Raw genomic sequence first — 72,089 nt, 5'->3', positions numbered from 1 at the left:
TTGTGCAGTTATATGTATGTATAATAAGTTCCATGTGAGATGCATGTCCCTAATGCATCAGCCCACAGGCTGCGCCCCTGGGCAGAGGGGACAAGATATCCCCCTTTTGACCTCCCCCACCTTTGTAATTCCCACAGTAAATATCGGCAGCCTCCGGCCACCTGCGGCTATTGTAATGTATGTCTGGCCTGCTGCTTTTCAATTGGCCTGCCCTCTGTATCTGTGTGATATATTCTGTGTCCTATGAGTAAAGCGTTGTCACACTGGAAATACGTGGAGAAAGTGACCTTTTATATGCGCCCATGTAACCAAGCAATTCCAGCCAGCGTCCTTCATTCAGACTCCAGCCAAAGCAGAGTGGACCTCCTGAAACACGGGGTGGTACTGAAAGAGGTACTCCAGCACGGTAGACCCCGTTACAGGGGGCATATACAAGGATGGGGGGATATACAAGGATGTGGGGCATATACAAGAATGGGGGATATATGCCAGGATGGGGTGCATATACAATGGTGGGGGATTTATACCAGGATGGGGGGCATATACCAGGATGGGAGCATATACATGGATGAGGGATATATACCAGGATGGGAGGCATATATATATAAGAATGGGGGCATATACAAGGATAGGGGATATATATACAAGAATGAGGGGCATGTACAAGGATGGGAGCATATACATGGAAGGGGAGCATATACCTGGATGGGAGGCATATACCATGATGAGGTATATATACCTGGATGGGGGATATATACCAGGATGGGGGGCATATACAAGGATGGGGGATATATTCCAGGAGGGAGGAGCATATACCAGGATGTGGGAGCATATACAAAGATGGGAGCATATACCAGGATAGGGGGCATATACAAGGATGGGAGCATATACAAGGATGGGAGCATATACCAGGATGGGGGAGCATACGCCCTGATGGAGGGACATATGCCAGGATAGGGGGGACATATACCAGGATGGGGGGAGCATATACCAGGATGGGAGAGAGCATATACCAGGTTGGAGGAACCATGTACCAGGAAGGGGGAAGCATATACCAGAATGGTGGAGCAAATACCAGGATGGGGGAGCATATACCAGGATGGGGGAGCATATTTATTTAGTTCTGCAGTCTGGTACCCCAGCTCCTTTCTGTGGCTGCACTTTCATGCCTCTGCCTGTTCTCTGCTGCCTCGTCTGCTCTCTCTCGGAGTTGTTTTTTCTCAACTAAAATCTCAGTATTCACGTTAAATTGCAGTGTTGGCACTCGGTCACTAAAAGGTTCGCCATCAATGTTGTAGTACATTACTTCAATACAATTGAGCCAGAATCAGCGCATGGGCATACTGCGATCTCTGGAGGCATTTTATTGAAGACACTGTATATGTGAATTCGCAGACAGTGTCTTAACCCCTTAACGACCGCCGATACGCCTTTTAACGGCGGCAGTTAAGGGTACTTAAACCACAGCGCCGTTAATTAATGGCGCTGTGGAAAAAATGAATAGCACCCCCAGAGTCGGATTTTCTCTGGGGTCTCGGTTACCGGGGGAAATCTAAGCTGGCAATACCCCAGGAGGGGATAGAGACTGCTGCCCAGGACCATGGGCAGTGAAGCAGGCACCAGGACCATGTGGTGCTCCGCAGAAGGGACTTTAAGCGTCCAGATTCCGGCGTATGGACTATCTCCTTTTTCTGTCACCGTGGCTGACGTGGGCACAAGACTGTGCGAGGGGACTAGAAGCGTCCAGATTCCGGCGAGTGAAGTTTCACTACCTTTGCTTGTGAACGGTGACCGCTGCTGTGGCTGATACTGAGACGGCAGTGAATAAGAGTAGGGAAAAACCAGGAAGTCTCTATCGTATTTTCTCCAATCACCTCTTTGTACCTAGTATAGCCTACAAAAATAAAAGTTATCCCTGTTGGATTACTCCTGCGACCCTGGATTGTGATTGCCTGGACTACAGTGACTGGGAAAATGAGGTAACTTGTGAAGTGAGCTGTGTCCGTCCTGTCTATTTCATGTACAAAGTCTAGGGGTGTATACTGGCTGTGGCTTAGTTGACTCGGCTAGGACAATCACACCGGGCCACCTTGTTACAGCGGTCTGGGTCAAATAGGAAGGAAAAGGGAAAATGAATGATGACAATCGTCGAGAACACTACTAGCGAGAACCTGCACAGTACACACATACATATCGTCTGCAGAGCACTGGTGTAAAACTGCTATTACCATTATATGGTCACTGTGTGGTGGTGATATCAGTCCTAGTACAGTGGTTTTGGTGAAGGGTTCTCCAGGCTAGAAGTTAAAGTCTGTAGTCACTCTACAGTATGTGCAGTATTATTATTATTATTCAATTTTATATAGTGATATTATTCGTACTATTAGAAATATTAGTCTTGTAGTAAATCTTGATTTCCCACAGGGAAATTCCCACAGTAATATATATCCCCATCTGGGGCTCAGTGAGCGGTGGGACAGTATGGGCCTGTGTGAATTCAAATGCCAAGGCTGAATTTCAATTCCAGTCTGTCCCTACAGGTGGGGGGTGTAGAGTACACACAGCAGCTTAAAGGACTGTACTCCAATGGGGGTGTGGGGGACGCAATGTACACACAGTGGCTCCCCGTACTCCTACCCAGAGGTACTTATCTGCCCTGTTGAGGGCAGAGTGAAGTACTGCAGTGCGCAGGCGCTGGGCCTCTCTGACCTTTCCCAGCGCCTGCGCAGGAGCGCCAATGCCAGTGAGCGATGAAGAAGCAGGAGGGCGCCATCGCAAGAAGATGGGAGGCGCCGGACCCGGACCTGCCACACCCATCGGACCAGACTGCCCCCGCGGGTGAGTATAATATAACTTATTTTTCTTCACTTGCAGGTCGGACCCTGGGGGCTTATTAACAGCATTATAGAATGCTGTAGCTAAGCCCTTAAAGGCAGTAGCCGCATCTTATAGTGGCAAAATCTGCTGACAGGTTCCCTTTAAAAGACAGTACTCCCACAGGTGGGGGTGTAGAGTACACACAGCAACTTAAAGAGCAGTTCTCACACTGGTGGAGGGGTCAGAGTATACACATCAGCCTAAAGGACAGTACTCCCACAGGCGGGTGGGGGGGTGCAGAGTACACACAGTGGCTAAAAGGGCAGTACTCCCACAGATGGTGGGGTGTAGAGTACACACAGCAGCTTAAAGGACAGTACTCCCACAGTTGGGGGTGCAGAGTACACACCATGGCTTTTACCACAGTACTCTCACAGTTTTGCAGAGCGCACACAGCAGTTTTTACCACAGAAATAGCACATGTAGAAGTTGCACAGTACACACAGGGTTGTGTTTGCAGAGTGTGCAGTCGGAATCTGTCCCTTACTCCAGCTGCATCTTACCCCTACACTAACAAGAGCAGAACCAATGAGAACATGACAGGGAATATTAGTAATATTAAATTATTTTATTTATTTATTAGTAGCAATAGTGACAAACATTTTAAAAGAATATTCTTTTTTTCAAATTTGCCGGATCCTGCCTAACGGCAAAAACCTGATGTGTGAAAGTAGCCTAACAGACTCAAGCTGGCCAAACACATTATATGGGCGTCAGCCAAACAATGGCCAAAAACTTTCGTGCAGCAGTGCAGTCCTACAATGTGAATTGTCACTTCTGGTCTATATGCACATGTATAGGTAGAGACCAGTCTTTCCAGGGCAGCGGGCACGGAGCAGCCGCCAGGGACGCGCCTGTTGGATTAGCCTTCAGCGCCGTCTCGGGTCCTGGTGGCTTTTAAAGCTGCAGCATTTCAGAGTCAAACATGTCTGACTGAGATAATACAGCCAGTGTCCGATATGTACGGACCGGCACCATGTACGAATTCACTTAACTGAATAGACTAAAGCTTTAATATGGATTTCCTGACAAATCCTTGATCCACTCTTGTATGTAGAGTGCATGACCAGACAATTAAAGATTAGATTAAATAAAAATTTAAGAGATACCGCAAATAAAAAAAAAAAAAAAAAAAAAAAGAGCCGTGAACCCTTTTCCCATACCAAAAATCTCTCTTGGCATTGAAAGCGTTAACAGACTGTTAGGATATCGTGAGAGCGCTCTTAAATCATGACGCATTCTAGATTTTAATTCTTAATACTTCTGCTCTAGCCGGCTTCAATTATAGAACCAATTTGAGTCTTCATTATTAATGTTCTATGGGTTTTGTATTAGAGAAATGGTCAGTCAATTCATCCAGCCCAAACCACGGACAGATCCCGGCTGTGCGCCTTCAGACAGGTATGTAGATCCCGGAGATGCTGCATCGCTTCAGAGAAAGGGTCATTTGAAAAGCCCGGGACTATAGGGACAGATGCGACTAGTCTGACGTCGCCCTTCGGTTGTCTTCTCCCCACACCATTCTTGTTGATTGACAGGTCTCTCCCACTGGGGGCAGTGCTGGATTAGTCTCGTTTCTCCCCATCATCCCCGGGCTTTCAAACAGTTTTCTCTAAAATGCCACAAAGTTTCAGGAAAAAACATACTTGGGTTGCCACTGTGCAGCCAGGCTCTGATTCATGTTACCCATGGCTTGCACAGCATGAATTGATTGACAGATTCCCTTTGAGGGAGAGCTGGGCAGCCCGCAGACCCCCATCCAGCCCTTTGTCTGTTCCAGTCTGGTGGATCAAGCCAGCCAAAGGGGATGAAATACTGGCCCACAAGCCGCACCATGCTCTTGTCCGTCTGCTGCCACCCACTGTCACCGCTATCCACATCCTCTGGAAGATTGAGACATCAGCCCGTTCTTCCACCAGTGCGTGCGACCGACACAGCAGACGCGATGACGTCTTTACATTCCATCTGCTGTACGTACAGTAAGTGCACTGGAGACAGGAGCAAGGAGAGTACGTGTTCTTTATTTTATTTTTTTAATATATGTGTATGGGATGTTGGGCAGCACGGTGGCTCAGTGATTAGCACTGTACTCTTGCAGCACTGGTGGATTTGAATCCATGACCCCCAAGGACAACATCTGCAAGGAGCTTGTGTGTTCTCCCATTGGGTTTCCTGGTTTCTTTCTATGATACAAAGACATACGGATAGAGAATTTAGCGTGTGAGCCCCAGTGAGGACAGTGATGATGTCTAATGTGCTGTAAAATTAATGGTGCTATATAAAAGGAGTAAAATATATTGTATGTATATAGGAATACTATGTGGGGGCTCATACTGTATATAGAGGGCTATGTGGACTCCTATTGTATGTAGGGGGCTTTGTGTGAGCTTATATGGTATATAAGGGGACATCAGCATACCTCTTGAGCCTGACTTTGGTCTCCTTGCTACTCTGGTAATCATCTTAGGCTACTTTCACACTTACGTTGTTTAGAATCCGTCACAAATGTGTCGTTTTGGGAAAAAAACGCATCCTGCATATTTGCCCGCAGGATACGTTTTTTTCCCATAGACTTGTATTACCAACGGATCGCGACGTATGGCCACACGTTTCATCCGTCGTGCACTGGTTGCGTCGGATTTTGGCGGCCCGTCGTCTGGAAAAAACGTCCAAGGGAACGTTTTTCTGTGCGTTGTATCCTGTTTTTCCGTCTGCGCATGCCCGGCAGGAAACACGGGTATTACATACCTCGTAATGTGTTTTTTCATGAGACATGACGGCACCACGAGAGAGGGGATGCGCCCTTCAAGGACAGGAAACCTTCAAGATAAAAGGGGCGGTTCCTCTCTCCACATCAGTTGTTTTACAGTGTACGAGAGGAACTCCGCCGGTTAGTGTACACAAATAATACATCCTATACGGTTCTAATCTCCGACACCCAAGGGAGTGTATAATGCTGATAATGCACCCAACTAATGACGTGATCAACAGGGTGGGCATATAAGGGTGCCGCCATGTCTCATGAAAAAAAAACACATTACCAGGTATGTAATACCCGTGTTTTCCCATCATACATGACGGCACCACGAGAGAGTTACAGAGATTTGTATTCTCTTTTAGGGAGGGATCACTGCTTGTAACACTCTTCTCCCAAATGTGAGATTAGAGGTAGCAGATAGGTCTAACCTATAATGTTTAAAAAATGTAGACGGAGAGGACCAAGTGGCCGCCTTAGGCTACTTTCACACATCCGTCAGCCCGACGGACGTTGTGCTAAATTTAGCACAACGTGGGCAGCGGATGCAGTTTTACAACGCATCCGCTGCCCATTGTGATAAGCGGGGAGGAGGGGGTGGAACCGACGGACAAAACGTTACATTGAACGTTTTTTTTGTCACGACGGACCGCTAAAACACGACGCATCCGTCGCACGACGGATGCGACGTGTGGCCATCCGTCGTCCATTAAAGTGTATGGCAAAAAAAATGGATCCTGCGGGCACATTTGCAGGATCTGTTTTTTTTGCCATAACGACGGATTGCGACGGAGGCAAAAAGACAGAAGTGTGAAAGTAGCCTCACAGATTTGGTCGATGGTAGCATCTGCTCTCTCCGCCCAAGACGTTGCCATGGCCCTCGTGGAGTGGGCTTTCAGACCCTGTGGAACAACTCTGCCTACACTACTATACGCTAGAATAATAGCCTCTCTCACCCATCTAGCGATAGTGTTTTGAGGCTTTAAGGCCCTTCCTTGCCCCCTGGAATGAAACAAATAAAGCCCTCTGTTTCCTCCAGGATTTTGTCATCTCTAAATACTGTAGGATACATCTCCTGCCATCTAGGCAATGGAGGCTCTTTCTTGTTGCTAGGATTAGGAAAGAAATCGGAAAGGGTTATATCCTGAGCCATATGGAATCTCGATACCACTTTGGGGAGATATGCCGGATCTAATTTTAATACCACTCTATCAGCCATAATTTGTGTGTAGGGAGGATCTGCCGATAACGCGTGTAAAACCCCAACCCTACGGGCCGATGTAAGTGCCAATAACAAGGCTGTTTTTAATGTTAGGATCTTGTCTGTTGTTGTATTTAGTGGCTCAAAGGGGCTTTCTGTCAAAGCTTTCAATACTAAATTTAGATCCCATGGTGGAGGAGTAGGGGATGGAACAGAGTCAGCTCTACTACAGGCTCGGATAAACCTCACCACCCACCTATTGCTTGCCAGGTCACAGTTGAATAAGGCTGCTAAAGCTGAAATCTGTACTTTGAGGGTACTAACAGCTAATCTTAGATCTAAGCCCTTTTGCAAAAACTCCAGTATTGCCACTATCGTGACCATCCCTTCCCATATTGGCCCAGAGCTGGACAAGAATCTCTCCCATATTCTCCCGTAAATCTTGATCGTTACTGGTTTTCTGCTACTAAGCAAGGTGGATATTAAACCAGCTGAGAACCCTTCTTTCTCTAACAACGACCGTTCAAATGCCAGGCTGTCAAATGTAGCCGGGAATTCTGCGGGTGGTTGAAGGGACCCTGTGTTAGAAGGCCCTGGTCTTCTGGGAGTACCCACGGGTCCGTCACTGACATCACTCTCAGCCAGTAAAACCATGGTCTTTTCGGCCAGAAGGGAGCTATTAAAATTACCCTGGCCTTGTCCTCCCTGATCATCTTCAGGACTGCTGGGATTAGACATATAAGTGGGAAGGCATACAAGAGTCCTGACGTCCATTCTTTGCTGAAGGCGTCTACTGCCAACAGCCTGTCTGCTGGGTTCAAGGAGCAGAACTTCTGAACTTTCTTGTTGGCTTTTGAGGCAAAGAGGTCTATACTGGGTCTTCCCCACATGTGTACTATCCGATGAAAAATTGATTTTTTTCCCCTTGCCTTAAGTGGTTCCTGCTTAGAAAGTCTGCCTTTATATTGTCCACACCTCGAATATGCAGGGCCGATAATGAGGGGAAATGCCTTTCGGCTAGAGTCATGAGTCTTTTGGTTATGTGCATCAATGAACAAGAACGGGTGCCCTCCTGGTGGTTCACGTATGCGACCGCTGTTCTGTTGTCTGATAGGACTCTCACATGATGCCTTGTCAAGTGTGGAAGTGACCTCCTTAGCGCTTTTTCGATTGCTAGGAGTTCCCACTCGTTTGATAGATTTTTTTCCTCTTGAGCCCAGGGGTCTTGGACCCATAGTATGTCTGAGTGAGCTCCCACCCCCATGGACTGGCCTCGGTTGTGATTACTTTGGAGGCTGTGTATGTCCAGGGAACTCCTCTCGGAGATGACTATCTGTAACCACCATCTGAGTGACTGGAGTACAGAGAGCGGGAGAATGAGCTTCTGCTCTAGCTGCCCCTGAAGTTCCAGGTCGTTCTGCAGCATACAACATTGCAGTTCTCTTGCATGGGCCCATTTTACTGCCGGTATGCAGGAGGTTAGGGACCCTAACACCGACATGGCTCTTCTTAAAGTCATCTCTGTTTTTTTTAATGTTGTCATAATCATTTGTTTGATTTTTTCCTCTTTTTCCTCTGGGAGGAGACACTCCTGCGCCACCGAGTCTACCGTTATCCCTAGGAAATTCTGGACCATTGCTGGCTCTAGTTTGGATTTCTCGCTTCCAGAACCCTTTTACCGAAAGTAAGGTCCAAAGAGGAGATAAGGTCCAATCTATAGTGTCTATAGAATGTGGAAGGTGATGACCAAGTAGCGGCTCTACATATCTGATCGATAGAGGTTCCGGCCTTCTCCGCCCAAGAAGCCGCCACTGCCCTCGTTGAGTGAGCCTTGACTTCCCCTGGAACGGACATTCCACTTGACGATTATGACAAGCTGATAGCGTCCGTGATCCATCTCGCCAAAGTGGCTTTGGAGGCTTTTTTCCCCTTCCGGGGACCCTGAAAGCACACAAAAAGAGAGGCATCCTCCCTACTCTCTCTAGTGGCTTCTAAATATTGGATGAAACATCTCCTTACATCTAGCATATGTAATGCTTCCTGAGAATAACTCTATCCTCTAAAACCTGAGTGTATGGAGGGTTAGCAGATAATGCCTGTATGTCGCTAATTCTACGAGCGGATGTGAGGGCAACCAGCAGGGAAGTTTTGAGGGATAGGAGTTTTAACGGGACACCCTCCAAGGGTTCGAAGGGAGGTTTAGTCAGGGATTTAAGGACCAAATTTAAATCCCATTGAGGGGCGGTTTTAATTGGAATTGGCCTCGATCTACTTGCTGCCCTGATAAACCTTGAAACCCACCGATTCCCTGCCAAATCGTAATTAAACAGAGCTCCCAATGCTGCCACATGGACTTTCAGGGTACTCGTGGCTAAACCGATCTCCAACCCCTTTTGTAAAAATTCTAATACAGTTTTAAGGGGAACCTTTTCTCCTATTTTGGAGCCTGATGATGATAGGAATTTCTTCCATATCTTCCCGTATTGTTTTGTTGTGACAGGTTTCCTACTTTGTAAGAGAGTGGATACTAACGCTGGTGAAAATCCTCTATCCTCTAGTAGCTTCCTCTCAAATGCCAGGCCGTCAAGTGCAAGTTCGTAACTTGCGGATGGTTGACCGGCCCTTGGAAGAGTAAGCCTGGGAGGTCTGGGAGTACCCATGGGTTGGATATCGACATTCTCCTCATCCAAGAGAACCAAGGTCTCTTCGGCCAGAACGGGGCTATTAAGATTACATGAGCCCCGTCCTCCCGAATCTTCCTCAGCACTGCCGGAATCAGGGCAAATGGGGGAAATGCGTAAGACAGATGCCGCCATGGAATCAGAAACGCATCCAGAGCCACTGGGTTCCCCCGAGGAGTTATGGAGCAAAAGGAGGTTACTTTTTTGTTTGTGTTGTTGGCAAAGAGATCTATGTTGGGAACCCCCCATTTTTCTGTAATCTGGGTAAATACCGTCTGATTTAGCTCCCATTCTCCTTGCTTCAACCCGGAGCGGCTTAGAAAGTCCGCTTTGTAGTTGTCCACCCCCCTTATGTGTAGACTTGTCAGGGATAAAAGATTGTTCTCGGCTATCTGAAAAATTTCTTTGGTTACTTCCATCAGTTTTTTGGAGCGAGTCCCCCCCCTGGTGATTCAGGTATGCTACTACCACCCTGTTGTCCGACATGACTCTGACATGGTGGGAGTGAAGGGCCCCCCAAGAATTCCTGGAGGGAGAACCTGACCGCAAGGAGCTCTTTCATATTGGAGGATTCCTCCCGCAGGGATGTTGGCCAGGTACCTTGAGCCACTAGGTCGCCCAAATGAGCCCCCCAGCCACTGGGGCTTGCATCTGTCGTCAGTATCTTTGAGATTGGGATTACCCATGGGACTCCCTGGGAAAGATTCCTTAGCGATGCCCACCAGGTTAGTGACTGAGTTGTGTTCGGAGATAATCTCAATCGACTTTCTAAATGCCCTCCCAGAGAGATCTCTTCTGATAAAACCTGCCATTGAAGGTGTCTCGAATGGAGCTGCGCCCATTGAACCGCGGGTATGCAAGAAGTCATGGACCCTAAGAGGGACATAGCCTGGCGTAGGGTTATAGAAGGGAGAGCTTGTATTTTGGCCACTAGTCTTATCATCCTCTGTATTTTTTCCTCTGAAAGACGGCATTCTTCCTTTATAGAGTCCAGTGTGAGACCCAGGTATTCTTGGACCTGGGAAGGTACCAGTCTGGACTTTTTTTTAAGTTTATCAGCCAACCCAGATCCTCTAGAGACCTTGTCACTGATTCCAGCTGATTGCTGCAGTGTTGGGGGGAGGAGCCTATCACCAAAAAATCGTCCAGGTACGGTACAATCAAGGTGTCTTGCTCTCTGAGATGAGCCATTACCTCCGAAATTATTTTTGTGAATATTCTCGGGGCTATTGCAAGTCCGAACGGTAGGGCTGAGAATTGAAAGTGGCGTAATGTCCCCCTGATATGAACTGCTATCCTGAGGAACCTCTGGTGATCTATGTGGATGGGGACGTGATAGTAGGCATCCTTCAGGTCCAGGACTACCATAAAACACCGAGGAAATAGCATTTTTATAGAGGACTTTATCGTCTCCATTTTGAATGGTTGAATCTCTAGGTATTTGTTTAGGCTCTTCAGGTTTATGATAGTCCTGTAAGACCCATCTGGTTTTTTTCTCAGGAATAGAGGGGAATAATAACCTTGTCCTCTTTCTTGCGGGGGGACTTCTAGAAGAACCCCCTTGTCCACTAGTCCTATGACCTCGTTTTCTAATGCCCGTTGTTCTTCCACTGAAGACCTTGGAGCGGTTATTGAAAAGAAGGGACGAGGAGTTCTCAGAAATGTTTCAGACCTGATTTTATTATGCCTAGGATCCATTGGCTGCAAGTAATCTTTTCCCAGGCCGGGAGAAAGAGTGACAATCTCCCCCCCACCCGGGGCCAACCTTCATTGAGGTTTCTTGTTGTCGCCGGGGTTTTTATTAAACAGGTACCCTTTATTTCTGTTTTTCTTATCCTCCCATTTTCCCTGGTTTCTCCCTTGCTTTTTACGGAAAAACCTCTTGCTCCGAAAGGGCCGTTTATAAGCGGGGAAACCCAGGGAAGGAAAAGATTTCTTTTTATCTCCTGCCTTCTCCATTATGTTGTCCAGAGTGGGACCAAACAGAAATTCCCCTTCACAAGGAATGGTACATAATTTAGACTTTGTAAGTCCCCTGGCCAGCATTTAAGCCAGAGGGCGCGCCTTGCCGCGTTAGAGAAGACTGCTGACCTGGCAGCCAATCTGGAATTGGCAGGATGATTGCATTTTTTATTTGCTGTGGCAGAGAGTTTTCCTCCATTTATTTTCATATTTCTACCTATTAATTGGCTATTATCGTGTCATTAATACCCAGAGGATTTATTTTTTGGTTGGTTCACATCTTATAGTGGCTAAATTGATGTCGAGTATTATGCTATTGATTATTAGATCATAATATATATTTGGTTATCTCTGAGTAACTAATCTCTCATTTTGTGTACTCTCATATTACAAGACATCGTATAGTAAGACATGATAGTTACATAGTTATTGAGGTTGAAGGAAGACTTTAAGTCCATCTAGTTCAACCCATAGCCTAACCTAACATGCCCTAACATGTTGATCCAGGGGAAGGCAAAAAAAACCCATGTGGCAAAGAGTAACTCCACCATGGGGAAAAAAATTCCTTCCCGACTCCACATACGGCAATCAGACTAGTTCCCTGGATCAACGCCTTATCAAGGAATCTAGTGTATATACCCTGTAATATTATACTTTTCCAGAAAGGTATCCAGTCCCCTCTTAAATTTAATTAATGAATCACTCATTACAACATCATACGGCAGAGAGTTCCATAGTCTCACTGCTCTTACAGTAAATAATCCGCGTCTGTTATTATGCTTAAACCTTCTTTCCTCCAGACGTAGAGGATGCCCCCTTGTCCCTGTCTCAGGTCTATGATTAAAAAGATGATCAGAAAGGTCTTTGTACTGTCCCCTCATATATTTATACATTAAAATAAGATCACCCCTTAGTCTTCGTTTTTCCAAACTAAATAGCCCCAAGTGTAATAACCTATCTTGGTATTGCAGACCCCCCAGTCCTCTAATAACCTTGGTCGCTCTTCTCTGCACCCGCTCCAGTTCAGCTATGTCTTTCTTATACACCGGAGACCAGAACTGTGCACAGTATTCTAAGTGTGGTCGAACTAGTGATTTGTATAGAGGTAAAATTATGTTCTCCTCATGAGCATCTATGCCTCTTTTAATACATCCCATTATTTTATTTGCCTTTGTAGCAGCTGCCTGACACTGGCCACTGAATATGAGTCCGTCATCCACCCATACACCCAGGTCTTTTTCATTGATGGTTTTGCCCAGTTTTAGAATTAAGCACATAGTTATACATCTTATTACTTCTACCCAAGTGCATGACCTTACATTTATCCCCATTAAAGCTCATTTGCCATTTATCAGCCCAAGCTTCTAGTTTACATAAATCATCCTGTAATATAAAATTGTCCTCCCCTGTATTGATTACCCTACAGAGTTTAGTGTCATCTGCAAATATTGAAATTCTACTCTGAATGCCCCCTACAAGGTCATTAATAAATATGTTAAAAAGAAGAGGGCCCAATACTGACCCCTGTGGTACCCCACTGCTAACCGCGACCCAGTCCGAGTGTGCTCCATTAATAACCACCATTTGTCTCCTATCCCTGAGCCAGCTCTCAACCCACTTACACATATTTTCCCCTATCCCCATTACTCTCATTTTATGTAACAACCTTTTGTGTGGCACCGTATCAAAAGCTTTGGAAAAGTCCATATACACTACGTCCACTGGGTTCCCTTGGTCCAGTCCGGAACTTACCTCTTCATAGAAGCTGATCAAATTAGTCTGACATGAGCGGTCCCTAGTAAACCCATGCTGATACTGGGTCATGAGGTTATTCCTCTTCAGATACACCAGTATAGCATCCCTTAGAATGCCCTCCAGGATTTTACCCACAGTAGAGGTTAAACTTACTGGCCTATAATTACCGAGTTCAGTTTTTGCCCCTTTTTTGAATATTGGCACCACATTTGCTATACGCCAGTCCTGTGGTACAGACCCTGTTATTATGGACTCTTTAAAGATTAAAAATAATGGTCTATCAATGACTGTACTTAATTCCTGCAGTACTCGGGGGTGTATCCCATCCGGGCCCGGAGATTTGTCAATTTTAGTTATTTTTAGACGCCGCCGTACTTCCTGCTGGGTTAAGCAGGTGACATTTAATGGGGAATTTTTATCACTAGTCATTTTGTTTGCCATGGGATTTTCTTTTGTAAATACTGATGAAAAAAAGTCATTTAGCATATTGGCTTTTTCCTCATCCTCATCCACCATTTCACCCAGACTATTTTTAAGGGGGCCAACACTGTCATTTTTTAGTTTCTTACTATTTATATAGTTAAAGAATATTTTGGGATTATTTTTACTCTCTCTGGCAATGAGTCTCTCTGTCTCAATCTTTGCTGCCTTGATTTGCTTTTTACAGAATTTATTTAATTTTCTGTATTTATTTAATGCCTCCTCACTACCTACTTCCTTTAATTCTCTAAATGCTTTCTTTTTGTCCCTTATTGCGCCCCTAACAGCTTTATTTAGCCATATTGGTTTCCTCCTATTTCTAGTATGTTTATTCCCATACGGTATATACTGTGCACAGGTCCTATCCAGGATGCTAATAAACGTCTCCCATTTTCTTTGTGTATTTTTGTGTCTCAGGATATCGTCCCAGTTAATTGCACCAAGATCCTCTCTCATCCGTTGGAAATTTGCCCTCCTGAAGTTTAGTGTCCGTGTAACCCCCCTACTACCCATCTTATTAAAGGTTACATGAAAACTTATTATTTTGTGATCACTATTCCCCAAGTGACCCCCAACCCTTATATTTGCTATTCGGTCTGGCCTGTTGGTTAATATTAGGTCTAGCAGTGCCCCCCTTCTTGTTGGGTCCTGAACCAGTTGTGAAAGGTAATTGTCTCTCATAGTTGTCAAAAACCGATTACCTTTGCTGGAACTGCAGGTTTCTGTTCCCCAATCTATTTCAGGGTAGTTGAAGTCCCCCATAATAATGACTTCTCCTTGAGTCGCAGCTTCATCTATTTGCTTTACGAGGATATTCTCCATTGCTTCCATTATTTTTGGAGATTTATAACAAACCCCTATCAGTAATTTATTTTTTCCCCCTCCCCTTATCTCCACCCACAGGGACTCTTTTCATTAAATTCACCTATATTATCACGCAGGATGGGTTTTAAGGACGATTTTACATATAGACACACCCCTCCCCCTCGCTTATCTGTACGGTCATTTCTGAACAGGCTATAGCCCTGCAAGTTAACAGCCCAGTCATGGCTCTCATCCAGCCACGTCTCAGATATCCCCACCATGTCATAATTATGCTCCAACAACATTAGTTCTAATTCATCCATTTTGTTGGCAAGGCTTCTGGCATTAGTATACATGCACTTGATGTTACTCTCTGTACCTCTATTCTTTCTTAAATTATTAACTGTTCTTACCCCACCCCCCATGCCACCGCCACCCCCAACTTCCTTATTTGTGCCCATGTCTCTATCTGCACTATCTTCCCCACCTATAAAATGAATACCCTCCCCCCCAATCCCTAGTTTAAACACTCCTCCAACCTTCTAACCATTTTCTCCCCCAGCACAGCTGCCCCTTCCCCATTGAGGTGCAGCCCATCCCTAGCGTAGAACCTGTAGCCAACTGAGAAGTCAGCCCAGTTCTGCAGGAACCCAAACCCCTGCTTCCTACACCAATTCTTGAGCCACTTATTAACCTCCCTAATCTCCCGTTGCCTCTCTGGCGTGGCACGTGGTACCGGCAGTATTTCGGAAAATACCACGTTGGAGGTCCTTGCTTTCAGCTTGCAGCCTAATTCCCTGAAATCATCTTTAAGGACCTTCCACCTACCTCTAACATTTGTGCCAATGTGCAGCATGACCGCTGGGTCCTCACCAGCCCCTCCCAGTAATCTGTCCACCCGATCAGCGATGTGTCGGACTCGAGCGCCAGGTAGGCAGCACACCGTCCGACGATCCCTGTCTTTGTGACAGATTGCCCTATCTGTTCCCCTAATAATTGAGTCCCCCACTACCAGCACCTGTCTGGCCTGCCCTGCTCTCCTATTTCCCTCCTTACTGGAGCAGTCACTCCTCCGGCTTTCAGAGGACATGCCTGGCTGCAGCAGTGCTACCCCTGTACTGGCACCCCCCTCATCTGCCAACTTAGCAAACTTATTGGGGTGTGCCAATTTGTTGGATAGAGGAGTGCATTTTTTGAATTTGATCTTTGCATTTCTGTAGGCACTTCTGTGCTTTTCTAATTAACTGCATTTGGACAAATACACATTTGCCGCACTCTGTATACCCATGTTTGTTTATGGTTCAGGTCATTGCACTTGATGGTATTCCCGTGTGGGTACTATTATTAAACTGCACTTGTATTTATCATTTTTGTTTTGTTTGTTTTTTCTTAATTTTTTCCTTATTTTTCTTTTTTTTGGGGGGTATCAGAGGTGTGTATGGGACATTATCTTTTGTCTATCTATCTATTATTACAGGGATTGTGAGGGACCCTAGGGGTAGTCTTCGTTGAGTGGGGGCACCTACCGCAGTAAATTAGGGTGTCTACCTCCACTGTTAGGCAGGTGGCAGTATAGGTACAGCATTTTCAGGGTTCATTAGTTTCTTCCTTATTATAGGTATTTTCTAGGGTACTAAAGGGTCAGCCGCCGAGGAGTGGGGGCGCCGACCTCCACTGTTAGGCAGTCCTCATTGTAGTATGACCTAGGGTTGTTTAGGTACATTATATACCTTTTTACCTCCTCAAACCTTGATGATTATGTTAAATAAAGTTTTTATACTAGTTCTATTAAAAGTTATTTTTTAGGGATCCTTGTTTTCTTTTTTGGTTTTTCAGGGTGACAATACACAATATATAGTCACTTTTATTTGCCAAAGTGAGGGGTCGCTTTAAGTTACTAATGGCACGTTACAAAGCTGCGATTAGTTCGCTTCTTTACGAATACCATGCTGGTAAACTTTTACCACTAGTTAAAACAAGAAGGCAATAAAAACAATGAGAATCCACCATTTTATAGCAGGTGCCAACAGGATTTACAAGAACGATACTGTTCACATGTGGAGCAGCAACTCTGCACCTAAATACAGCAAGTGCCAGGGATGACCCCAACGTCTACAGGAGTGAAATTCAGAAAACCTACAGAGGGTAATGATGGGACAATGCATCTTCTGGTGATTTATCTGGAAAGAAAGACTCCGGATGCTAGAACACAAATACTGCATAGTTTTATAAAATAATAATAATCCTCACAAAGACGACCAGGCAGCAGATTCCCCATTGGATCCGTCTTACAATTCATTCACATGTGATCAGAGCAGCAGTATACAAATAAGAATTCAATTGATACCAAATTAATTTACAGTCTTTAAAATACAAACAAATGATATCTTCATACATAGTGCAATAGGTTTCTTGTAACAAAAAAAGCAGATTCATTCCCCCCGGTTTACAGCGAGAAGCGATTCTCATCTGGCAGTCATCCACCATAGTCACACCAACGACATATGTGCAAAGACAGCAAAGACTCCAGCCGTGATCAGGGTCAGTACTGGGAGTCTTTTAAGGAAGCTCCAGGCGGTTAGTCATTTGGTCTGTTCTCTAGAAAAATATGTGAGAATATGCTGGATTTTCAGGAGACGGTCCTTTAACGATCTCATTGAAAGAACAGAATGCTGATACCGGGGATCCACAGGCAACACAGCGAGGAGCCACCAGCACCACGCCGGTCCACTGGGGGAGCCCTGAAAGCAAAACGGCAGTCATTAATCTTCCAGCTGCAAAATAATAGTTAAACTCTCAATGGCTGCTATGGGAAGCACATGGGTCCACACATGGACAGAGCACAACCAGCGAGTCAGGATCAGTCACATCACTCTGCAGACTGTCATGGTGCATCTGAACACTTGCACTCCTGTATTAGACAGTTGACTCCCCACGGTTGGGCCAAGACTTGTGGACCCAAGGATACATTAACTTTTTTTTTTATTTTTAACCTACGACACCATGTAAAAAAACAAAAATGCCAACCTAGAATTTTATGTGGTAGGAAAAATATGTATCTGATCCCCTCTTTGATGAAAGCTGTTTTTAGTGTGTGAAGGTAGCAACACTTTAAAAACAAAACTCTCCATCTTAATCACTTATACTGCAAGAAAAATGGCATAAATATAAAAATAAGAACTATACTTTACTACTGTCCATTTGTTCATTCAACCTCCCAAAAATCAGAATAAAGCTTGGTTGATACTTATCCTGCGCTCTCCGCCGCACATATATGTCAGTGTTTTTGTGTAAATCCCAAAAAACGCGTTTCAGGCAAAACCATGATGGAAACACTCACTACAAGGGAAAATGGAGTCACCTTGTACTATGTCCAGTCTCTGTTCTGGTGCTGCCCCATCGTTTTCGGAGTCTTTTTAGCACACAAGTATGTTCGACCACAGATCTGTGCACCCTTAAAAAGGATACTGCCGGAACAGAAGGCAAACGGAGCGCAAAGTGTCTCCATCTGCCTCATACCGAGTGGTGCCGTCGGGGGTCTCATCTGAATTGCATTTGTGTGCGATTTACACAAACCCATTAGAACACAAGAATGTGATCCCAGCCTTATACTGAAAGATCAAAAATATTATGTACTCCAAAATGTTACCAAATATCCATTAAAAACTCATCTAGAAAATGTAATATACACACACTTAACAGCATATACATTAACATTACTCAGGATAGGCTGAAGACAGTTTGTATAGCTTATTCCAGCAGCCCCACGGCCGGCGTCCTCCTGCCCCCCAATAAACCGTCAGGCTGATGAGAAGTGTAGGATCTCAGTCAGCTAGAAAGCTTCTCTCCAGCTTTAGTCAACTCGCTCCTCCACTTGTCCTGTTAGGTTTGGTGGACAGAGGAATGAGTGTTCGGGATACCTGAAAGGACGTTGCCCTCACCCAGCGTCTGTCTTGAGCAGACCTCTTTACGCAGCCCGTCCTACAACTTCACAGCTGGGAGATGACATTTAAACCCTTTGCGACATGCGCAGTATTAGTAAAGCATGTTGCATCTCCCCCTTTGATGTGGGCTCCGGCGGTGAGCCCACCTCAAAGCCGGGACATGTCAGTTATGCGTTGGCATAACAACCAGACGTCTCCTGAAGACCTCTATGGTTGTTGATGCCAGATTGCTGTGAGTGCCACCCTGTGGTCGACGCTCATAGCAATACAGTAATTCAGCTACATAGGAGCAATCTGAGCATCGCTCCTATGTAGCAGAGCCAATCAGGCTATGCCAGCTTCTAGCCTATTGGAGCATGGCGAAGAAAAATAAATAAAATATATATATATATATATATATATATATATATATATATATATATATATATATATATATATATATATATATATATATATATATATACATATACACACACACACACACACATATATACATACATATATTCACCCTTTCAAAGAAAAGGGAAAAAAAAAACAAAAAAAACCTACACATTTGGTATCACCACGTTCAGAATCGCCCGATCTATCAATAAAAGAATTAACATGATCGCTAAATGGCGTAGCGAGAAAAAAATTAAAAACCCCAGAATTATGTTTTTTTTTCTCACCGCGACATTGCATTAAAATGCAATAACGGGCGATCAAAAGAACATATCTGCACCAAAATGATTCCGGCAGTGCCTATTGCGGACACATGTCAGCTGTTGAAAACAGCTGGCATGTCACGGCTTTGAGGTGGGCTGACTGCTGGAGCCCACCTCAAAGCGGGGCTTCTGAAGTCGGAAATACTATCCCGTCCAACGTCAGAAAGGGGTTAATGTGACCCCTTTTATCTGAAGTGCATGTGTAGTGATCAGATTTTATCCAGACACGGCCTACATGTACCTGTATATTGTCCCCTCTCTCCGGCATGGAGCCAAAATGATGAAGAATTTGGCTTCGAAATCTGTGTCTGAGGTTCTGGAACCAGTGACAAGCCTGAGTGTAGACGGCATCATGAAGTTCTCCAAGCTGCTGCAGCTCTTCTTCATCAACCTATCCGTAAAATTAGGATTACCATGAAGATCAGATTTTCAATTTTTCCAGATAATCCTTCATTTTTACTTGGCGTAAGTGTGAGAGAAACAAAAGATGACTTACCTGAGTGTCAGTCAAGTAGTCAATGTCCGCGGTGCAGTAACCATCCCTCATGCCTCGATTTAAAACCTGAAACCTTTTTCCTCCAATTGTATCAACCACAGAGCGACCATCGGGGAGGAAATGTACGTTCCGAATCTGTAGCATGCAACCATAATCTGCAAAACTAAAGGAGGATATGGTGCGTCACCATCTGGGCTGATGACAAGGTGGTCTGTACATGGCCAGATGTCCGCATTACGCCACAATATATTTAGGCTTGTCAGGTATAAATGTCTATAGGCTGCATGCTACAGGCGGCTGGTAGACATCTCTGAACATGAACTTTAAAGCCAGATTCACACATCTAACTTTGGACTGTGATTCACAGATTGGACTAGCGACCAATGATTAGAGCTAGCCAGCCTCATCTATGCCCATGTTGCTGTTGAGTTTGGGTCAGGAGACCAGCGGTTGGTCCTTCCATCACAATCAATACTCTGACTGCGAAAACACTGAAATGTCAATCTGAGCTAATGGCCAGAACTGCATCAATGTAAAAACCATATGTATCTCTCGTGCTTTGCTTCAGTTTGCATGCGCAGACTACTTTATTACACGCAGAATTACCTCTTTTCAGGGTCACTGATGCACATTCCGAATTGCTTCGTACCGGTCTCCATACATCTCCGAATCATAAGTCGGTAGCGTGGTTCAAACACGTGAAGAGGACAAGGCACGGTAGGATAGGCCATGGTGCATACAAACATAGGCACGTTTTTTGTTAAGCTACATTAAAGGAAAAAAGTCGATCAATATTTGTATCTGATGAGGCGTATTATACATATAGCATTAATTGGGAGGTGACCTAGAGCTTGTGCCCCAGGACTGCCACAACATCCATCCCGGTGCAGCAGAGCGAGGATCTTCTGCCTAGCTCTGGGCTGCTGCAGTGATGTCGCCGTCATCAGAGGGCAGCAAAGCCGCCAAGGGAAAAATGGCAGCGCCAGAGGCAAAAGCTACGAAAGCATTGGCATTCCTGGAAGACTGGCAAGATGGTAGACTTCTACATATGACTGTCTATTAAGACAGTTTATCTGCTGTTCAACTATAAAAAAAAAAAAACACTTTTTAGCAAGAACCAAAATCTTGCTATTAAGTGGGCTATCTTTGCACAATGAGTATTTGATGTCGCAAATTTTCTGCACCTATTCGGTACATTTAAGAGACTTGCGTCTTATCGCGTTAACGCTGCGATTTGTCTCTTTTCAGTATGTCATGTTTTAACTAAAACTGCATTATTTTTGGCATTTTCTGGTATTTGCCTTTGACAAAACCTTTCTTGATACGGCCACATGCATATTACATGCTTTTCCGCATGTAATACAATATAATGGGGAAGATCAACACAAAACTTCACATTCTCACAAGAGAAATTGACATATTGGGGATTTCAAACCTGCAACACCAGTTGGTTTACATACCGCAAAAAACAAGCAAAAACCCACAGCAAGTTTGACATTTTTTATAAATCCCATCCACTTTTCTGGAACTGTGAGATGTTGCGCTTGCTACGCAGTGTGAAAAACTCATTGTGGGAACTTAAGCTAAGTCGGCGGCCCCTTGTGGGTCAAGATCCCTCCGCATAATCTTTTAGAGAAGTGCTCTACCCCAGCATTAATGACACTATGCAGGGCAGCAACTACGTCCTCAGGAGAGTCACTCTGGTCAAGGCTACACAGTTATGACAACCCTCTTTTTCTTAGAAAACACAGCCTATAGACAGATCACAGACCCCAGGGTGATAAGAGCTGGCATGCAAACCATTCTTTCCCGACTCCTGCCACAGAGGCATCAAAATACATATATAACCTGGTCCTCCAACTATAGATCCCAGACTGGCCGCTATATTGTGGAAGTGTTTCTGCCTGGGTAACTTCTGCTATACCTGCTGATACACCCACCTAGACCTCTCACAGCTTTGCTGCACAGCTTCTGTCAAAAAAACATTGAAATTGCAACACAAAGTAAGTCAAGAAATTATGGAAATCAGAGGATGCATAGACATGTCAATGATATTCAAATGATGAAAAAATTGAAACATTTTCAGAACATTTTTAATTTACCCAATATCTAGTTTGAATGCCACGTGCAGAAATAAACACTAGCGTGAGCAGCCTGCATGGCCTGCAGCATCTCCGGACCCATTAAGTTTCATTGTTTGCCAATTACAAAAGCAGCTGCCAGCAATGGATCTTGATGATTTTGCCCTAGTGCATTCAGTGCAGCAGAGCATTCCTGACAACCACTAAACCTCATCAACAGCAGCCAAATTTCTGCACATGGCGCCAATTCTCAATGCTGAATAAATCAAGATGTTAAAAATGGATACAAAAGTTTCAATCATGAACAGGTCTATCAATCCTGAGGGTTCCAAAATTCCACGACTTCCTTCTTGGTGCTGCAATTTCAATGTTGAGCAGAGTATACATTTAAAATATGGGGATGGTGGAAAGGGTGTCTCACATCAGATTTCTTTGCATCACCACCACCCTTAATCCCGCTCCAAGAATAAATACAAAGCAATGTTACACATAAAATAAAGTCAATATAATTACTCTGATAGTTCTACGGTTTCTTCTTCGTGAAGTCTTTTCCTCTCGCAAAGCTCTTCAGGAAGATATTGCTTAATTAATTCTTCCAACAACAAGGTCACATTGAAGGTTCTGCGTGCTAGATACTAAAGGACAAAGAAATAATGTTAAAAGCGGGAACTCACAAAAAGTCCACAAGATCAGCAATGGGCCACATGTATCATGTATGTATGATGAGCGAATACACTCGTTACTCAAGATTTCTCGAGCACGCTCGGGGGACCTCCGAGTATTTGTAAGTGCTCGGAGATTTAGCTTTCCTCACCTCAGCTGAATGATTTACATCTCTTAGTCAGCTTGATTACATGTGGGGATTCCCTAGAAACCAGGCAACCCCCACATGTACTTATGCTGGCTAACAGATGTAAATCATTCAGCTGCAGCAATGAAAAATAAATCACAGAGAACCAAAAAATACTCGGAGGACACCCGAGCGTGCTCAGGAAATCATGAGTAACGAGTATATTCGCTCATCACTAGTATCAATGTTTCAGAATCAGCATAAGATCCTGAACGTGGCCACAAGAGGGCGGCAAAATCCAAATCTGGAGGTGCTAAGGGGAGCTGCATGAAAATTACAACCTTTACTACAAAAAGATGCCCGCTTACAATCTATTTTTCCAGACCCACCACTACTGTGTTTTAGGCAGCCCCCAAATCTAAGAAACATCATTGTCAGAAGCTCCCTGTCCTCTCCAACAGCTGCAGGAACCTTTCCTTGCAACCAGAAGAAAGGTAAAACCTGTCCATTTATAAAGACCACGGAAAAGATAAAAGATCCCCAACTCACATCAGGACTACAAGATCCCAGGTACTTTCAGCAGCGTCACATCTAATGTGGTGTACCTAATTATTTGTACTAAATATCCAACTGGGGGTCTGTATGTGGGGGAGACAGGGCAGAAACTGAGAACAAGGATGAACGCTCACCGCCATACAATAAGAGAAAAAAGAATGGATCTACTTGTGGCCAAACATTTCTATATGTCTGATCATAGCACCCTGGACCTGAAATTACTTGTATAGAAAGGTAGCTTCAAATCTCAGAGACAGGAGAATCTGGGAGTATAAATTTATGACAACCTTTGACACACTTAGTGCAGGAATGAATGTGTCTCATGGATTTATGTCTTTTTACATCAATTAAGGAATTTGCACTCAGACCTTATGGGGCATCATAACAGAACCAGACCCCAATCAGAGGACAACAAAACATTCACTCCTAATCTAGGAATTTGCCAATATTTATGGACACAACTGTTTATCACTCTCCCATAATGACAGCTCTGTGCGGTGTTGTGTATAAATGTGTTGATTCTTCAGAATTTCTATTAGTCTATGCTTGATGAAGAGACCTGAGTAGTCTCGAAAGCTTGCAATTTGCTACCATCTTTTCAGTTAGCAATTAAAAGGCATCAACCACTAAGGACTCTCAATTCTAAATATATTTTTTTATCAAACCCTCAAGACTTTTACTTATGCTACCAATGATACCCGGAAGGGATTTACAGATCCTGATACTATTTCATCACGCGATGTATTTTTTAATGCATTTATGATTTTCAATAAAAAAAGGCAGGAAACAAAAAAAATGAATGTCTGCATAATAAAAAATAAAAAGAGCAAAACAAAAACTCCCTGATGTCAAGTTCCCACTATGAGGTTTTAAAGTTGCACATTTTCATAGAGAAAAAAAAAATTTCAGCACCTTCGAGTTACAGCAAAGGGGACTTAGAAATCTCATGCCCATTTTTTTTTTAAAACCACATTTTATGCTGTGCAAACTGACCTACCCTTAGGGTATGTGTCCACGTTAAGGAAACGCTGCGTTTTTGACGCAGCGTTGAGCCGCAGCGTCAAAGACGCAGCGTCCAGATGTTACAGCATAGTGGAGGGGATTTAAAGAAATCCCGTCTCCACTGTGCATTAAAAAACGCATGCGTTTTTCCCGCAAAAACGCACATGCGGTGCGTTTTTCCAGAACGCAGCATGTTGCTACAATGAGCAAAACCCGCAGGAACAGCGCAGGTGACCTGCCAGTGACCTCAGGTGCAGTTTTGGTCAGGATTTTACCTGCATAAAATCCTGACCAAAGCCTGAAGCAAGCCTGAACGTGGACACATACCCTTAGAAGTGTATTAGACATGGAAAGTCTGCAGGTAAAAGGAATCATATTCACTTTCACTGCAGAAATGCACAAAGAATCAAAAGAAGAAAAACAAACAAGTAATCAACACATCGATAAAGTGATCACAGCCAAATACCAGGAAGTACCAAAAACAAAAGCGTAATTTCATGCAGCACATACCAAAGAGAAAAACTGCAGTGTCAAAAGCATGATAAAAAACGCATCTAAAAAAAATGAAAAGCAACCTAATAATGCATCCAATACTGATCATGGGAACGTACCCAGAGGAAGCATACGGACTGTTATAGCTATATGTAATGGCGTCCTTATGAAATTCCATGTACTGTGCTAGAATCTCACACTTTGTGGATTACTAGATGCCGAATGAACAGATTTTCACTGCCTCATAAGCCTGGACAGGGATCTTGTGCAGTGTGGACTACAGACACTCCTCAGGTGTGGATCCGCCGCTCTGCACGGACAGGTCCGATCTACTACCGAGCACTCACCTCTGCTAAACTCTGCTTACACAAGGGGCACTGAGGCGTGTGATCCAAGCAGCGTTCCAAGCACTTCTTACAGAAGGTGTGTCCACAAGGTGTGGTCACAGGCTCATAAAATAACCTGCAAATAGAACAATGTGATTGGAGTTACTGAATTTTCTGCAACACAAAAAAAAAAAAAAAAAAGTCCAAATCTGAAGAGCAACCAAAACGCACATCACTCCAACCACAAAGTTTATCATAAACAGAGACGAGAAAATAAGTCCAGAAAACAATCAGCAAATCTGAATTTTCCATATTCGTACAGAATTATCGTCTAACCTAAGTTTCTGAACAAATTCGCTCATCTGTACTCCCCCGGCGTTCGGCGAATATTGCAAATACAGCGATCACAATCTGAACTGAATATTGAAATATTCGCTCATTTGGAGTCTACTCCCCCACAGAAACAGCGCCACTCTCGTCCATGGACCATGTCTAGTACTGCAGCTCAGTCCTTATCACTTGAATCCAATACCTGATGCACGCAAGATAATATTTTCTAATAGCAAATATTCCAACACTGTTACTAACCTCATACAAAGGGAGCACTCAAAGTCGTTTCCATCAATCAGCTTATGTAGATTGGAAGGGTCTGCCATTAAGCTGGAGAAGTCACCATACAAGGTTTCTAGAACAGAACAGAAATAATGGCAGTCTGCTGAATGTTATAGTTACCAGGCCATGGAGGCTAGAGCTTAACTCAATCTTTAGCCAAAAAGGCAAGAAATCTTAAGAGCTTTTCCACAAATGAACAACTAAAGCGGTGTCCGATTGGCCGATAATCATGGCGGGGGTGGGGGAATTTGGTGTTGGACCCCCACTGATTTCACAGTGATTATCTAGTTCATCAATTGTTCAATCTCTGACAACGCCTTCATCGTCTATGGCTTGAAAATTAAGGCTACTTTCACACTAGCGTTAACTGCAATCCGCCACAATGCGTCGTTTTGCCGAAAAAACGCATCCTGCAAAAGTGCTTGCAGGATGCGTTTTTTCCCCATAGACTAACATTAAGCGACGTATTGCGACGGATTGACACACGTCGCAACCGTCGTGCGACAGTTGCGCCGTGTTGTGGCGGACCGTCGGGACCAAAAAACGCTACATGTAACGTTTTTTGCTCACGACGGTCCGCTTTTTCCGACCGCGCATGCGTGGCCGGAACTCCGCCCCCACCTCCCAATGGGGCAGCGGATGCCCTGGAAAAATGCATCCGCTGCCCCCGTTGTGCGGCGGAGACAACGCTAGCGTCAGGAACCTCGGCCCGACGCTAGTGTGAAAGTAGCCTTAAAAGCATATACACACACCGTATTGTGCAAAAGTTTTATGCTGGAGTGGAACAAAATGCTACAAAGTAGGAATGCTTTCAAAAATAAAAAGGATAGTTTATTTTTATCAATTAAGAAAATGCAAAATGATTGAACTAAAGTCAAATTAAAAAAAACAAAAAAACATTATTTGCGGTGACCATTTGCCATCAAAACAGCATCAATTCTTCTTGATACAAGCAAAGTCAGAGATTTTGCAGGATAAGGCTACTTTCACACTAGTCCGTCGGTACGGGCCGTCGCAAAACGTCGGCTCGACGTACCGACGGACAGCGTGTTAATGTAGCACAACGTGGCCAGCGGATGCAGTTTTACAACGCATCCGCTGCCCATTGTGAGTTCCGGGGAGGAAGGGGCGGAGCTTCAACCGCGCATGCAGTCGAAAATGGCGGACCCGATACACAAAAAAAAGTTACATTGAACGTTTTTTTGTGCGTCGCGGCCACCAAAAACACGACGCATCCGTCGCACGACAGATGCGACGTGTGGTCATACGTCGCAATGCGTCGCTAATGCAAGTCTATGGAGAAAAAAACGCATCCTGCGGGCAACTTTGCAGGATGCGGTTTTTCTCCAAAACGACGCATTACGACGTCCGTCAAACGACGCTAGTGTGAAAGTAGCTTAATAGTCAAGTGTACAAGTGATAATGATTTTTTTTTTTTTACTTATGGGTTGCAACAACCATTAACTGAAACAAAACAGTTGTGTAAGAGGCTTAAGGGTATGTGCACACGTTGCGGATTCTGCTGCGGATTTTTCCGCAGCGGATTTGGAAAATCCGCAGTGCAAAACCACTGCGATTTTCACTGCGGATTTTCACGTGGTTTCTTCTGCGGATTCCTCTGCAGGTTTTCAACTGCACTTTCCTATTGATGCTTGCTGAAATCCGCTGCGGAATCTGCACAAAGTAGTGACATGCTACTTCTTTTTTTCCGCAGCGTTTCTGCACGGATTTTTCCGCAGCATGTGCACTGCGGTTTTTGTTTTCCATAGGTTAACATTGTACTGTACACCGCATGGAAAACTGCTGCGGATCCGCAGCGTCAAAACCGCTGCGGATCCGCAGCAAAAACTGCAACGTGTGAACATAGCCTAAAACTGAGTGAGGAACAGCCAAACTGCTACAAAAGGTGATCATGTGGAAGACGTTTCATCTCACAAGTCATTCATTCAACATGGCAAGACTGAGCCCTGCAGCAAAACACAATGTAGTTATACTGCATCAGCAAAGGTTCACCGAGGCAAAGATTTTATTCTTTAAGAATTCGGCCAGAAGTACAGAAGTAGTCTTCATAGAAGAATTGTGGACAAAAGCTATAGCTTTGAAATGGAAACAAGGATAATCAAGTCAACTACGCACAAAAACACAGGAATCGGGGTGGAGAAATATTAGCAGTAGGTGCTCTGGACTGACGAGTCAAAATGTGAAATATTTGGCTGTAACAGAAGGCAGGTTATTCGCTGAAGGCTAGTCAGTGGTCCAATAATTAATGTCTGCAGGCATCAGTGAAGCATGGTGGAGGGTCCTTGCAAGTTGGGCCTACATTTCAGCAAATGGAGTTGGGGGATTTGGTCAGGAGTAATGATGTCCTCAATACTGAGAAATAGAGATAGATACTTATCCATCATGCAATACCATCAGGGAGGCGTCTGATTGGCTCCAAATTTATTCTGAATCAGAACAGCCAATATCATTATTCAGCATAGAGAAGAACAAGTGATGACATGGCCCCCACAGAGGTCTGATCTCAACATAGAGTCTGTCTGGGATTACATGGAGGATTTGTGCAAAAACAAATAAATTATATAGGATGGTTTTTGTAAGAGGTTTCTATTTAAGTGCCTACATGTGCTAATAAAGCAGAAGTCTTGAGTACACCATACAAGGCAGTGCTGTATTGATCTCCAAAGCAAATGTTATTAATTTGGAGTTCTAAAAGCATAAAAGAGGATGTAATTCGCTCACAAAGGCAAAATGTGGTCACACTAAAACGGATTTGATTTCTCTTTGTTTATTCACTTTTTTTTATCAATTAACAAAATGCAAACTATGAAAAACACACTTGTTTTAAAGAATTCTTACTGTACAGCATTTTTTTTCTCCACACATGCCCAATCACTGTATACAAAATCCATCTTTGGATCCCCATAGAGAGAACACTGGTAGATATGTCACATCTCATCATACTAAAGTATGCGTTTCTGTTTTTTTTCTTCACTATACTGTAGAGTTTTTACCTCCATGACGCAAATGCTTCTTACGACCGTCTTCACATATACTTGCATCTTGCTCAGAGAGGGAAAACTTTCTTTTGAGCAATGTGCCATTTTCTTGGCTTGACAAGAGGGGTTCTGACGCAACCCTCTTCAAGCCTTCCTCAGAGTTGGTCTTCTTCTCACAATGTAGAACATGCACAGACCGTGCACGCTGCAGGCCACTACTGCGCGGGCTCTTCATTAGTTTTGGCGTGCCCTCCTGCTGTAATTGAACACAAATGAGTAACTGATACAAGACATAACTTGCCTACAATCAATATATGCAAACACAGGAAAGAAGATCTGAAAAGCCAGATCCATCTATGCAAGCAGCAGGCCCAATGTATAAAAACCTTGCAGCAGCTTGCCACCATTCCCTGTGCAGCCCTCATTTTTCCAGATCAGTTTAGTAAATTAAAGCTGAGCTCAGATCACCTTTGCCCACAGTAACCACATTTTTCAGCCCGTTTTTGATAACTGACTATAAAGTATATGTATAAATAACAGCCCAAGCGATAACAAGAGAATCTGTAATGAAGGCGTATTTCTGAAAGTTACCTTTTCCAGACTTGTGTGCAAATGATATGTAGTTTCCTTTTTATCGGCTTCTAATACAAAAGGTTTCAATGGCAGATTTGGCAAAGGCTTTATTTCAAGATCTCGCAGGATATCTTCTATGGTTTCTGGAACAGGACTGAGGAAGTCCCGGAGAATCTGCGTGGAGAAATTAATAGACACTTCAGCATGTTTAGTGCAGAACAGCCACAGGAACTGGTTTATAGGGACATTGTGCTGATATATAGCGACTGAAGTAACCCATGAAGAGTGCAAAGGAGCAGCTACCCCGGCATCACAAACTGGCCCTCTGGGTATGTGTCAGGACTGATAAGGTTATCACTGTATAACATCTTCTGTAGACTGACTAGTCTTACATCAGGTATCAAGCAGCAGGTTCAGATCATGTATTAATATAATCTTGAATTTTAATTCTCAAGAAGCAGGCAAAACCCAGTGCTAACCATATAATGCCTATAATCCCGAAATAGAGGTTTAAGATTCAATCTGATTCAGGAATTACTTCGGGAGACAATCTGACCTTCCAATGCTGTGCTCTTCACCTTCTGAGCCATCCAGAACTCACACCAGTAGACTGAAGATTACAGGGGTTGTCTTGTACTCTTACATCGACTGCCTATAGACTGGATAGGTCAGCAGTACCAGATCAGTGAGGGTCCGACACCCGGTACCCCCCCCCCCCCCCGTGGCAGTCAGATGTAAGCAATGAACAGAATGAACAGCACAGCTCCACACCCTGTTTACACTGCTGCCAGGTACTAAAGCTCAGCGCCTATTATTCACAATAAGATCTGGTCTTCAGTGCCCGGCTGTGGAGACTAAACATTGTACGGGGCACTGCGGTTACACGGCTTACATTCAGCTGTGCTCAAAAGTTCACATTCCCCAGCAAAAATTTACCTTTCTTGGCCATTTTTCAGAGAATATGAATGATAACACCAAAACTTTTTCTCCATTCATGGTTAGTGGTTGGGTGAAGCCATTTGTCAAACTACTGTGTTTTCTCTATTTAAATCATAATGACAACCCAAAACATCCAAATGACCTAGATCAAAAAAGTTCACATACCACATTTCTTAATACCGTGTATTGCCCCCTCTAACATCAATGACAACTTGAAGTCTTTTGTGGTAGTTGTGGATAAGGTTCTGTATTTTTTTTCTTGGCAAAAAGCCTCCAGTTCCTGTAAATTCCTGGGCTGTCTAGCATGAACTGCGCACGTGAGATCTCCCAAGAACGGCTCAATGATATTGAGGTCAGGAGACTGAGATGACCACTGGAGAACCTTCACTTTTTTCTGCTGTAGCCAATGACAGGTCGACTTGACCTTGTGTTTAGGATCATTGTCATGTTGGAATGTCCAAGTACGTCCCATGTGCAGCTTCCGGGCACCAGTATTTGCTGATAACATGCTGCATTCAACTTTCCTTCAACTTTAACCAAGTTTTCTGTGCCTTTGTAGCTCACACATCCCCAAAACATCAGCAATCTACCTCTGTGCTGTACAGTAGGAATGGTGTGCCTTTCATCATAGGCCTTGTTGACCTCTCTCCAAATGTAACATTTATGGTCATGGCCAAAAAGTTCAGTTTTGGCCTCATCGCTCCAAATTACCTTGTTCCAGAAGTTTTGAGGCTTGTCTCTGTGCTGTTTTGCATATTGTAGGTGTGATACATTGTGGCATTTGCACATTGTGGCATTTGCACAGTAATGGCTTTCTTCTGGGACTCGACCATGCAGCCCATTTTTCTTCAAATGCCCCCTTATTGTGCATCTTGAAATAGCCACAACGTTAGTTTTCAGAGATTCCTGTATTTCAGCTAATGTTATTTGTGGGTTTTTCTTTTGCATCCCGAACAATTTTTCTGGCAGTTGTGGACAACATTTTTGTTGGACAACCTGACTGGTTTTGTTTTTACAGAGCCCGATTTTCCATTTGTTAATCACAGTTTGAATGCTGCTGACTGGCATTATCAATTCCTTGGATATCTTTTTGTATCCCTTTCCTGATTTATACAGCTCAACTACCCTTTCCCATAGATCCGTTGACAATTCTTTTGCTTTCCCCATGACTCACAATCCAGAAAAGTCAGTGGCTGGATGAAAGATGCAAGAGTCTGTCTGGATGCCAGAAACTCACTCAGCTTTTATGCACACACACACTGATTACACACAAAAAAAAAAAAGTCACAGGTGAGGACGTTACCTTTAGTAGCCATTCAAACCCATTTGTGTCAACTTCATGTAATCATGCCAAAATCACCAGTGTATCTGAACTTTTGATCAGGGTCATTTGGATGTTTTTGGTTGTCATTATGATTTAAAAAGAGGAACACAGTAGTTTGACAATAAATGGCTTCACCCAACCACTAACCATGAGTGGAGAAAATGTTTTGGTGCTATCATTCATATTCTCTGAAAAAAGGCCAAGAAAGCAAAAATTCTGTTGGGGTATGTAAACTTGAGCACAACTGTATCAAATCGGAGAGGTGCCATATATCCATAGAATAGATCATCAATATTAGATCGATGGGCAAGTTATAAATATAAATGTACAGGACAACCCTTTTAAAATTTTACTTGTGAATATTTTGAGTTATAAAGAAAACGGTTTAATCCGGTTCATTGTGTGCCAAAACTAGGGATTTTTACTAAAACAATGAATGAAATAACGGAAATCTTACTTAAAGCACAGGTGGGGAGATGGTTGTCTACAGGGCTGAACCAACACTCAGATGTTTCATGGCACTAGGTATCAGACACATCATTAAAGGCAAACAAAGCAAAGCCAGGGTCATTGAGATAGTGACTGAGAAACCAGGAGCATCAAGCAGCTAAATCAGATCAGGCAATAAAGAGGGACACTGAATTATTACATTGGAATAAACCAGGTATACGACACACAAAACAGAGGCGTGTTATCCAGCAAATGGGAAGCGTCATCCGAAAAGGTAGCGCTGCAGGGGCCTATAGGCACGTAATATTAGGGGCTCGGAGCACTGACCACTCTAGAACTGATTGAACAGCAATGCGGTCAATCACTTATCTTGGGGATAGGCAATATCCCTGTAAGAGAATAGTACACTAAACATATAATAATAAGTGGTGGAGGTCTTATAAGTGTTGCCTGGCTCACAAACCCTTCCTGTAGGTCCTCTTCATGATCAGCCATTACCTGGGGATTTAATGAATGTAGAAATCAATGGGCGTCTTGTTTCCTTGATGTACACCGCTACCTCTGCGCATTACATGGTGTGAGCATGTGATGGGCTTAGAGAAATCCATTCACAACCTCAACGTACGACTATCAGGTCTTAGTTCTCGGCCGAACTTATTAGCTCATAGGAAAAGCTACTTTACACGCCAGCTTTCCAGCAATGCTATACTTCATGAGGCGCATGGTAAAGGGAAAGCCAATTTACTACTGGGCATATGGGGTGATGAAACGCAGAAAATGTATACATTTTATAAAGGCGATCAGACAAACAGAAAATAAAAGCGCAGTTACCTTCTCTATCTCACTCCTGGCAGATGTAAACTCCTTATCTAAAGCCAGGCACTGGAGATAAAAGGTTAATGATTCGTACAGATTGCCAGTCTCCTGCAGTACTTTGGCTTTCCGGTAGTACACCTATGGAAGCACACAAAGTGATTGGAGGTCATCCAACAGAGCAAGCTGAAGGCAAACATTAGGTGGGAATGTGGCGCTGCACATAGTACTTTGACAGCCCCCTCTCAATCCCTACGTGTCCCCTTGTAAAACCACATTACCTATACTCACCTTCTGTACTGTTCCAGTGGTGTCAGCACTGGCTTTCCCAGGGATTACGTGACATTGTGTCACATGATCACTGACTAATCTCCCTGCCTTTGGACACACCTCACCTGGAGAAGTGAGCGCTGCTGCTCTCAGAATGCGTCCAGATGTATTCAATGAGTCTGAAGGCGGGGAGTGTGAAGCCAGCGCTGAGCGGCTGCAGGGATCGCATGACAACGTCACACAGTCCCTGGGAAAGCCAGAGCTGACACCGCTGGAATGGTACTGAAGGCGAGTATAGGTAATGTTATTTTACAAGGACGAAACAGGTTGAGAAGGGGTGGTCTGAATAGTGAACCATCCCTTTAAGGAATAGTCATTAAAAAAAAAAAAAAGTATGTTGTAAGGTTACAACACCAGAACAACTCTAAGTTAAAACACCTGTGAAGATAATGCAGATAGGACATTTCCTCCTCACCTCCGGCCAGTCACGTTGCTTTGAAAGGATGAAGTCCAGATCCTCATGCGCTTTCCCATACTCAAATAGTGCGGCATAGGACTCTGCTCTGTAAACACGAAGTGTGAAGTCACCGGGATCTGCAAGAGGGGAACACGGATCAGCACAAACATTGGGAATGGGGATTTAGAAGGTGCACAATGGTCACGTATGTGGTTCTAGACCCTTATTTCATGTATAGAATACGCAGCCCATTATAGTCTGTGGCTCAGTTCACACATTGTATGTTTTCTTATCACTCTTTGCTAGGAGAAGCTGAAACATTCTTGGTAGGAAGACACCAATTCAGACGTAATGAGAGCACACAATGCATTACAGGGTTATCCAGGGGCGTACACACAGGCGATACCCTCGCCCCTCCTCTGCTCTCCTGGGTGATAGTTGTATAACAGATGACATCACAAGAGGATTATTTCATAACCAGAAGTCACGTGAGCCCGACAGCCGGCTTCAGCCCTGGGCAGAAGGTTATGGCTGCTCTCACCAGATCACATCCCTCATGGCCTGAGCGTGGACTTCAAAACTCCTTCCCCGAAGCAAAGTTATCTTCCAACTATATAACACTGAGGAAAGTGCTGCATGTGTGGGGTCCTAAGACGAGTGGGCACCACTTATTGAATGTGGAGTGCCAGCCAACCAAGCATCAAACGACAAAATCCCATACATAGAAACAAGGCTGCACATCAAGTTATAGGCAAGAAAAATATTAGTATTTTATTAATCAGACATACATGACAAAACGTGCCATGTGTCCAGAAACAATTCCACAGATTGCAGCTCTTACAGTACAGTCCTGTCACCTATGGGGAGTGAGACTGTTTTGCTCCAGATGGAGGGAGTGTCCCCTGATCTTTTGAGGGGGTTTACAAGAAACAGCCTATGCTCATACTTCCAGCATGGGCCACTTATGTACAAGTTAATAATGTCTCCTCTTATTCATCTCTTCTCAAGACTAAAAGCCTTTTAATTTTTCCTCTTAACCAAGACCCTCTATGCCCCTTATCAGTCTTGTGCCTCTTCTTTCTACTTTTTCCAGCCCCAGTCTATTCTATGACCTGGTACCCAAAACTGAATTGCATATTCCAGGTGAGATCTCACCAGCATTTTATTTATTTTTATTTTTTTTTTAAGAGGTAGTAGCACGTCCCTGTCCCACGAGTTCATATATCTTAATAAATGACAATATCCCGTTGGCCTTAGAAGCCGCTGATTGACATTTAGCCTGTGATCTACAAGTACACACAGTTCCTTCTCTACAAATTAGGGCACAGTAAGGTGGCCATATAAATCGGACCGCAATCCACAGACTGACTGGTGTCTCTCCCTCTCTGGGCCTGATCTCAGTCAGATTTAGATGGCCATCAGACTGCTTCCTTACTCTCATAGATTACAAGTGCTTAAAGCTGGAGCTGATCCCATCCGCTGCAGCAGCATGGTACCGCCAACAACCACTGCAGATAGAGCACACAGTGTCTGCACTCATGCTATGGCAGGGTGTAGGAATTACCCCATTACCAAGGTGCAGTGTTGTGCCACAATGCATTTAATAATCCAACATATACAACCAGGCATAAAAAGTCTTTTCTGGAATGCTATGAACAGCACTAACCACTAATACATTTCAGGGTGACTGACAAGCTTCTTGCTTTTGTATACAGTTGTGGCCAAAAGTATTGACACCCCTGCAATTCTGTCAGATAATACTCAGTTTCTTCCTGAAAATGATTGCATACACAAATTCTTTGGTATTATTATCTTCATTTAATTTGTCTTAAATGAAAAAAAAAACACAAAAAGAATTGTCCTAAAGCCAAATTGGATATAATTCCACACCAAACATAAAAAAGGGGGTGGACAAAAGTATTGGCACTGTTTGAAAAATCATGTGATGCTTCTCTAATTTGTGTAATTAACAGCACCTGTAACTTACCTGTGGCACCTAACAGGTGTTGGCAATAACTAAATCACACTTGCAGCCAGTTGACATGGATTAAAGTTGACTCAACCTCTGTCCTTGTGTGTACCACATTGAGCATGGAGAAAAGAAAGAAGACCAAAGAACTGTCTGAGGACTTGAGAAACCAAATTGCGAGGAAGCATGAGCAATCTCAAGGCTACAAGTCCATCTCCAAAGACCTGAATGTTCCTGTGTCTACCGTGCGCAGTGTCATCAAGAAGTTTAAAGCCCATGGCACTGTGGCTAACCTCCCTAGATGTGGACGGAAAAGAAAAATTGACAAGAGATTTCAACGCAAGATTGTGCGGATGTTGGATAAAGAACCTCGACTAACATCCAAACAAGTTCAAGCTGCCCTGCAGTCCGAGGGTACAACAGTGTCAACCCGTACTATCCGTCGGTGTCTGAATGAAAAGGGACTGTATGGTAGGAGACCCACGAAGACCCCACTTCTTACCCCGAGACATAAAAAAGCCAGGCTGGAGTTTGCCAAAACTTACCTGAAAAAGCCTAAAACGTTTTCGAAGAATGTTCTCTGGTCAGATGAGACAAAAGTAGAGCTTTTTGGGCAAAGGCATCAACATTGAGTTTACAGGAGAAAAAAAGAGGCATTCAAAGAAAAGAACACGGTCCCTACAGTCAAACATGGCGGAGGTTCCCTGATGTTTTGGGGTTGCTTTGCTGCCTCTGGCAGTGCACTGCTTGACCATGTGTATGGCATTATGAAGTCTGAAGACTACCAACAAATTTTGCAGCATAATGTAGGGCCCAGTGTGAGAAAGCTGGGTCTCCCTCAGAGGTCATGGGTCTTCCAGCAGTACAATGACCCAAAACACACTTCAAAAGCACTAGAAAATGGTTTGAGAGAAAGCACTGGAGACTTCTAAGGTGGCCAACAATGAGTCCAGACCTGAATCCCATAGAACACCTGTGGAGAGATCGAAAAATGGCGGTTTGGAGAAGGCACCCTTCAGATATCAGGGACCTGGAGCAGTTTACCAAAGAAGAATGGTCTTTTGTGTTTTTTCATTTAAGACAAATTAAATGAAGATAATAATACCAAAGAATTTGTGTATGCAATCATTTTAAGGAAGAAACTGAGTATTATCTGACAGAATTGCAGGGGTGTCAATACTTTTGGCCACAACTGTATGGACCACTTAGCATTGAGAATGGAGGACGTAATAAGACAGCAAAAGCAGTATATGGCAAGAACGTTCACTTGATGCTTTTTGATTTTCAATAACACCAATAACAAAGCATTTGCTATGATTTTAGAAAAGCCTTACAAAAATATGCAACACAATCACAGCTTGTGTGAATACACTACCTGAAGAAAATTGAAGTATTGTGGATTTTCCATTTATAGGGAATGTCAGTATGATTTCACCCCCAAACTATATGTGTATGTAGGTCTTTCACACAAGTCCAGCAATACCTTTACATGGCCGGTCTGTGCCTCCATTACTAAGATATCAGTGTATGAATGAATATGGAAAAAGAGACTGAAGATCTCATCTCTTATCCCCACCCAGCCCTATCTCCTCCTGCTTCACGACAGCTCCTTTGCCTGACGTCACACAGCATAGAAGCCATCGGTCAAACTGGAGGAGGCGGGGAACAGAGCTGGAGTGACAGAGGCTTCAGATCTACAAATAGCTCTTAAGCCTTGTATGCAGGGCTGTGGCATCCATAAGCCAAACCTCCGACTCAGACTCCTCAATTTCCATGACACCGACGCCACAGTCCTGCTTGTATATATATCAAACGCTGATTTCTCAGTAATGGAGAAACAGATTGGTCATGTAAAGGTATTGCTGGATTTATCTGTGAAAAAAAAATACATGTGTATAGACCGGTAAATAGTTTGGGGTGCCAAGTCCTTTAATTAATGTATAATGAAATACAGGTTCATAAAGTACTTTAGGACAAGAACCGTATATTAACTTATAAAGAGTTATACACTACTGGATAACTCCTTATTAACAGATTCATAGATGGAGGAAAAAACAAAACGATAATCACCTCCTGGACCAGCAATGCTGCATGCCCTACTGCTCCGCTGGGATCAGCAGTCACACCTTGTCCGAGTGGCAGAAACGGTTCTTCTGACTCGGGATGAAACGTTAACTTGTCTACAGATTGTCTGCAGTGCTGCCCCTAACCTCCCTAGACCCATTATGAAGGGGTTTACACAAGTGCTTTTGTCAGGACAGGAAAGTCAACTTATGATACTTGTTTTTTTTCTTCTCCAAACAGCAAAAAAATGGTTGGAGCTGTGCATGATAGCTGGGGTCTCCAGAAGCCTGACAACTGTATTACAACTTATGGCATAAATTGGAATAAAACTGCAGTGCAAGCAGGGCTGTGAAGTCAGAGTCAGTAGAAAATGGACTGACTCCTAAAATATATAATACATTGGGCACAGTAGTACAATGCAGGATGTGCTGTGAGTGTTTTCATAAGAATTTGGGAAAGTTATGAAATGTCCTATAAAGGTTTGTTCTGTTCCTGATCTAAAGATCTGGGCTTTTAGCTGACTTCAATGGGCCTTCGGAAGGTGAGTATATGTTTATTTTTTATTTTAAGTCTTTTTTAACCACGCATATAGTGCCCACATTGCTATATACTACGTGGGCTGTGTTACATTCTGCGTGGGCTCTGTTATATACTACATCTCTGTGCTATATACTATGTAGCTGGGCAATATACAACGTGACTGTGCAATATACGTGACTGTGCAATATACTACGTGGCTCTGTTATATACTACGTGGCTGTGCAATATATTACGTAGCTATGCAATATACTACGTGCCTTTACAATATACTACGTGGCTATATACTACGTGGCTCTGCTATATACTAAGTCGCTGATCAATATACTGCATGGCTGTGCAATACACTACAAAGCTGTGCAATACACTACGTGACTTATATACTACGTGGCTGTGCAATATACTACGTGCCTATGTTATATACTACGTAGCTATGTTATATACTACATCACTGTGCAATATAGTACGTAGCCTGTGCTATATACTACCTACATATTCTAGAATACCCGATACGTTAGAATCGGGCCACCATCTAGTGTCCTATAAATGTCTGTTCTGTCCCTGATCTAAGGATCTGGGCTTTTAGCTGAGATGAATCTGTGCTGCACTTTATGTACATGCTCAGTAGTGACCAGTGCTGTGGGGTCGAAGTCAGGGACCTGAGGAGTTGGAGTAAGAGTCAATGCTACCCAGGGCAGGGTACCAAGAGGTGTCAAATTTCTAGGAAACCTCTTAATAAAGTAGGTGCATCGTGCCTTCTATAAAGAATGTTGTATGATATGCCAGCCTTAACAAATTTGCCCCTTTGTGTTTTATTTTCTGTTTCTCTAGTAAGTTATTCTTATCGCATACAAGAAATATATATGAAACACTGATGGGGAAGAGACACAGATCACAAACCCTGATCAAGTACTTTAGTGGGGGAAGGGGAAAAAAATGTACGAGAACAAAAGAAAGAAAAAGAAAAGTCTGAATAAGGCTTCCATTCACAGGATACAGGATAAGACCACGTTCACATGTTGAGTATTTTATATCAGTACCCGTAAGCCAAAACCAGGAATGGAAGAATCAGAGGAAAAGTAGAATGGAAACACGTCACCACTTCTGGATTTCTCCCCCACTCCTGGCTGTGGCTTATAAATACTCATCAGTGAGAATATTAATACACCCATATATTCATTCATATACACAGGTTTAGCCCATAATGTGTAACTTCATACAAGATGTGCCATATACCTCCCTGCATCTGCCGGAATTTAATGCATCTTGTGACTGCCAGGTGGGAACGGCTACTTGTCAGTGAACTCAGACATCCACGGCCGCCGTCTCCTCGTAAGGCTACTTTCACACTTGCGTTGTTTGGCATCTGTTGCAATGCCTCGTTTTGGAGGAAAAACGCATCCTGCAAAGTTGCCCACAGGATGCGTTTTTTCTCCATAGCCTTGTATTACCGATGCATCATGATGTATGGACACACGTTCCATACGTCGTGCACTGGATGCGTCAGTATTTGGTGGACCGTCGTAGCAAAAAAACTTTCAAGGGAATGTTTTTTCGTACATCGTGTCCTGCATTTTGAACTGCGCAGGCGCGGCCGGAACTCCACCCCCTCCTCCCTGGGACTTCACAATGGGCAGCGGACGCGTTGAAACCCTGCGTCCGCACCCACGTTGTGCAAAAAATCACCACTGTCCGTCGGGCCGACACTTTGTGACAGCCCCGTACTGACGGAAGTGTGAAAGAAGCCTAACAGGACATCACTGTGTATTTATATGTTGTGACATCACTTGGTGCCATATTCCTGTTATGACACATTATTTGGGAGTCACAAAGCAAAGGATCCCCAATCCTGATCACATTATCCCCACTACAACTAATAAAAATATTTATATTACTAACATTTAGTTACCCAACATCAGTAATGCATAATGTGCTTTTTAATACTGGAGCCAGAACATATAACCAACTCAAACCAACCCAACTTCAGAACGTTGCTATGACATCACTGATCAGACCATGTATGACATCACTGCGTGCCCCGAAAACTGCCTCCGCCTGCTGAGAAAGGTCTATGGACAGATTTCTCGGGAGTTTCCCATCTTGTGTATCGGTGCACTGAAACGTGAAGTCGCCTTAGGCCTCGTTCAGATGTTCACTAACAGAGCAGAGTTCTGGGGTTTTTCACAGAGAACATCAGTCCCCACCACAATCTATGGGGCTGGTCACATTGGTTTTTACGAGGACCTCGTGTCAAGGAAGAAATAATTTTTTTATTTTCCCCAAAAACATGTTTGTTTGTTTTTTAGTCTCAACCATAGATCAACATTCCCCCTACAAGTGTAGGGGTCCATAAATCTCACGGACAGCACCTCACATGTCACCAGGGTGGATAAAAATCAATGTTTTTTTAAAAAAAATAAAAAAAAATCGGATTTTTTTATTTAAATCGGATTTTTTTGATTTAAATCGGATTTTTTTGATTTAAATCGGATTTTTTTCAATAAACTGCTTTTTGAGGAAAATATTTTACCATCCAAAGGTTCTTCCATCATGAGATAAAGCTGAGTTGTTTAACTCAGTAGAATAAAGGCTGTATATGTGTAACATTCACAATGCCATGCTCTTCCAGAGGTTTCTGTAGGATGCTGACTATCCAACAAGTTTGGGCATGTCAACTGAATGGAAAAAGAAACTAAACCAAAAGTGAAACCAAGCTAGAAGTGTGGAATTAAAGGGGCAGTATGAACAAAATGTGGAGGCTATTAATAGTTTATACAATTAAGACATGCTGCTTTTAAACACCTACCTATTGCCATATAGTAAAACAAAAAAGATTTTTACTTACTTTGGGGTCCCCCCCTCACCCTGGCGTTAGATCGTTGCCCCTAGTTTCGTCCGTGTAACTATGGGCGCACATGCGCACTGCTCTCACTTCTCATTTTAATCGTGATTTATATTAAAAAAAACCTTTTGATTTAAATCAGTGATTTAAATCATGATTAAAATCATGATTTAAATCGATCCGATTTAAATAGAAAAAAATCTTTTGATTTAAATCGTGATTTAAATCATGATTTAAATCGGCGTGATTTAAATCAATCCACCCTGCATGTCACCATGTCGAGCAGTGTGCGCTTGTATGCTCCGAGCCTCTCCAGGCGAGACCAATGTATTCTACTGTACCTGGGAAAACGCTGCCTGTCCCGGGCATTACCTGTCTGCAGGACGGAGCTGATCCGGTGCAGGGCCTCCCGGTGCTCCCCGGCCTCCAGCAGCTCGGCGATGTCCCGGTGCTGCCAGCTCCTCCCGGGAAGACACTTGTCTGCCAGCCGCCTGAGCAGGACGCCGGTCCGTCGGGGAGGATGCCCCGTGTCCCCCTGGCACAGCCGGCAGCGCCTCCTGGGCTCTCCCCGCAGACAGGGCCAGCAGTATGTGTGCCCGCACTGCACGGTCACCGGGTCCCGCAGGAAGCAGCCACAGCCCGGACACCGCAGCACAAAGGCCGCCTCCTCCCGGACAACGACCGAGCCCCGGTACCTCCGCAGCAGACACTCCAGCAGCGGCTCCAGCTGCACCGGGCGGGACGTGCTGAGAGAGTCTATGAGGGCGCAGCGCGGAGCGGCCGGAGACGACATGACGAGCGCTGTCAGCCGCACACACTGCTCGGCATTACATAACGTGCCGCGCGGCCAGCCGCTCAGCTGACCGCCGGGGACACTTGTGATTGGCTGGGGCGCGGGAGAAGGTTACAAAACACGTCGCGGCCGCTGCCCAGTTTCATAACAAGAAGTAGAGAGACCGAGGCGGCTCGTAACCGCGCTATGTAATCATGGCCTCGCCCCGCCGGGAATCACCAGGGCTCCCGTGTTGTGTAAACACGGAGACTGCAGTTTATGTAACGGGCGACCGAGCTCTGGGGGTCTCAGAGGCGACAGGACAGTGGGGGCTGGTGGATATAGGTTACACTAGATGGTGGCCTGATGCTAACGTATCAGGTATTCTAGAGTATGTATGTATATAGCACAGGCCACGTAGTATATAGGAGCCATGTAGTATATAGCAGACAAATACTACATGGCCTGTGCAATATACTATGTGGCTGCTATATACATATTGTAGAATACCCAATGCATGAATACAGGCCACGTGACACAGTATGTAACACAGCCCAAATAGTATATAACACAGCCCACGCAGTATATAGCAGCCACGCAGTATATAACACAGGCACCGTAGTATATAACACAGGCCATGCAGTATATAACAGTGGCCACGTTATAGCACAGGCCACGCAGTACATAACACAGCCCACATAGTATCTAACACTGGCAACGTAGTATATAGCAGCCATGCGGTATATACCACTGGCCACGCGGTATATAATACTGCCCACGTAGTATATAGCAGCCACGCTGTATATAACACTGCCCACGCGGTATATAACACTGCCCGGTATATAACAGCCCACGCGGTATATAACACTGCCCACGCGGAATTTAACACTGCCCACGTAGTATATAACACTGGCTACGTAGTATATAGCAGGCACGCTGTATATAACGCAGCCCACGTGCTATATAACACTGCCCACGTAGTATATAGCAGTGTGGGCACATATCCGTGTTAAAAAAAGATAATTAAAACAAAAAATAGTTATATACTCACCCCCTGGGATCCAGCGAAGCTGTCCCTATGCACGCGGCCGCCGCCATCTTCCGTTCCCAGGATGCATTGCGAAATTACCCAGATGACTTTGCGGTCTCCCGAGACCGCTAAGTCTTCTTGGTAATTTCGCAAAGCATCTCTGGTAACGGAAGATGGCGGCAGCCGCGAGCGCATCGTCGGACTATGGAGGGTGAGTATAGCAGGTTTTTTGTTTTTTTATTATTTTTAACATTAGATTTTTTTACTATTGACGCGGCATAGGCAGCATCAATAGTAAAAGTTGGGGACACACAGGGTTAATAGCAGCGGTAACGTTACCCGCGGCATAGCGCGGTCCGTTACCGCTGGCATTAACCCTGTGTGAGCGGTGAGTGGAGGGGAGTATGCAGGCGCCGGGCCCTGACTGCGGGGAGTATGGAACGGAAGCCAGGCACTGACTGCGGGGAGTATGGAGCAGGAGCCGGGCACTGACTGCAGGGGAGTAGGGAGGGACTAATCGGACTATGCCCGTCGCTGATTGGTCGCGGCAGCCATGGCAGGCAGCTGGCGAGACCAATCAGCGACGCGGGATTTCCATGACGGAAGTTGCAGACAGAAAGACAGAAGTACCCCTTAGACAAATATATGTAGATAGGAGACACTGAGCTGCGGTCTATACACAACATAGGAGACGCTACTGTATACACCTCACATAGGAGACGCTGCTGTATACACCTCACATAGGAAACACTGACATTGCTGTAGATACATCACATGATACACTGGGACTGCTGCATAAACATCACATAAGAGACGCTGAGACTGCTGTGTATACATCACAAATATACAGACTTTTCAGTGAATTGTATCATAGGAGGCACTGAGACAGCAGTCTACACGTTACATAGGAGACACTGAGACTGCTGTCTATACATGACATAGGAAACACCGAGACTGCTGTATATACATCACATAGGAGACACTGACACTGCTGTATATACACCATATACACCATATAGGAGACACACTGGTGTACACACATCACATAGGAGACACTGCTGTATATACATTACATAGGATATGCTGAGACTGCTGTATATAATCACATACAAAATAGTAAGCATATAGGATACACCAAGACTACTGTTTACACATAGCATAGGATACACTGAGACTGCTGTCTATACATGACATAGGATACACCAAGACTGGTGCATAGACATCACATAGGAGACACTGACACTGCTGTACACATCACATAGGAGACACTCCTGTATACACATCCAGGGCTGCCACTAAGAATTTTGGGGCCCCATACTGGCAAAATTTTCAGGGCCCCCTTGAGACTTTGCCCAGGCTCCACCCCTCAAACTGTCCACAGTCCCACCGCTCTCTTGGAAAAACTCCACTTCTCACCAATCACACATTAAGACTGGGGTCACAGTTCAACCGCAAACTCCGGTTCAGAGTGCCGGCGGCAGTGTCGGGACTTGATGCAAGTTTCTCGCACTCAATTAGCAAGTGTGACCCCGGCCTAACAGTTCCCATCACCAGATCACACACATAGCCAGCAGCTTTTTTTTTGGCCAATCGATTTTTTAAGCCTCCACCACAACACGGTAGACTCTTTTGGCCCAGCTCTACTCTAACCTATTAATCATTTGTTATAATATCCAATACAATTTAGGTATATTTTTATTTATTTTTCAGTTTTTAAAATGACCAATAATATCACATAGAAGAGACAAATACCACTGCACCATGACTAGACACCATATTACCACCACATAGCAGGGGCGGGCTGGGCCGGGTGGCAGAAATGCATATGCCCCCCCAGGCCGGTGCCTAAGCAGCTGCTGAGGGCCGCTGGAGGAATGGCAGTGCAGTATGTGATGAGCAGGAACAGGGAGGCGGGACACGCAGCGTGCACCTGTGGCTGGAGCCATGGCCGGCTTCAGTAATGTGCACACTGCGGTGAGAGGGGGCAGCTCCTAGCACACAAGAAGAGGAGGAGACTGCATTACTTACATAGTTATCGCACGCAGCCTCCTCCTCTTCTGTGTGCAGATCTGTCTCCGATGTCTGATCAGCCAGGACCTGAAGGGGGAGGAGCGACGGTGCAGAGCAGCAGCACAGGAAGGCAGGAGAAGATGAGAGGTAGCTGCCCTGTGTGCCCACTGTCCAGCACATTCCAGCTAACCTCTCCAGCTGCCCATCTCAAGGTTTGCTGGGCTTAGTAGCAGGGGGGAGGGGGGCATTTGACAAATTAAATATGGCAGGTCAGAGTATGTGTTTTTTTCTGGGTATGTGCGGTTTCCTATGTTTGTTTTCCTGTGTGTGTGTGTTTCTGTTTTCCTGGGTGTGTGTGCGTTTTCTTGGGTGGGTGGGTGTGTGTGTGTGCAGGAGCGTAACTACCACGGTTGCAGCGGTCGCCGCTGCGACAGGGCCTGGCAGGTCAGGGGCCCAGCATGTCAGAGGCATCCGACTGCCCCCGCCGCATTGATGCAATGATGGAGGAGGGAGTGTCAGATGACATCACTTCATTGCGAACCCGCTGTGTGCAGGGCCTAGGCAGTGCAGCATCTGCACAGTTGATTGCTGTTGCCATATTGGCAGAGCCTGTGGTGGCTGCTGGGACTGGGAACAGGCAGCTCCGGGGCTGGTGGGGGGCGCATGGACCGAGCCGCCCAGGAGGGGGATGCCGCAGCAGCTCAGCCATGTGGAGGATCCGGAGATGAACATGGAGGTGTACGGGAGTGGTGGCAGTGAGGTGTGTTATGATCCGGTGACCCTGGAACCGCATGAGACTATCTCTGGAGTAGGTGGTACCTGTACTGACCGCAATCCTAATACTGGCACCGCAACTAGAAGTAGCCGTGGGATGTACCTAGCCAGGCCTAGACACCTCGACACAGCCGGAGAACTAAATACCCCTAAAGATGGAAATGGGAAATCCTATCTTGCCTCAGAGCAGAGCCCCAAAGGATAGGCAGCCTCCCACAAATATTGACTGTGAGTTTAAGAGGAAATACGTACACAGGCAGAAAAGACAGAGTTTAGCAAAAGAGGCCCTTCTAGCTAGATAGAAAGGATAGGACAGAGTTCTAAGCGGTCAGTATTAAAACACTAGAAAAATCCACAGCAGAAGATATAATATGCTACATCTAACTAAAGACATAGGATGTATATCTGCATCTCCAGAGAAACCAGCATGACTGAAAAATCGAAACAAGTTAAAGCTGGACAAAAACACAATAGATTGCACTGCACATAAAAGCACACTGCATGCGTGCTACAGAGAACAAAAACAGGACACTTATCTTAGCCGAAATGACTGCAGGACAAGTGGAGCCAGACAGAGATGCAATCCCTCCAAGATACAATGGACAACTGGCAGGGATTGATGGATCCTACAAACCTAAATACCTAATAGAGCTGCAATAAGCAGAAACACCTGCCCGGCCTATAATCCAGAGACCACAGCACTACCACTAACAACCACCGGAGGGAGCCCAAGAGCAGAATTCACAACAGAGGTGTGTCTGCTGCCTGTGTGTCGCCATCCTCGGCCACCAGCATCCCTGACCCCCTGTGACACCAGCCTCGTTTCCTCCCTGCTCTCCCGTGCCCCATGTCCTTGTAGGTCCCCAAGTTCAGGTCATTGTGCTCCTCTGGACCCCAGTACCTGCCTTGTCCCTCCTCCCCTTGTCCCCCAATGCTCCCCCATCTCCCATGCCCTGAGTAGTCCTGCACCCCCATGCATTCCCTGCCCCTTGTCCCCGTGTGACCCGTCTGCCCTGCTCTCAAGTCTCCCCTGTCCCCTTTTTCACCATGTGTTCCCCATCTACCCTGTCCTCGTAATCCCTGTTTCCCCTTCTTCCCTGATCCTAAGTCTTCCCCTGTCCCCTTGCAGCCCAATCTCCCCGTGCGTCCCTATCTACTCTGCCCTCGGAGTCCCCTTGTGTCCTTTTGTGCCTGTCTCCCTTGCGCCCTACTCCCTGTGTGTCCCCTTGTGCCCTTCTCCCCTTCCTCCTAGTCCCCATGAGTCCTCTTGTACCTGTCGCCCTTGTCCCCTTGTGCTTGTGTCCCTTGTCCCTGTGTGTCCCCTTGTGCCTGTCTCCCTTGTCCCCTTGTGCTTGTGTCCCTTGTCCCCGTGTGTCCGCTTGTGTCAGTCTCCCTTGCCCACTAGTCCCTGTGTGTCCTCATGTGTCAGTCTCCCTTGCCCACTAGTCCCCTTCTCCCCTGCCTCCTAGTCCTCGTGTGTCCCCTTGTGCCTGTCTTCCTTGCTCCCTAGCCCCTGTCACCCTTATGCCTGTCTCCCCTAGCCCCCTTGTGCCCTTCTCCCCTGCCCCTAGTCACCGTTTGCCTGTGTCTTTCTCACTGCCCCTGTATGGAGGCACTGCATTATACTATGAGCAGGGCTGCATTATATTCTATGGGGATTATATTATATTGTATGGCGGTGCTGCATTATACTTCTGTGGGGTGGCTGCATTATACTCTCTGGAGTGGCTGCATTATACTCTGTAGAGTGGCTGCATTATACTATATGTGGGCTGCATTATACTGTATCGAGGGCTATGGGGAATACATTATACTATATGAAGAACTATGGGGTGCATTATACTATGGGAAGTGAATTGTATGAAATGGATGACTATGGCAGTGCATTATACTATATGGAGCACTATGAGCAGTGTATTATACTATATGGAGGACTGAGGAGTGTACTATACTATATGGAGGACTGAGGAGTGTATTATACTATATGGAAGACTGAGCAGTGTATTACACTATATGGAGCACTATGAAGAATGTATTATGCTATATGCACTATGAGGAGTGCATTTTAATATATGGAGGACTTTGATGTGTGTATTATACTATATGGAGGACAGAGGAGTGTATAATACTATATGGCGGACTATGGGGAGTGTATTATACTATATGGATGACTATGAACTGTGCAGTATATTATATAGAGGACTATGGGGGTGCATTATATTATAAGGAGGACTATGGGGGTGCATTATACTTCTTATATGGATCCCCATGACTTCTATGTGAGCCCCTGATGAGTATAATGGTTTATTTCCTTTTATACATTAGATAACGGCAGTACGGGGGACAAATATATACCAGAATGGGGCACAGCATAGTTACGCCACTGAAGTCACACTATACAACTTTGCAATAAAGCTACAGTGTGCAAAATGAATAGAGAAAATGTGAATTTGGGTGTAAAATATTTTGGCATGGTGGGGGGGAGACCCATTTGAAAGTATGCACCGGGGCCCATAATTTTGTAGTTATGCCACTGTGTGTGTGTTTTCCTGGGTGTGTGTATGTGTGGTTTTCTGATGTGTGTATGTGTGTTTTCTCAAGTGTGTGAGCGTGTATGTGTGCGTGTGTTTTTCCTGTCTTTTGACCGTGCATGTGTGTGAGTGTGCATGTGTGTGACCGTGCATGTGTGTGACCGTGGTGCATGTGTGTGAGCGTGTGAACAGCCCATAATTTCACTTTCAAATATCAAATTTGTAATGTGTATATATATCAGTTCCAGAGTACCCTGAATGGCGGATAGTCATCGGCCCCGGCGTATCCCGCGTGATGAATAGTGTTCAGCCCTGCCGGAACCAGCGTAGTGGATAGTTGTCGGCCCCGGCATATCCCTTGTGACATAAACGGCATAATTATCCCCTTCCCGACCTATGACACATACGCTGCATCATGAAAGTCGGTGCCAATCCGACCTGTGACGCAGCGTATGCGTCATGGAGGGATCGCGTCCCTGCAGATCGGGTGAAAGGGTTAACTCCAATTTCACCTGATCTGCTGGGACAGGGGAAGTGGTACTTCAGTACTTCAGCCCAGGGGGGGTGGCTTCACCCCCCCGTGTCTACGATCGCTCTGATTGGCTGTTGAAAGTGAAACAGCCAATGAGAGCGATTTGTAATATTTCACCTATGAAAACTGGTGAAATATTACAATCCAGCCATGGTCGATGCTGCAGTATCATCGGCCATGGCTGGAAACCCTGATCTGCCCCCCCACCGCCACCGATCGCCTCCCCAGTCCTCTGTCCTGTGCTCCGCTCCTCGCCGTCCGCCTGTTCGCTCCCTCGTCCTCCTGTCCGCTCCCCCCATGCTCCGATCCCACCCCCCCGTGCTCCGATCCCCCCAGTGCTCCGATCCCCCCCCACCTCATACTTACCAAGCCTCCCGGTGTCCGTCCGTCTGCTCCATGGGCGCCGCCATCTTCCAAAATGGTGGGCGCATGCGCAGTGCGCCCGCCGAATCTGCCGGCCGGCAGATTCGTTCCAGGTACATTTTGATCACTGTGATAAAACCTATCACAGTGATCAAAATAAAAAAAATAGTAAATGAACCCCCCCTTTATCACCCCCATAGGTAGGGACAATAATAAAAGAAAGAAAATTTATTTACTTTCATTTTTCCACTAGGGTTAGGGTTAGAACTAGGGTTAGGGTTAGAACTAGGGTTAGGGCTAGGGTTAGGGTTAGAATTAGGGTTAGAATTAATCACCAAAAAATAAATACATATAGGGTATAAATCAGGTATAACTGTTGTGAGTTCCGTTCTTGGGCTCCATCCTGTGGTTGCAAATGGTATTTTTGGGAGTTCTGCTCTTGGGCTCCCTCTGGTGGTTTCAAGTGGTACTTAGCAGCTGCTTTCACTATCGGTTCCCTGGCCTTGTTATTTAACTGGGCTTTGGGCTGTAGTGGATGCCAGCTGTCAATGTTCCTTCCTGTGGATTCAGTCCTTTCCTGGAAGTTCTCTGTTGGCCAGTCCATTTCAGCTTAAGATAAGTTCTGCTAGTTTTTGGGTGTTTCCCCGCCTATGACCTTTTGTTCAGTTTAAGTTATGTCTCTTTTGTCCAGCTTGTCATCATGAAATATTCCGGCTAGTTGGAAGCTCTGGGGTTGCAGATTTGCCCCTCCACACCGTGAGTCGGTGTGGAGGTTATTTTTGTAAACTCTGCGTGGACATTTAGTTTTTATACTGACCGCACAGTAGCCTTTTCTTTCTCTGTCTATTTAGATAGTAGTGGCCTCCTTTGCTAAAATCTAGTTTCATTTCTGAGTTTGTCATTTCCCTCTTCACTCACCGTCAATATTTGTGGGGGGCTATCTTTCCTTTGGGGGTTTCTCTGAGGCGAGATAGTTTTCCGTTTCCATCTTCAGGGGTAGCTAGTTCTTAGGCTGTGAAGAGGCGTCTAGGCAGAGATAGGAACGCTCCACGGCTATTTCTAGTGTGGGTGTTAGGAGTAGGGATTGCGGTCAGTAAAGTTACCACCTCCTCAGAGCTAGTACATTATTTGTTTTACCCACTAGGTCATTTCAGTGCTGCTCCGTAATCACTAGGTCATATAGGTGATTACTGACTGTAGAGCTGCCACCTCCTCTGAGCTTGTCCATGATTGGTTTTACCCACCAGGTCATCTCAGTACCACTCCGTAACCACCAGGTCATAACAGTACAGCTGGCCCACAAAGTGTTAAATGCATCTCAAAAGAGGGAAGAGAAAGTTCTGAGTCATAGTTTTTTTTTTCTTGTTGCTTGTTTCGTCCTTTTTTTTTCCCTTGATTTTTGGATGGTGCAGGAGCTTGGTACTGATATGGAGGTTCAGGGTCTGTCTGCGCGTGTTGATCATCTCGCTGCAAGGGTACAGAGTATCCAAGACTATGTTGTTCAAACTCCTGTTTCTGAGCCTAGAATTCCTATCCCTGATTTGTTTTTTGGGGATAGATCTAGGTTTTTGAATTTTAAAAATAATTGCAGTGTTTTTTGCTCTGAGACCCCGTTCCTCTGGTGACCCCATTCAGCAGGTGAAGATTGTTATTTCTCTGCTGCGTGGTGACCCGCAGGATTGGGCATTCTCCCTTGAGCCAGGGAATCCTGCATTGCTCAATGTAGATTCATTTTTTCAAGCACTTGGATTGCTTTATGACGAACCCAATTCTGTGGATCAGGCAGAAAAAATTTTGCTGGCTCTGTGTCAGGGTCAGGAAGCGGCAGAGATATATTGTCAGAAATTTAGAAAGTGGTCTGTGCTTACAAAATAGAATGAGGATGCCCTGGCGGCTATTTTCAGAAAGGGTCTTTCTGAAGCTCTTAAAGATGTTATGGTGGGGTTTCCCACGCCTGCTGGTCTGAACGAATCAATGTCTCTGGCCATTCAGATTGATCGGCGCCTACGTGAACGTAAGGTTGTGCACCATATGGCGGTGTCCTCTGGGCAGAGTTCTGAGCCTATGCAATGTGATAGAGTTTTGATGAGAGCAGAACGGCAGGAGTTCCGACGTCAGAATGGGCTGTGTTTTTACTGCGGTGACGCTACTCATGCTATCTCTGATTGCCCGAAGCGAACTATGAGGGTTGCTATTTCGGTTACCATCAGTACTGTACAGCCTAAAGTTCTCTTGTCTATTACCCTGATTTGCTCATTGTCGTCCTTTTCTGTAATGGCATTTGTGGACTCTGGCGCTGCCCTGAACTTAATGGACCTAGAATTTGCCAAGCGCTGTGGTTTTTCCTTGGAGCCTTTGCAGAGTCCTATTCCCTTGAGGGGGATTGATGCTACGCCATTGGCCAAGAATAAACCTCAGTACTGGACACAGTTAGCCATGAACATGGCTCCAGCACATCAGGAAAATATTCGTTTTTTGGTGTTGCATAATTTGCATGATGTGGTTGTGCTGGGGTTTCCATGGTTACAGGTACATAATCCAGTACTGGATTGGAAATCTATGTCTGTGACTAGTTGGGGTTGTCAGGGGATACATTGAGACATTCCTCTGATGTCAATTTCCTCGTCCCCTTCTTCTGAAGTTCCTGAGTTTTTGTCGGATTTCCAGGATATATTTGAGGAGCCTAAATCCAGTCCTCTGCCTCCTCATAGGGACTGTGATTGCGCTATTAATTTGATTCCTGGCTGTAAGTTCCCTAAGGGTCGACTTTTCAATCTGTCTGTGCCAGAACATGCCGCTATGCGGACTTATGTAAAGGAGTCCTTGGAGAAGGGGCATATTCGCCCGTCTTCGTCACCATTGGGAGCGGGATTCTTTTTTGTTGCCAAGAAGGATGGCTCCTTGAGGCCCTGTATAGATTATCGCCTTCTCAATAAGATCACGGTCAAATTCCAGTACCCTTTGCCTTTGCTCTCTGATTTGTTTGCTCGGATTAAAGGGGCTAGCTGGTTTACCAAGATTGACCTTCGAGGGGCATATAATCTGGTCCGCATCAAACAGGGTGATGAATGGAAAACAGCATTTAATACGCCCGAAGGCCATTTTGAATATCTTGTGATGCCTTTCGGGCTCTCTAATGCTCCATCTGTGTTTCAGTCCTTCATGCATGATATTTTATGGGAGTATCTGGATAAATTTATGATTGTATATTTGGACGATATTTTGTTTTTTTTCCGATGATTGGGAGTCTCATGTGAAGCAGGTCAGGATGGTATTTCAGATTCTTCGTGCTAATACACTGTTTGTGAAGGGGTCTAAGTGCCTTTTTGGAGTTCAGAAGGTTTCTTTTCTGGGGTTCATTTTTTCTCCCTCGGCTATTGAAATGGACCCTGTTAAGGTCCAGGCTATTTATGATTGGACGCAGCCCACATCTGTGAAGAGCCTTCAGAAGTTTTTGGGCTTTGCTAATTTTTATCGCCGCTTCATTGCTAATTTTTCTACTGTGGTTAAACCTCTGACCGATTTGACCAAGAAAGGTGCAGAGGTGGTGAATTGGTCCTCTGCGGCTGTGGAGGCCTTTCAGGAGCTTAAGCGTCATTTTACTTCTGCCCCTGTGTTGCGTCAGCCAGATGTTTCTCTCCCTTTTCAGGTTGAGGTTGACGCTTCTGAGATTGGGGCAGGAGCTGTTCTGTCTCAGAGAAGTTCTGATGGCTCTGTGTTGAAACCGTGTGCTTTCTTCTCCAGAAAGTTTTCGCCTGCTGAGCGTAATTATGATGTCGGCAATCGGGAGTTGTTGACTATGAAATGGGCATTCGAGGAGTGGCGACATTGGCTTGAGGGAGCCAAGCATCGTGTTGTGGTCTTGACCGATCATAAGAATCTGATTTACCTTGAATCGGCCAAGCGGTTGAATCCTAGACAGGCTCGGTGGTCTTTGTTTTTCTCCCGTTTTGATTTTGTGGTCTCGTATCTTCCGGGATCTAAGAATGTGAAGGCTGATGCCCTGTCTAGGAGTTTTTTGCCTGATTCTCCTGGAGTCCGTGAGCCGGCTGGTATTCTCAAGGAGGGGGTGATTCTTTCTGCTTTCTCCCCTGATTTACGGCGGGTGCTTCGGGAGTTTCAGGCTGATAGATCCGACCACTGTCCTGTGGGGAAATTGTTTGTTCCTGATAGATGGACTAGTAAGGTGATTTCTGAGATTCATTGTTCAGTGTTGGCTGGTCATCCTGGGATCTTTGGTACCAGAGATTTGGTTGCCAGGTCCTTTTGGTGGCCTTCTTTGTCACGGGATGTGCGTTCCTTCGTGCAGTCCTGTGGGATCTGTGCCCAGGCTAAGCCCTGCTGTTCTCGTGCTAGTGGGTTGCTTTTGCCCTTGCCTATCCCTGAGAGGCCCTGGATGCATATTTCCATGGATTTTATTTCTGATCTTCCTGTTTCTCAGAAGATGTCTGTCATCTGGGTGGTTTGTGACCGGTTTTCTAAAATGGTCCATTTGGTACCTTTGCCTAAGTTGCCTTCCTCCTCTGATTTGGTTCCTTTGTTTTTCCAGCATGTGGTTCGTTTGCATGATATTCCGGAGAATATTGTGTCTGACAGAGGTACCCAGTTTGTTTCTAGGTTTTGGCGGTCCTTTTGTGGTAGAATGGGCATTAATTTGTCTTTTTCTTTGGCGTTTCACCCTCAGACAAATGGACAGACGGAGTGCACCAATCAGACCTTGGAAACCTATTTGAGATGCTTTGTGTCGGCTGATCAGGATGATTTGGGTTACCTTCTTGCCGTTGGCCGAGTTTGCCCTTAATAATCGGGCTAGTTCTGCTACCTTGGTTTCGCCTTTTTTTTGTAATTTTGGTTTTCATCCTCGCTTTTCTTCAGGGCAGGTTGAGCCTTCGGACTGTCCTGGGGTAGATTCTGTGGTGGACAGGTTGCAGCGGATTTGGACTCATGTGGTGGACAATTTGACATTGTCTCAGGAAAAGGCTCAACGTTTTGCTAACCGCCGTCGGTGCGTTGGTCCCCGGCTTTGGGTTGGGGATTTGGTCTGGTTGTCTTCTCGTCATGTTCCTATGAAGGTCTCTTCCCCTAAGTTCAAACCTCGTTTTATTGGTCCTTATAGGATTTCGGAAATTATCAATCCGGTGTCTTTTCGTTTGGCCCTTCCAGCTTTGTTTTCCATTCATAATGTGTTCCATAGATCTTTGTTGCGGAGATATGTGGTGCCCGTGGTTCCCTCCGTTGACCCTCCTGCTCCGGTGTTGGTTGGGGGGGAGCTGGAGTATGTGGTGGAGAAGATTTTGGATTCTCGTCTTTCAAGGCGGAAACTTCAGTATCTGGTCAAGTGGAAGGGTTATGGCAGGGAGGATAACTCTTGGGTTTTTGCCTCCGATGTTCATGCTGCCGATTTGGTACGTTCTTTTCATTTGGCTCGTCCTGATCGGCATGGGGGCTCTGGTGAGGGTTCGGTGACCCCTCCTCAAGGGGGGGTACTATTGTGAGTTCCGTTCTTGGGCTCCATCCTGTGGTTGCAAATGGTATTTTTGGGAGTTCTGCTCTTGGGCTCCCTCTGGTGGTTTCAAGTGGTACTTAGCAGCTGCTTTCACTACCTTTTCCCTGGCCTTGTTATTTAACTGGGCTTTGGGTTGTAGTGGATGCCAGCTGTCAATGTTCCTTCCTGTGGATTCAGTCCTTTCCTGGAAGTTCTCTGTTGGCCAGTCCATTTCAGCTTAAGATAAGTTCTGCTAGTTTTTGGGTGTTTCCCTGCCTATGACCTTTTGTTCAGTTTAAGTTATGTCTCTTTTGACCAGCTTGTCATCATGAAATATTCCGGCTAGTTGGAAGCTCTGGGGTTGCAGATTTGCCCCTTCATACCGTGAGTCGGTGTGGAGGTTATTTTTGTAAACTCTGCGTGGACATTTAGTTTTTATACTGACCGCACATAGCCTTTTCTTTCTCTGTCTATTTAGATAGTAGTGGCCTCCTTTGCTAAAATCTAGTTTCATTTCTGAGTTTGTCATTTCCCTCTTCACTCACCGTCAATATTTGTGGGGGGCTATCTTTCCTTTGGGGGTTTCTCTGAGGCGAGATAGTTTTCCGTTTCCATCTTCAGGGGTAGCTAGTTCTTAGGCTGTGAAGAGGCGTCTAGGCAGAGATAGGAACGCTCTACGGCTATTTCTAGTGTGGGTGTTAGGAGTAGGGATTGCGGTCAGTAAAGTTACCACCTCCTCAGAGCTAGTACATTATTTGTTTTACCCACTAGGTCATTTCAGTGCTGCTCCGTAATCACTAGGTCATATAGGTGATTACTGTCTGTAGAGCTGCCACCTCCTCTGAGCTTGTCCATGATTGGTTTTACCCACCAGGTCATCTCAGTACCACTCCGTAACCACCAGGTCATAACATATAACCAAAAAGGAGTACTACAAAAAAAAACTTAAAATTTAACTTTTAATATTTAGAGTAAAAATTACCCATATCAGAGGGTCAGGAGACAGTAATACCTTAATCTACCTTAACATTGATAAGAAAGGATAGAGACTAAAATGGTGGTGGGGGGTGATCTTTCCCTTACTCACCCTACCTCACAGCGGAGGTTGGCACCCTAAGTTCGACATGGCACCCCCACTCATCGATGGCCCTCCCTTATGACCCTACAAGAACTTAACAAATGAAACTACCACCACACCAAAACCTTATCTAAAGTGCAATAGTGCTTATAAGGTGCAGTAAAAGCTGTTGAAATCTTATGTGGATCAGTTTTCCACAGCAAAAGGGTCTAAAAGATATTTACCCTTATACACGTATAATATGGGAGGTGCAATAGGTGTCAAATAACAAAGACAGAATAATTTTAAATATTTGAGATATTCAGCAACAATAATCTTGCCTATAATATCAAGACATATATGACACCCAAGATATACCCAAACAATTTAGTTATATACACAAAATAATATTTGGGGAAATAATAATGTGTAAATGCGCAAGCCGAGTAATATGGTATTCAATCGGATAATACAAAATCACAATGCGCCGTACACATGCACCTCCAGCATTTCATACAGACATTAATGGCAATTTAACATCTATAAAAATGGTCAAGAAAAAAATAGGATGTACTCATCCATATACTGCCGCTCATCCATATACTGCCGCCCATCCCGACGCGTTTCCCCCTAGGACAATACACCAGGGTTCATCAGGGGAAGGAGTGGGGCTTCTCACAATCCGAGGCAGCTGTAATAAGCCACGTGTCGGAATGACCGCTCACAATGACGGGCTTTCGGTTATACCTTAGGGTTAGAATTAGGCTATGTGCACATGGTGCGGATTTGGATGCGGATTCGTAGCAGTTTTCCATCAGGCTTACAGTACCATGTAAACCTATGGAAAACCAAATCCGCTGTGCCCATGGTGCGGAAAATACAGCGCGGAAATGCTGCATTGTATTTTCCGCAGCATGTCAATTCTTTGTGCGGATTCTGCAGCGTTTTACACCTGTTCCTCAATAGGAATCCGCAGGTGAAATCCACACAAAAAACACTGGAAATCCGCGTTAAATTAGGGTTAGGGTTGGGATTAGGGTTAGGATTAGGGTTAGGGTTGGGATTAGGGTTAGGGGTGTGTCGGGGTTAGGGTTGTGGTTAGGGGTGTGTTGGGGTTAGGGTTGGGATTAGGGTTATGGCTAGAGTTGGGATTAGGGTTAGGGGTGTGTTGGGGTTAGTGTTGGAGTTAGAATTGAGGGGTTTCCACTGTTTAGGCACATCAGGGGTCTCCAAACGCAACATGGCGCCACCATTGATTCCAGCCAATCTTGCGTTCAAAAAGTCAGATGGTGCTCCCTCCCTTCCGAGCCCTGACGTGTGCCCAAACAGTGGTTTACCCCCACATATGGGGTACCAGCATACTCGGGACAAACTGGGCAACAACTATTGGGGTCCACTTCTCCTGTTACCCTTGTGAAAATAAAAAATTGCCTACTCAAACATAATTTTTGAGGAAAGAAAAAATGATTATTTATTTTCACGGCTCTGCGTTGTAAACTTCTGTGAAACACTTGGGGGCTCAAAGTGCTCACCACACATCTAGATAAGGTCCTTGGGGGGTCTAGTTTCCAAAATGGGGTCACTTGTGGGGGGTTTCTACTGTTTAGGCACATCAGGGGCTCTGCAAACGCAACATGATGCCCGCAGACCATGCCATCAAAGTCTGCATTTCAAAACGTCACTACTTCCCTTGTGAGCCCCAACGTGTGCCCAAACAGTGGTTTACCCCCACATGTGGGGTACAGCATACTCAGGACAAACTGGGCAGCAACTATTGGGGTCCAATTTCTCCTATTACTCTTGTGAAAATAAAAAATTGCTTGCTAAAACATAATCTTTTAGGAAAGAAAAATGATTTTTTATTTGCACGGCTCTGCGTTATAAACGTCTGTGAAACACTTGGGGGTTCAAAGTGCTCACCACACATCTAGATAAGGTCCTTGGGGGGTCTAATTTCCAAAATGGGGTCACTTGTGTTTTTTTTTTTACTGTTTAGGCACATCAGGGGCTCTGCAAACGTAACATGATGCCCGCAGACCATTCCATCAAACTCTGCATTCCAAAACGTCACTACTTCCCTTCCGAGCCCTGACTTGTGCCCAAACAGCGGTTCCCCCCACATATGGGGTATCAGCATACTCAGGACAAACTGTACAACAACTTTTGGGGTCCAATTTCTCTGTTACTCTTGTGAAAATAAAAAATTGAGGGCTAAAATATAATTTTTAGGAAAGAAAAAAGATTTTTTATTTGCACGGCTCTGCGTTATAAACTTCTGGGAAGCACTTGGGGGTTTAAAGTGGTCACCGCACATCTAGATTAGTTCCATGGGAGGTCTAGTTTCCAAAATGGGGTCACATGTGGGGGAGCTCCAATGTTTTTTTTTAACCATAAAATTTTTATTTTATTAAACATGGTATAACAAAACAGGGTCGTACAAGTATTTAGTTTCTGTATAGTGTGCATGAATAATAAACGATATAAACGATGTAAGGCAATAAATGACATTAATTTTACAAAGACGTAAATGACAAAGACAAGACAAGACAGTAAGGAGTAGAAGGAGGGGAGGGGAAAAAAAAAAAAAAGAAAGAAAAAAAAAAGGGAAAAACCTCAGTTAAATCGACTAATCAAATCCGAACTCAGCCGCACTACAGGTCGGATCTCACTGCATAATAATCCCACGGAGACCATATTGCCTGGAAGCGCACCACCGAGTCATTTAGTAAGGCTGTAAGGTGTTCCATCCTTCTAACATCCATGATCCGTCTAATGAGGATCTGAAGCGAAGGGGGGCTCGGCTGCCTCCAAAAACGCGCAATCGGGCATCTGGCCGCCGTAAGGATATGTTGCAATAATCTATTGGAGAGTTTGCCCATACCCGGCGCCCCGTGACCCAGGAGAAGCACCAGCGGGTTTAGTTCTATATCTGTATGCAATACCTTGTCAATGAGGGACTTAGCTTGACCCCAAAAAGGAACAATTTTTGGGCATGACCAGGATATGTGCATGAGGGACCCAGTGCTTCCTCCACATCTCCAACAGGAGGGAGGGACAGAGGGATTCAGTCCATGCAGAAACTCTGGAGTGTGATACCAGTGCATTAGTATCTTATAGATATTTTCTCTATAGAGAGTACACACTGACGATTTTGCGGCATTCCTCCAAATGACAGACCACTCTCGGGGAGAAATACGCCGCTCCAGGGCGGACTCCCACTTGCGCATGTATAGAAAAGATTCACCAGACCCATCCCGTGGATCCGATAAAAGGTTATAAATTTCTGAGATCAGACCCCTGGTGTTCACGCCCCTCCTGCAAATTTTCTCAAAATCCGTGGGGATCGAAGCTCCCGCTTTACCATATAGGGAGTTAGCAAAATCTCTGATTTGTAGGTATTGAAAGAATTCCCTGTTGGAAATCGAGAAATGTTGCTTAAGATAATCAAAGGAGTGAATCTCCATGGTCTCCCCGTCTATAATATCCGCAAATCTAAATAGGCCCGCTTTAAGCCAAGGGTGAACCATAGGAGACTCTAAACTGCTTGGGAGCTGTGGATGATAGATGAAGGACACCAGGGGGGAGCAAGGTGACATGAGGGCGAATCTCCGTGTGCAGGTATTCCAAATGTCACGGGTGAACTGCATGGGGCCTAAAAGGGGTGGAAAGGACTTACATTGTGCTGGTGGCCATAAAAGAGAGTTAGGGTGTATTGGGGCAAGCCATAATTTCTCTATTTCATTCCACTTGCTGTAGGCCCATAGGGACGTCCAGCAGGGGATTCTCCTCAGGTGAGTAGCCCAGTAGTAATTAAGAATATTTGGCACAGAAAGCCCTCCCCTGGTCTTATGAGCTGTGAGAACCTCCTTAGCCACTCTATGGCGCTTTTGTTGCCATATGAACCTAATAATAGCCGCCTGAAGGGACTTTAATTCCGAGACCGGAACTCCAACTGGGAGGGTCTCAAAGGCGTAGATCAATCTGGGTAAAAGGCTCATTTTTACCGCCGCTATCCGACCCATCCACTAGAGAGGGAGTGATTGCCATTTAGTCAGGCGGGCTTTTGATTCTTTAAAGAGGGAGGGGAAATTTAGTTTGTAGAGGGTCTCATATGAGAACGTAATATTCACCCCCAGATATTTCACAGCATCCTGTTTCCACCTGAATTTAAAATTCAGGCGTAGGTGGTTGGGGAGCTCCAATGTTTAGGCAAACAGGGGCTCTCCAAACTTGACATGATGTCCGCTAACGATTGGAACTAATTTTCCATTCAAAAAGTCAAATGGCGCTCCTTCCCTTCCGAGCCCCGCCGTGTGCCCAAACAGTGGTTTACCCCCACATGTGAGGTATCAGTGTACTCAGGAGAAATTGCCCAATAAATTTTAGGATACATTTTATCCAGTTGCCCATGTAGAAATGAACAAATTGAGGCTAAAATAATTTTTTTGCGAAAAAAAAGTACTTTTTCATATTTACGGATCAATTTGTGAAGCACCTGGGAGTTCAAAGTGCTCAGTATGCATCTAGATAAGCTTCTTGGGGGGTCTAGTTTCCAAAATGGGGTCACTTGTAGGGGAGCTCCAATGTTTAGGCACACAGGGGCTCTCCAAACGCGACATGGTGTCTGCTAAAGATTGGAGCCAATTTTTCATTGAAAAAGTCAATTGGCGCTCCTTCCCTTCCGAGCCTTGCCGTGTGCACAAAAAGTGGTTTGTGACCACATATCAGGTATTGGTGTACTCAGGAGAAATTGCCCAACACATTTTAGGATCCATTTTATCTTGTTGCCCATGTGAAAATGAAAAAATTGAGGCTAAAAGAATTTTTTTGTGAAAAAAAAGTACTTTTTCATTTTTACGGATCAATTTGTGAAGCACCTGGGGGTTCAAAGTGCTCACTATGCATCTAGATAAGCTCCTTGGGGGGTCTAGTTTCCAAAATGAGGTCACTTGTGGTGGAGCTCCAATGTTTAGGCACACAGGGGCTCTCCAAACGTGACATGGTGTCCGCTAAAGATTGGAGCCAATTTTCATTGAAAAAGTCAAATGGCGCTCCTTCCAAGCCCTGTCGTGCACCCAAACAGTGGTTCCCCCCACATATGGGGTATCAGTGTACTCAGGACAAATTGTACAATAACTTTTGGGGTCCAGTTTCTCTTTTTACTTTTGGGAAAATAAAAAAATTGTTGCTAACAGATCATTTTTGTGACTAAAAAGTTAAATGTTCATTTTTTCCTTCCATGTTGCTTCTGCTGCTGTGAAGCACCTGAAGGGTTAATAAACTTTTTGAATGTGGTTTTGAGCACCTTGACGGGTGCAGTTTTTAGAATGGTGTCACTTTTGGCTATTTTTAGCCATATAGACCACTCAAACTGGCTTTAAATGTGAGGTGGTCCCTAAAAAAAAATGGTTTTGTAAATTTCTTTGTAAAAATGAGAAATCGCTGGTCAAATTTTAACCCTTATAACTTCCTAGCAAAAAAAATGTTGTTTCCAAAATTGTGCTGATGTAAAGTAGACATGTGGGTTATGTTATTTATTAACTATTTTGTGTCACATAACTCTCTCGTTTAACAGAATAAAAATTCAAAATTTGAAAATAGCGAAATTTTCGCCAAATTTCCATTTTTTTCACAAATAAACGCAAAAATTATCGACCTAAATTTACCACTAACATGAAGCCCAATATGTCAGGAAAAAACAGTCTCAGAATCGCTAGGATCCGTTGAAGCGTTCCTGAGTTATTACCTCATAAAGGGACACTGGTCAGAATTGCAAAAAACGGCCAGGTCGTTAAGGTCAAAATAGGCTGGGTCATGAAGGGGTTAAAGTGCCCCTGGAGCGGCCCACAAGCGCAGGGCAGCGGGGTACTCAGTATCAGGTCTCTCGGTTCTGGGGATGTCACGGTGGCCTGACCAGGTCCGTGGCCCTGCTAAGGGGCGCCCAATTAAAGATGTAGGTGACGGTGTAGGTCGCAGTAAATAACGAGGACACAGGGTTGCAGTCTCTTTACCTCTTTACTGAAGGCTTCGGCATCCGCAATCCAGAGCACTGTTAACAGGGCTGGCTGAGACCGGCCGGTCCGAAGGCACATCCAGAGTTCCCTTTGCAGGTGGAAATCAGTAGCCTTCCTACCAGCACCTGTGTGTTGTAGTACCTCCCTGCTGAGCACCACGGGATAGTCCTCACAACTGTCGTGTTTGTTTCTGTTCTTTCTCTCCGTCCCCCAGATGATATGGATAGGACGCACCCGTATGACGGGGTAGGCCTGGAGTTATTTTATAGGGACCCTAGAGACGCCCCTCTCCCACAATTGCCTCCGTTGTCTTCATTAGGTGTAAAAGGTGAGACAGCCAACCTAAAGTTAACTGCCCTGCCGTAGTTCAAAGTAATGCGTAGAGCCTATTACTTCCTCAGTGCTCCGGCCACCGGCTACGCGCCTCAGAAGGATGTTGCCGATCTTGGGGCACGACTCCTTCTGGTTCTATCGCCTTTGTGCTGTGATCTCGTTTCTCACTTCTCCACAATATGCTTCTCTTTGTGTCCTTTCTTAGGAGACTGCCGCTATAAGGTACAGGCACGGCTCCGTAACGATCTGTCTGTGCTAGGCCGCTGTCAGGATCCCACCCCTGACAGGTCCTCTCCCGAACTCTCCTGGGCTGCTTTCTTCTAACTTCCTATCCAACCCCCAATTTTACCCATGTGTGAGGAGTGGCCTAGTAAATAGGACCTTTTGCTCCCCCTGGCGGCCGGAGTGTGAAGTGTAATGTGTGACTGTGATACCTGGCAAGGTGATCTCTTTTAGTGCAATCAGACGTACCATCACTCCCCCTGGTGGAAGAGCGACGCCACTGCAACGACCAGACTCTGGGGCGCTGCACCCCTCTCAGCAGGATTGTGCACAGTAACCTACACACAGTGTCAGGTCGGCTCCATTATACTGATTACAATAATACCTGGTGATGAAATCCGTCTTATGGTTGTTGTCTGATCTTTATTTTCAGTTTTGTGTTAATGACATGCTTGTGCCATGGGGTGGCCTGTGGGGGTCTTCATGTGGTGCTCTGATAAGGTATTCATAATGCAGACTGCTGACAGGTCACTGATCCCTCACTAACCTGCCCCCTAGTTTACATAATGAATATTTTATATAATGTATATACTCGAGTATAAGCCGAGCCGAGTATAAGCCAAGACCCCTAATTTTGCCACATAAAACTGGGAAAACTTAATGACTCAAGTATAAGCCTAGGGTGGGAAATGCAGCAGCTACAGGTAAATTTAAAAAATAAAAATAGATACCAATAAAAGTAAAATTAATTGAGATATCAGTAGGTTAAATGTTTTTGAATATCCATATTGAATCAGGAGCCCCATATAATGCTCCATAAAGTTCATAATGGGCCCCATAAGATGCTCCATACAAAATACATATACATATAATGCTCCATAAAGTTCATGATGGGCCCCATAAGATGATGGGCCCCATAAGATGCTCCATAATAAAATATGCCCCATATAATGCTCCATAAAGTTTATGATGGGCCCCATAAGATGCTTCATACAAAAATATGCCCCATATAATGCTGCACAAAGGTTGATTATGGCCCCGTAAGATGCTCCATGGATACATTTGCCCCATACAATCCTGCATAAAGGTTGATTATGGCCCCATAAGATGCTCCATAGAAACATTTGCCCCATATAATGCTGCACAAAGGTTGATTATGGCCCCTTAAGATGGTTCATAGATTATGCCCCATATAATGCTACACGAAAGGTTGATTATGGCCCCATAAGATGCTTCATAGAAACATTTGCCCCATATGCTGCTGCTTCGATAAAAAAAAGACATACTCACCTCTTGTCCTGAGCAGACGGGGACACCGGCACTTGCGATATTCACCTGTCCCCGTTCCACCGCTGCACGACGCTCCATCTTCTGCGTCCTCTGCAGTGACTGTTCAGGCAGAGGGCGCACACTAAACATGCCATCGTGCCCTCTGACCTGAACAGTCAGTGCAGAGGATGCAGAAGTTGGAGCGGCTTACAGCGGTGGAATGGGGACAGGTGAATATCGGAATGCTCACCCTCCCCCGTTATACTCACCTGCTCCCGGCGCAGTCCCTGGCAGCTTCTCACTGACAGATGGTCTCCAGGTGCTGGCAGCTTCTTCCTATGTTCAGCGGTCACATCGTACTGCTCATTAAAGTAATGAATATGCGCTCCATCCCTATGGGAGTGGAGTCACTTCCATATTCATTACTTTAATCAGCGGTACCATGTGACCGCTGAACACAGGAAGAGCTGCGGGTGCCGGAGAAGCAGGGACATGCAGAGATGCGCAGGGAGCAGGTGAGTCTGATTTGACAGCTGCTGCTCCCCATCTCCCCCTCCCCCGTCGGCCCCCTGGGACAATGACTCGAGTATAAGCCAAGAGGGGCACTTTTAGCCTAAAAAAATGGGCTGAAAATCTCGGCTTATACTCAAGTATATACGGTATATACAGTACAGACCAAAAGTTTTGACACACCTTATTTAAAGATTTTTCTGTATTTTCATGACTATGAAAATAGTAAATTCACACTGAAGGCATCAAAACTATGAATTAACACATGTGGAATTATATACTTAACAAAAAAGTGTGAAACAACTGAAAATATGTCTTATATTCTAGGTTCTTCAAAGTAGTCACCTTTTGCTTTGATGACTGCTTTGCACACTCTTGGCATTCTCTTGATGAGCTTCAAGAGGTAGTCACCGGGAATGGTTTTCACTTCACAGGTGTGCTCTGTCAGGTTTAATAAGTGGGATTTCTTGCCTTATAAACGGGTTTGGGACCATCAGTTGTGTTGAGCAGAAGTCAGGTGGATATACAGCTGATAGTCCTACTGAATAGACTGTTAGAATTTGTATTATGGCAAGAAAAAAAGCAGCTAAGTAAAGAAAAACGAGTGGCCATCATTACTTTAAGAAATGAAGGTCAGTCAGTCCGAAAAATTGGAAAACTTTGAAAGTGTCCCCGAGTGCAGTTGCAAAAACCATCAAGCGCTACAAAGAAACTGGCTCACATGAGGACTGCCCCAGGAAAGGAAGACCAAGAGTCACGTCTGCTTCTGAGGATAAGTTTATCCGAGTCACCAGCCTCAGAAATTGCAGGTTAACAGCAGCTCAGATTAGAGACCAGGTCAATGCCACACAGAGTTCTAGCAGCAGACACATCTCTACAACAACTGTTAAGAGGAGACTTTGTACAGCAGGCCTTCATGGTAAAATAGTTGGTAGGAAACCACTGCTAAGGACAGGCAACAAGCAGAAGAGACTTGTTTGGGCTAAAGAACACAAGGAATGGACATTAGACCAGTGGAAATCTGTGCTTTGGTCTGATGAGTCCAAATTTGAGATCTTTGGTTCCAACCACCGTGTCTTTGTGTGACGCAGAAAAGGTGAACGGATGGGCTCTACATGCCTGGTTCCCACCGTGAAGCATGGAGGAGGAGGTGTGATGGTGTGGGGGTGCTTTGCTGGTGACACTGTTGGGGATTTATTCAAATTTGAAGGCATACTGAACCAGCATGGCTACCAAAGCATCTTGCAGAGGCATGCTATTCCATCCGGTTTGCATTTAGTTGGACCATTGTTAGGTTGAACAATAAGAAATGTTCACTCTAGTTGCCTACTCCTGGCCTAATGGATATTGATCAGGTGCGCACTAAAGAAATAACATCAGACAACACACAGTCAGATGTAAACTCTCCTTGATCAATCTGTGGCTCAGCTCCAAGGGCCTTTATTTAGTCAGAACACGGGTTTATGTAACCCCTGTAAGGGAGCTCGGTTAGTTCTGAATTGGGAGTGATCGTATGTATTCCATCAGTTAGTGGGTTGGGCAATGAGTAAGTCCGTGGGTGGATCCATGAGGTCATCAGGGTGGGTTGGTCCTAGAGGTCATCAAGGTGGGCATCACTGTGGGTGGATCCATGAGGTCATCAGGGTGGGCGTCATCTTGGATATCAGGACATGGTGTGATGAAACAGGAAATGGCAGCCATCTTTAGTGTCTCACTTTGATCTGAGAAAGCTTCAGTAAGGTTAAACAATACACGTTATGGGTCACTTCTCTCAATCTCTTATGTCTTGAGGTTAATTAAGTATTTGATCTTATGGCTCTCCTCAATTATTAACCCTTTTTTTCTTAATCTTGATTCCACCGTGGTTCCCTAACCCACCAGTGTTAAGTGTCACTATGACATCAGAGGCTTCATGATAATACGGATGCTATAGACACCAGAGAATGTGTGACCAATTATGGGCATATCGGGAGGTATATCGGAGCGTGTTACCCATGTCCTCTGGACTTTCCTACCTGCTGGATCTATTACTCTCCAATCTCCCATCACCATGGTTACATAAAATGCACATGTGACTAACCCTGATGTATCACATCCTAGATCTGACCGTCTTGCCTGGGAGGGGGGAATTGGAGTTTTCACCAGTTTGAGACAAGTTTTCCCTTGTGGAAAACCTCCCTTTATAGTTAGACTTTGACAAGTAGGTCAGATCCTACTCTGTCCCTAACTGTCTAACAAGTTGACAATGTGAGAGATGGATCCAGGAAGCGCTCAGCAACCCTGACCGAAGTAGGAGTATTCAGGAGCACTTGGTAGGGACCCTCAAATCTCGACTCCAGGGATGTCTTTCTGATTAACTTTTTTACTAGCACATAGTCACCAGGTTGGAAAGCATGGGTACTTTCATTGGAATCTGGACCTGGAATGGATGATAAAACTTGTACATGTGTTACTGACAGTTTTTTAGTAAGGACAATTACATAATTTACAAGAGTGTCACTTCCTAAGGCTAGCTGTTGTGGAAAATATTTACCCAACCTTGGAGGCCCCCCAAAAAGAATCTCGAATGGTGTGAGTTTAGTGGGACCCCTTGGGGTGTTTCTGACTGAGTATAAGGCCATGGGCAAAATGTCTGTCCAAGTCTGACCTCCTGACTGGCTTTCAGTATTTTATTTTTCAAGGTGCCATTCAGTCTTCCTACCTTTCCACTGCTCTGAGGGTGATATGGAGTATGTAAACCCAAATCAGCTCCCACCAATGTCCATAGTTACTTAGTCAGTGCTGCAATGAACGCAGGTCCTTGGTCACTATCAATTACCTCTGGGACCCCATATCTGCATACTACTTCAGTAATCAGTCTCTTAACAGTCACTCTGGCAGTCATGTTTGTTACTGGATAGGCTTTGGGCCATCCTGAGAACATGTCAGTCACTACCAGTACATTCTCGTACTTCCCTACTTTTGGTATTTGAGTGTGATCAATCTAAATCCTCTGAAAGGGATAGACTGGTTTAGCCAAATGTTTCTGTGTAACTTTCTGAGGCGTTGTTGGATTGCATGTTGCACACACAAGGCAGGAATTGCAATATTTTTGGGTGACAGTAGAGATCCCAGGTGCAATATAAGTCTTCCAAATCAGGTCATTCATCTGATTCTTGTCTCTGTGGGTGATACCGTGTGCCCATTCTGTCACCGAGGGGTACAGATTATGGGGTAGACAGACCTCTTTGTTTATCCTCTAGACTCCATCTTCATCCTTTTTAGCTCCTCTTGCTTGCCATGACTTCTTTTCATCATCTGGTGTCTTGTCTTGATGTAGATGGATAAACCTCATAAGTAAGCTTTGAGGCCCTTCTTCAGTGTCTTGTGACACGTACATCGCTGCTTTCCCTTTGCCAAATGGATCCGCAGCATAAATTTTTGCTGTTTTGTCAGCAAAGAGGTTCCCCCTTGCTTCTCGAGAATCCAATCTCTCGTGAGCTTTGATCTTGATCACTGCAACCTCCAAAGGTAGATCTAGAGTGGCCACAAGTTCTTGTATCGTAGCAGCATGTTTTACAGGAGTTCCACTGGACATTAGGTATCCACTGGCTGCACAGATACTGCCGAAGTCATGAGCCACTCCGAAAGCATATCTTGAATCCGTGTAGATGTTGACCACCTTCTCCGTCGCTTCCTGACAAGCCAGTGTCAAAGCCTTAAGTTCCGCTTCTTGTGCAGACATGTGCGGTGGTAGGGATCCGGATGAGATGACCTGGTCATGTGTAACCATGGCATATCCCGTATGGAACTTTCCTGTTTCATCTGCAAATCTGGAACCATCAGTGAAGAACGTCAGGTCAGCATGTGTGGGTCTTCAGACACTTTTTTCTTGGTGGCTACGTCTTCCTGCATTTGTTCAAGACAGTCATGATCCTCCTCTGAGTGTGTAGAAACATCTTCACCGAGAGCATCAGCATCATCATTCACATCCCCCCGGAAAGAGGAAGCAGCATGGACGGGTTGCGGATGGTGCAGCGGACAAGAGTGACATTATCCGGAACCAAGAGCAAACATTGGAGTCTCATATGACGCTGCACCAACAGATGTTTAGGTTGCAAGAATAGCAATTATGTCATGTGGAGCCATTAAGAGAACTGGATGTCCTCAGATGATATTAGAATTTGGGATTCCAAGAGAGTGCTTTCTCTAATCCCTTAGCTATCATTAAAACATCCTTAGGATCCAATGTAGCATATTCAGGTCTGATTGCTTGAAATTGCTTTCTCAGGGCTTCCCGAAGGCCTTCAACAAAAGAGGAGACGAGCAGTGTCTGTTGAACTTTTATTTGGTTACTGAAACCAAGGTCATTAAACATTTGCGCTAGATGAGCATGATATCTCTCCACCGATTCCCCTGGTTCCTGTGTGACATCCTTGAAAGATGTTGACTGATCAGCCAACTTATCCTAGGCCCATGTCTTAAGTCGTTGGCAGAACAAAATAAAAGAGTCCCATGTGGTGTCACTGGCAAGTGAGGCATCATTGAACGCGATTTCCATAACAGACCAATATGCATCGCCAGCTTTAAGATTTGCCAGGGAAATGAGATCTTGCCACATGGCTGAGTAATTCCTTTGAATTTGAAGCATGCTTCTGTAGAAAGGCATCGTCTGTTTTTCTGGATCTGGAAGTTGGTTCAACAGAGTAGCAGCTTGTGGGGGTGTAAACCTGACATAAAGGGTGGGCTCCTCAGACATGAGCATTGGCACTGTTGATGGCAGGGCCGGCGTTAGGGGCAGGCAGACTAGGCAGCTGCCTGGGGCCCCCGCTGCCCTAGGGGCCCCCAGCTAGGGGCAGACATACTGTTGATGGCACTGCTCCAGGGCCCAGAGGTGGAGGGGGGCCCCTGCAGGCAGGCCCGGTATCATGCAGGATCGGGCCCCTCTCACTCCCTCCTGTAATCATAGAACACCGAGTGTCGGGGAGAGAGCGGGGCGCGAAGTGCAGGAGATCAAAAAGGGGGCATGTCATGCAGGGAGAGACGCTGGCCAATGAACGCTTTCCTTACCTCACAGTGACCAGACTGAGGAGAGCGTTCACTGGCTGCCGTCTGTCCCCCTGCATGGAGCGTCCCAATCGTGAGTACTCGCCTACAGTCAGGGGCCCCGGCAGCACAGCAAATAGAGACATCAGTGGAGGAAGAGCAGGACTTACAGGGGGTCTTCTGCTCCCTCCACTGTTCTGTTCAGAGCAGGCTGCAGCGTCTCCTCACAGAGAAGAGATGGGGGAGGAGCTCACTGCAGGGACAGCACGGCAGCAAAATGTATGCTGTGAAGTGACCTGAAAAGTAATGTGCAGTTATAGTGCTCTTTATAACTTATCTCTTTATAATTTTAGTCATGGAACTTTTTGAATTTGAGTCTTTTCCTCCCTTACTGGGAATTTATCATCAGGTGCTGTCTGCTCTGTGCCCCATCCCCCACAGTGGGGTCTGCAGCCTTCTCCAGCTGAACTGACCTGCAGGGCTCATCTGATCACCTATACAAGATTAGTATGTGTGTATGTATATGCTTGTATATGTATGTGTGCATCTGTGTGTATCTATGTGTATGTTTCTATCTGTGTGTGTGTGTGTATCTGTGTATGTACAGTATATGTGTGTATGTATGGTATAGTTGTATGGCTGTGTGTGTATGCATGTACAGTATGTGTGTATCTGTGTATGTGAAATAAATTTGTATGGATATATGGTATATATGTATGTTTATGTGCATGTACATACAGTATGTGTATGTATATGTGTGTACGGTATGTGTATATACTGTATGTGTGTATGTACGGTACGTGTATGTGTATCTGTATGTTCGGTATATGTGTGTGTATGCATGTACGGTATATGTATGTATGTACGGTATGTGCATTTGGGTGTATTTTATATGTATGTACAGTATGTGTGTACTATATGTATATAACTGTATCTGTGTATGTACGGTATATGTGTGTATCTGTGTGTATGTACGGTATATGTATGTATGGTATGTGCATTTGGGTGTATTTTATATGTATGTACAGTATGTGTGTACTATATGTATATAACTGTATCTGTGTATGTACGGTATATGTGTGTATCTGTGTGTATGTACGGTATATGTATGTATGGTATGTGCATTTGGGTGTATTTTATATGTATGTACCGTATGTGTGTACTATATGTATATAACTGTATCTGTGTATGTACGGTATATGTGTGTATCTGTGTGTATGTACGGTATATGTGTGTACGGCATTTGTGTGAATGTACGGTATATGCATGTGTGTATGTACGGTATGTGTATGTATGATGGTATATGTATGTGTATCTGTGTGTATGTATGGTATATGTATGTGTTTGCATATACTGTATTTGTATGTGTATCTGTGTGTACGTACGGTGTATGTATGTGTATTTGTGTGTATGTATGGTATATGTATGTACGGTATGTGTATACTATCTGTGTTCTGTGTATATAACTGTATGTGTGTATGCATGTAAGGTGTATGTCTGTGTATGTACGGTATGTGCATCTGTGTGTATGTATGGTGTATGTATGTACAGTATATGCCGGAACAAAAATCATTGTTCTCATCAGCACATCGCCCAGTTAAAACTGCAGATATTCTGCTAAGATGATACTGTATGGGGGACAGATTGATTTACTAGTGATCACTCTGTCCCCAGCCAGTGTAAAGAGGCTGGAAACAAGTGGCGAATGACTTCAATATTGTTGATCACGCTCGTTTAGTGGCCTGAAATCAGCGCATGTAGCTACAACCAAAATGTTTCTGTTGGTGCAATATGTTAGCATTTGGGGCCCCATTTTAAACTTTTGCCTAGGGCCCCACTTTGCCTAAAACCGGCCCTGGTTGGTGGCACCTGAGGCGGGAGTAGAGATGGCACTGGGAGTACAGGTGTAATCACTTGTGTATGAGGAGCAGGAGAAGGTAACAGTCCTGGAATGAGGGGCTCTATTTCTGCAGCTCCAATATCATGTTGTGGGGTCCAGGTGACACAGGCAATCTTAAAAGCTTTAACAGTCCTGTCCTCATTACTAATTAACCTGATTTCAGAGAGGCAGCAAATGCTTGGGGGGCTAAACTTGTTTATTATAATTCCAACGATTTCTCTTGTACATGCATGAACAGGGAAACCGAAAATGCCAACTCCAATGGCGGGAATTGTCAAGGTCTCAATCTGTTCACTAATATTCGCATACTCTAAAATGCGAGTTATTGCTGCACGAGGTTGTTGAGCACTAATGTCTGGATGTATAGGGTCAAAAGTAGGGGTCACAGTGTGTATGATCATTCTACACGGAAGATTGCCAGATTTAGTCACCGCTATGTCCCCAACAGCTATCTGACCACATGACTCAGCAATGATTTGACTGTCAGCTTGATTAGTCACCCCTCCTGCTTCCACTATAGCTCTAGCTACACCTCCGTTGTGCTTTAACTGAGAATTGGCAGCATTAACAATAGCGTCCGTTTCCATTGTTGTTATGTCACCCTTTCCCACCACTAACAAGGGTCCCTCAGGAAGTTCTTTTTCAAAAATAGGTTTCCAACATTCCCTCCCCTTTATGCTTCCTGTGCTATTGGTATCCCCCTCCCAGATTGAGCCCCCTGTTGTGAAATTGGATTTTGGGCTCCCCCGGTGGCCACTGGTGGAATTGAACTGGTGTGCATCATCCTCTCTGTTCACCTGTTTCCATCAGGATGTGGGAGTCGCTATTTAGCCTTGCTCCTCTGTCACTTCCATGCCGGTCAACATTGTAATCAGAAGCCTTTCTGTGCATGTTCCTGCTGCTAGACAACTCCCAGCTAAGTTGGACTTTAGTCCTTGTTTGTTTTTGCATTTTGTTCCAGTTCACAGCTGTAGTTTCGTTTCTGTGTCTGGAAAGCTCTTGTGATCTGAAATTGCCACTCTGATGTTATGAGTTAATACTAGAGTCTTAAAGTAATTTCAGGATGGTGTTTTGATAGGGTTTTCAGCTGACCATGAAAGTGTCCTTTCTGTCTTCCTGCTATCTAGTAAGCGGACCTCAATTTTGCTAAACCTATTTTCATACTACGTTTGTCATTTCATCTAAAATCACCGCCAATATTTGTGGGGGCCTCTGTCTGCCTTTCGGGGAAATTTCTCTAGAGGTGAGCCAGGACTATATTTTCCTCTGCCAGGATTAGTTAGTCCTCCGGCCGGCGCTGGGCGTCTAGGGATAAAACGCAGGCTACGCTACCCGGCTACTGTTAGTTGTGCGGCAGGTTTAGTTCATGGTCAGTTTAGTTTCCATCCCTCCAAGAGCTAGTTCTTATGTTTGCTGGGCTATGTTCTCTTGCCATTGAGAACCATAACAGTTTGACCGGCCACAAAGGGTTAAATTAATTGACAGAGAAAGGAGAGAAAAGAGAAGTC

General features: G+C 44.9%; 1 protein-coding gene across 1 annotated transcript; it reads right to left on the bottom strand.

The window, feature by feature from the left end:
- Nucleotides 1-16,718: 16,718 nt before the first annotated feature.
- Nucleotides 16,719-41,664, bottom strand: LONRF1 (LON peptidase N-terminal domain and ring finger 1). Its single transcript, XM_077279718.1, has 12 exons — nt 41,127-41,664; nt 33,361-33,479; nt 32,634-32,756; nt 29,108-29,263; nt 28,532-28,772; nt 25,494-25,590; nt 24,927-25,041; nt 22,254-22,375; nt 20,266-20,424; nt 19,660-19,822; nt 19,405-19,554; nt 16,719-17,256 (listed from the first exon to the last, which is right to left on the bottom strand). The coding sequence occupies exons 1-12, from the start codon at nt 41,545-41,547 to the stop codon at nt 17,098-17,100; spliced, it is 2,025 nt and encodes a 674-aa protein (XP_077135833.1). The 5' UTR covers nt 41,548-41,664; the 3' UTR covers nt 16,719-17,097.
- Between the last annotated feature and the right edge of the window lie 30,425 nt (nt 41,665-72,089).

This window comes from Ranitomeya variabilis, chromosome 1, assembly GCF_051348905.1.
Source record: "Ranitomeya variabilis isolate aRanVar5 chromosome 1, aRanVar5.hap1, whole genome shotgun sequence".
Classification (NCBI taxonomy): domain Eukaryota; kingdom Metazoa; phylum Chordata; class Amphibia; order Anura; family Dendrobatidae; genus Ranitomeya; species Ranitomeya variabilis.
This window is presented reverse-complemented; position numbering and strand designations above follow the sequence as displayed.

Bases quoted from the DNA above. Each gene is read 5' to 3' on its own strand.
- LONRF1 (XM_077279718.1), bottom strand. From the start codon at position 41,547: ATGTCGTCTCCGGCCGCTCCGCGCTGCGCCCTCATAGACTCTCTCAGC. The intron at 22,376-24,926 runs GTGAGTGCTCGG...TTTGTCCTTTAG, and splicing joins GTAAGCAGAGTTTAGCAGAG to TATCTAGCACGCAGAACCTT. The intron at 17,257-19,404 runs GTACATGTAGGC...TTTTGCTTTCAG, and splicing joins AGAGAGGGGACAATATACAG to GGCTCCCCCAGTGGACCGGC.